This window comes from Meles meles, chromosome 3, assembly GCF_922984935.1.
Source record: "Meles meles chromosome 3, mMelMel3.1 paternal haplotype, whole genome shotgun sequence".
Classification (NCBI taxonomy): Eukaryota; Metazoa; Chordata; class Mammalia; order Carnivora; family Mustelidae; genus Meles; species Meles meles.
In genome coordinates, this window is record NC_060068.1 from 24,811,808 (window position 1) to 24,883,896 (window position 72,089).

The following is a 72,089-nucleotide window of genomic DNA, read 5'->3' on the forward strand; positions in this document are numbered from 1 at the left end:
AAAACAACATAAAGATAAATCAAGGAACAAATCCCATTTCCAATTACATCAGAATCATTAAGATACCTCGAACTACATGTACCCCAAGAGGTAAAAGACTTATACTCTGAAAAGTATAAAACGCTGGTGAAAGAAATTGAAGATGGCAAAAAGAAACAGAAAAACATTTCATGCTCATGGATTAGAAGAAAAAATATAATGAAAATATGTGTATCATCCAAAGTAATCAACATATTGAATGCAATCCCTATCAAAATATGCCAGAATTTTTTCACAGAGATAGAATAAAGAATCCTAAAATTTGTATGGCCACAAAAGACCATGAATAGCAAAAGTAAACTTGAAAAGAAAAGTAATGATGTAGGTATCACGTTCCAGACTTCCAGTTATTTTACAATGTTGTAGTGATCAAGATAGTATGTATGGTACTGGCACAAAAACAGACACATAGATCAATGGAACATAATAGAAACCCAATAAATGAACCCAAAAGTATATAGTCAGCTAATTTTTTAAACATTTTATTTATTTATTTGACAGAGAGAGATCACAAGTAGGCAGAGAGGCAGGCAGAGAGAGTGGGAGGGAAGCAGGCTCCCTGCCGAGCAGAGAGCCTGATGCGGGACTCGATCCCAGGACCCTGAGATCATGACCTGAGCCAAAGGCAGCGGCTTAAACAACTGAGCCACCCAGGCGCCCCTAGTCAGCTAATTTTTGACAAAGCAGGAAAGAATTCCAAATGGGAAAAAAGCAGACAGTATTTCAATAAATGTGGTTCAGAAACTAGACAGCAACATGCAAAAGAATGAAACTGGACAACTTCCTTACACCATAGACAAAAATGAATTCAAAATGGAATAAAGACCCATCTGAGACACAGGGAACTTTAAAAGTCCTAGAGGAATACAAGGCAGTAATCTCTTTGATGTCAGACTTAGCAACATCTTACATATCTGTATCTCCTGAGACAAGGGATACAAAGGCAAAAGTAAATCATTGGGACTTCATTCAAACAGAAAGTTTCTGCACAACTAAGGAAACAATACACAATAGTAAAAGCAAACTATGGAATTGGAGGACATAATTGAAAATGACATATTTGATAAAGAGTTAGTATCCAAAAATATAATGAACTTATAAAACTCAATACCCATTAAAGAATAACTTAATTAAAAATGAGCAGAACACATGAACAGACATTTTTTTTCCCAAAGAAGACATCCCAAGGGGCAACAGATATGAAAAGATGCTCAACATCATTCATCATTAGGGAAATGTGAATTAAAACCAAGATAAGATGCCCCCTCATGAATCTGAAAAACACATATTTGGTTTCCCACCAAATTGACCCTTAATACATCTCTTAAAACTTGTAAATAAATTATAATAACTCTTTTCCCATCTTGCCCTGGGACCATATTGAACTATTTGTGACTTAAATTACAATATTCAAGTCTCTATGGACTTCCCCAGGTGAGCACGCATGCAAGAGAAGTCTTATCTTTAATCTCTAGGAAATGAAGAACTGCCAATATGCTTTTAGCTGAAGCCCATTCAAAATATTACCATTAGCCTGGCAGTATGCAAGCATTCAGGACAGTTGCCAGCACAAATTCCAAGTAACTCCTGCCCTGAGACATGGAATGATAATGACATAGGTAAGGTAGATCGATGGCAGGTGCCTCGTAGTGGACTGGTTCCTTATAGTTGATTTGACTACAGACCCCACCCGCCAATGAAGGCTTCTCAGAGGACAGTGCAGTTAAAGTAGTTTCGTACTACTTCATCTCTCTGAAAAGTCTGATATATTTCAATTCAAGCCCAAGGAAGACCCACACTTGGCCACTAACAACAGAGGGACCAAACAGTGCCCACAACTGGAAAGGGAGTCACTTCAGACAACTGAATCAAAGGCAAAAGTGGCTTAGCCACAATACCAGGTGCTCAAACCACACACAGTGGACATGTTTGAAGCATCAGCTGACGGTGAAATGGCCACATTGCACTGCAAGACATTACAGAACCTCTTCTTTATAAGGTCACTAGTTGCAAGAAGAGGAGACATAGATGACAGTCATAACACCCAGAAACAAACACAGAGAGTGGAATAAAATGAGGAGACAAAGAAATGCATCCCAAATGAAAATCAGAAAAGAATCACACAGACACCAAAATGAAACCAAGTTAATATGCCTGATAAATAATTTAAAGTAGTGATCATAAAGATATTCATGACCCTTGAGAGAAGAGTAGAGGATATCAGTAAGTCCCTCAACAAACAGAGAGAAAAGCAGAAAAAAAAATAACTACTTAGTAATAAACATAATAAATGAAACTTAAAATACAATAGATGGAATAAATAGCAGGCAAGAAGAAGAAGAAAAATGAATCAAGTGACCTGGAGGACAAAAGAATAGAAATTAATCAAACTGAGCAGGTGAGAGAAAAAAAATGCAAAATGAGAACAGACCTAGGGGCTCCTGAGTGGCTTAGTCTATTAAGGATTCAAATCTTTATTTCATCTCAGGTCCTAATCTCAGAATCCTGGGATCAAGTCAAGTTGTGTTCCCTGCTCAGTGGAGAATCTGCTTTTCTCTTCTTCCTCTCCTTTTGTCCCTCCCCTGATCCCTCTCTCCCTCAGTCTCTCTCAAATAAATATATATTTAAAAAACTAAAAAATTAAAAAAACACTTTATAATAAACTTAGGGAACTCAGCAATATCATCAAGTATAATGACATCTTCATTATGGGAATCTCAGAAAAAGAATATAAAGAAGTGGCAGAAAATTCATTTGATGAAATAATAGGTAACAATTTCCCAAATAAGGGAAAGAAAACAAACCCAGATGCAGGAGGCACAAAAAGCACCCAACAAAATCATGCCCCAAAAGTCCACAGTAAGAATGTGGTAATAATGGGGCGCCTGAGTGGCTCAGTGGGTTAAGGCCTCTGCCTTCCACTCAGGTCATGATCCCAAGGTCCAGAGATTGAGCCCCACATTGGGCCTGCTTCTCCATGGGGGAGCCTGCTTCTGCCACTCTCTCTCTCTGCCTGCCTTTCAGCCTACTTGTGATGTCTGTCAAATAAATAAATAAAATCCTTTAAAAAAAGAAATGTGGTATTAAAATGGGAAAAAGTAGTAAAAATTAATAATTAATTAAAATGTCAAAAATTAGTGATAGAGAATTTTATTTTATTTTATATTTTTTTAAATTAATTAATTAATTTATTTATTTTTATTTGTTTATTTACAGTATAACAGTGTTCATTGTTTTGGCATCACACCCAGTGTTCCATGCAGTACGTGCCCTCCCTATTACCCACCACCTGGTTCCTCAACCTCCGACCCCACCACCCCACCCCCCTCGCTACCCCTTCATAACCCTCTGGTTGTTTTTCAGAGTCCATAGTCTCTCATGGTTCATCTCCCCTTCCAGTTTCCCTCAACTCCCTCTCCTCTCCATCTCCCCATGTCCTCCATGTTCTTTGTTATGCTCCACAAATAAGTGAGACCATATGATACTTGACTCTCTCTGCTTGACTTATTTCGCTCAGCATAATTTCTTCCAGTCCCGTCCATGTTGCTACAAAAGTTGGGTATTCGTCCTTTCTGATGGAGGCATAATACTCCATTGTGTATATGGACTACATCTTCCTTATCCATTCGTCCGTTGAAGGACATCTTGGTTATTTCCACAGTTTGGCGATCGTAGCCATTGCTGCAGTAAACATTGGGGTACAAATGGCCCTTCTTTTCACTACATCTGTATCTTTGGGGTAAATACCCAGCAGTGCAATTGCAGGGTCATAGGGAAGCCCTATTCTTAATTTCTTCAGGAATCTCCACACTGTTCTCCAAAGTGGCTGCACTAACTTGCATTCCCACCAACAGTGTAAGAGGGTTCCCCTTTCTCCACATCCTCTCCAACACACGTTGTTTCCTGTCTTGCTAATTTTGGCCATTCTAACTGGTGTTAGGTGGTATCTCAATGTTGTTTTTTTTTTTTTTTTGTCTTTCTAACATTTATTGTTACTTCAAAGATATATAAAATTCTACATCCAGGCAGATAAGAGATGAAATGATCATTTTGACTGCAACTATTTTCATCCATGTTGAATTAAAAAGAAAATGTATCATGATTTAAAGAATACTGAGAAAAAATATTTGTGATCCAAGAATTTTTTACTCAATAAATTGTATATATGTGCATAACCATGAAAGTTAAAACCCAAATGTCTAAATGGTACCATCTCTCATTTTAACCTCAATAAATATTTTGTTAATTGCTTTCTTTTTTTTTAATATTTATTTTTATTTGTTTATTTACAGCATAACAGTGTTCATTGTTTTGGCATCACACCCAGTGCTCCATGCAGTACGTGCCCTCCCTATTACCCACCACCTGGTTCCTCAATCTCCCACCCCACCCCACCCCCCTGCCGCCCCTTCATAACCCTCTGGTTGTTTTTCAGAGTCCATAGTCTCTCATGGTTCATCTCCCCTTCCAGTTTCCCTCAACTCCCTCTCCTCTCCATCTCCCCATGTCCTCCATGTTCTTTGTTATGCTCCACAAATAAGTGAGACCATATGATACTTGACTCTCTCTGCTTGACTTATTTCGCTCAGCATAATTTCTTCCAGTCCCGTCCATGTTGCTACAAAAGTTGGGTATTCGTCCTTTCTGATGGAGGCTTAAGACTCCATTGTGTATATGGACCATATCTTCCTTATCCATTCATCCGTTGAAGGGCATCTTGGTTCTTTCCACAGTTTGGCGACCGTAGACATTGCTGCAGTAAACATTGGGGTACAAATGGCCCTTCTTTTCACTACATCTGTATCTTTGGGGTAAATACCCAGCAGTGCAATTGCAGGGTCATAGGGAAGCTCTATTTTTAATTTCTTCAGGAATCTCCACACTGTTCTCCAAAGTGATGCACTAACTTGCATTCCCACCAACAGTGTAAGAGGGTTCCCCTTTCTCCACATCCTCTCCAACACACGTTGTTTCCTGTCTTGCTAATTTTGGCCATTCTAACTGGTGTCAGGTGGTATCTCAATGTTGTTTTAATTTGAATCTCCCTGATGGCTAGTGATGATGAACATTTTTTCATGTGTCTGATAGCCATTTGTATGTCTTCATTGGAGAAGTGTCTGTTCATATCTTCTGCCCATTTTTTGATATGATGATCTGCCTTGTGTGTGTTGAGTTTGAGAAGTTCTTTATAGATCCTGGATATCAACCTTTTGTCTGTACTGTCATTTGCAAATATCTTCTCCCATTCCGTGGGTTGCCTTTTTGTTTTGTTGACTGTTTCCTTTGCTGTGCAGAAGCTTTTGATCTTGATGAAGTCCCAAAAGTTCATTTTTGCTTTTGTTTCCTTGGCCTTTGGAGACATATCTTGAAAGAAGTTGCTGTGGCTGATATCGAAGAGGTTACTGCCTATGTTCTCCTCTAGGATTCTGATAGATTCCTGTCTCACATTGAGGTCTTTTATCCATTTCGAGTTTATCTTTGTGTACGGTGTAAGAGAATGGTCGAGTTCTTCTACATATCGCTGTCCAGTTTTCCCAGCACCATTTATTGAAGAGACTGTCTTTTTTCCATTGAATATTTTTTCCTGTTTTGTCGAGGATTATTTGACCATAGAGTTGAGGGTCCATATCTGGGCTCTCCACTCTGTTCCACTGGTCTATGTGTCTGTTTTTATGCCAGTACCACGCTGTCTTGGTGATCACAGCTTTGTAGTAAAGCTTGAAATCGGGTAACGTGATGCCGCCAGTTTTGTTTTTGTTTTTCAACATTTCCTTAGCAATTCGGTGTCTCTTCTGGCTCCATACAAATTTTAGGATTATTTGCTCCAGCTCTTTGAAAAATACTGGAGGAATTTTGATCGGAATGGCATTAAAAGTATAGATTGCTCTAGGCAGTATAGACATTTTAACAATGTTTATTCTTCCAATCCAAGAGCATGGAACAGTCTTCCATCTTTTTGTGTCTTCTTCAATTTCTTTCACGAGTGTTCTGTAGTTCTTCGAGTACAGGTCCTTTACTTCTTTGGTTAGGTTTATGCCCAGGTATCTTATGGTTCTTGGTGGTATAGTAAATGGAATCGATTCTCTAATTTCCCTTTCTGTATTTTCATTGTTAGTGTATAAGAAAGCCACTGATTTCTGTACATTGACTTTGTATCCTGCCACATTACTGAATTGCTGTATGAGTTCTAGTAGTTTGGGGGTGGAGTCTTTGGGGTTTTCCATATAAAGAATCATGTCATCTGCGAAGAGAGAGAGTTTGACTTCTTCCTTGCCAATTTGGATACCTTTTATTTCTCTTTGTTGTCTGATTGCCGTTGCTAGAACTTCTAATACTATGTTGAAGAAGAGTGGTGAGAGTGGGCATCCTTGTCGTGTTCCTGATCTCAACGGGAAGGCTGCAAGCTTTTTCCCATTGAGGATGATATTTGCTGTGGGTCTTTCATAGATAGATTTTATGAAGTTCAGGAATGTTCCCTCTATCCCTATACTTTGAAGCGTTTTCATCAGGAACGGATGCTGGATTTTGTCAAATGCTTTTTCTGCATCAATTGAGAGGACCATGTGGTTCTTCTCTCTTCTCTTATTGATGTGTTCTATCACACTGATTGATTTGCGAATGTTGAACTAACCTTGCAACCCAGGGATGAATCCCACCTGGTCATGGTGGATAATCTTTTGAATGTGCTGCTGGATCCTGTTTGCTAGGATCTTGTTGAGAATCTTTGCATCCATATTCATCAGTGATATTGGTCTGAAATTCTCCTTTTTGGTAGGGTCTTTGCCTGGTTTGGGGATCAGGGTAATGCTGGCTTCATAAAAAGTGTCTGGAAGTTTTCCTTCTGCTTCAATTTTTTGGAACAGCTTCAGGAGAATTGGTATTATTTCTTCTTTGAAAGTTTGGTAGAATTCCCCAGGGAATCCGTCAGGTCCTGGGCTATTGTTTTTTGGGAGGTTTTTGATCACTGCTTCAATCTCATTACTAGATATCGGTCTATTCAGGTTGTCAGTTTCTTCCTGGTTCAATTTTGGGAGTTTGTAGCTTTCCAGGAATGCATCCATTTCATCTAGGTTGCTTAGCAATTGGCATATAACTGTTGGTAATAATTTCTGATGATTGTTTCTATTTCCTTGGTGTTAGTTGTGATCTCTCCCTTTTCATTCATAATTTTATTAATTTGGGCTTTCTCTCCTTTCTTTTGGATTAGTGTGGCCAATGGTTTATCGATCTTATTGATTCTTTCAAAAAACCAGCTTCTAGTTTCATTGATACGTTCTACTGTATCTCTCATTTCTACCTCATTGATCTCTGCTCTAATCTTGATTATTTCCCTTCTTGCATGTGGAGTTGGTTTGATTTGTTGTTGATTCTCCAGTTCTTTAAGGTGTAGAGACAGCTGGTGTAGTCTGGATTTTTCAATGTTTTTGAGGGAGGCTTGGATGGCTATGTATTTCCCCCCTAGAACCGCCTTTGCTGTATCCCATAGGTTTTGGACTGAGGTGTCTTCATTCTCATTGGTTTCCATGAATTGTTTAAATTCATCTTTGATCTCCTGGTTGATCCAAGCATTCTTAAGCAAGGTGGTCTTTAGCTTCCAGGTGTTTGAGTTCCTTCTGAACTTTTCCTTGTGATTGAGTTCCAGTTTCAAAGCATTGTGATCGGAGAATATGCAGGGAATAATGTCAGTCTTTGGGTATTGGTTGAGTCCTGCTTTGTGACCCAGTATGTGGTCTATTCTGGAGAAGGTTCCATGTGCACTTGAGAAGAATGAATATTCTGTTGTTTTAGGGTGGAATGTTCTGTATACGTCGATGAGGTCCATCTGGTCCAATGTTTTATTCAATGCTCTTATTTCTTTATTAATTTTCTGCTTCGATGATCTGTCTATTTCTGAGAGAGGCATATTAAGATCTCCTACTATTACTGTATTCGTATCAATATGACTCTTTATCTTGATTAATAATTTTCTTATGTAATTGGGTGCTCCCATATTGGGGACATAGATATTCACAATTGTTAGATCGTTTTGGCGGATAGTCCCTTTAAGAATTATGTAGTGTCCTTCTGTATCTCTGACTACAGTCTTTAGTTTAAAATCTAATTTATCTGATATGAGAATCGCTACTCCGGCCTTCTTTTGAGGCCCATTGGCATGAAAGATGCTTCTCCATCCCTTCACTTTCAGTCTGGGTGTATCCTTAGGTTCAAAATGGGTCTCTTGTAGACAACGTATGGATGGGTCCTGTCGTTTTATCCAATCTGCAACCCTGTGTCGTTTTATGGGCGCATTTAGGCCATTCACATTGAGAGTGATTATTGAGAGATAGGTTTTTATTGACATCGTGTTGCCTTTGAAGTCTTTCTGTCTATAGATTGTTTCTGTATTTCTGTTCAATGATATTCTTAGGATTTTTCCTCTCTTATAGGACCCCCCTTAATATTTCCTGCAGTGTCGGCTTGGTGGTTGCATAGTCTTTTAAGCCTTGCCGGTCTTGGAAACTCTTTATCTCTCCATCCATTTTAAATGTCAGTCTTGCTGGATAGAGTATTCTTGGTTGCATGTTCTTCTCATTTAGTACTCTGAATATATTTTGCCAACCCTTCCTGGCTTTCCAGGTCTCTGTGGAAAGGTCTGACGTTATTCTAATGGGCTTTCCTCTGTATGTAAGAAGCTTCTTTGTCCTAGCTGCTTTTAAGAGGGTCTCTCTTGAAACAAAATTCCCCATTCTAATGATAAGGTGCCGTGAGGACTTTCGGGAATCTACAATCTTGGGAGGAAATCTTTCTGCCTCTAGTACATGAACGTTGTTTCCATTCGTGAGTTTGGGAAAATTTTCATAGACAACTTCTTCCACTATATCTTCTAGACTTCTTTCTTTTTCTTCCCCTTCAGGGATTCCAATAATTCTGACGTTGGAACGTTTCATGGCATCGTTTATTTCCCTGATTCTGTTTTCGTGGCTTCTGAGCTATTTGTTCCAGGCTTCCTCCTGATCCTTTCTCTCTATCTGTTTGTCCTCCAGATCACTAATTCTATCTTCTGTCTCAGTTACCCTAGCTTTTAGAGAATTTAGATTGGACTGGAACTCATTGAGAGCATTTTGAACATCATCCCTGGTGGCTTTCAGTTCTGCCCTAACATTGTGAACATCATCCTTGGTGGCTTTCAGTTCTGCCCTAATCAATTCTGTTTGGTCATCCATGGCTTTCTCCAACCTAGCTATTGCCTGGATAATTGTTAGTCTGAATTCCTTTTCTGACATATTGTCTATGTTGATAGCCATTAGTTCTGTTGCAGAAGGCCCATCCTCTGTATTTTTCTTCTGTTGGGTATTCCTCCTCCTGGTCATTTTGGTAAGAGATGACTAAACAGATGCAGCTGGACTTATCGATTGTGGTGCAGTCAATGTTCACCCTGGAACGCTTCTGTGCAATCAGGATTCCCCACCCAAATGAGAGAAAAACGAGAAGAAAAAGAAATAGAGAAGAAGAAAGAAAAAAAAGGGGGAAAGAAAAAAGGAAAAAAAGAGAGAGAGATAGGAAAAAAAGGGAAGATAAAAGAGAAGGCTCAGCCCAAATGGGCCACAAGGTAAGATTTGTGGAGTATACAAACAAAAACAGACAGACAAAAAGAGTGATAAAAGTATATGACAAGAGAAAAAGATATATACATATAAGCAAAAAAAAAAAAAAAAAAAAAGGGAAGAACCTCATCAGAAAGAACCCCAAGTATAAGATTTATATATTATCAGGACAAACACAAATTCACAGAAACACTGACAGAAGGAAAAATTGGGAGAGTGGTTATAGATTCTCAGTGTGGGTGAGGAAGGTTATTTTGATTCTTCCTGAAGATATCTTGATCTTTTTGTTAAGGGACTCAACTTTCCTAAGTTACAGGGGGATTAGAATCTGGTTTGCCTATAGGGGTAGCATTGATTGGGGAAAGGGGATTACCTTGAAGTTTAACTCTATATGTATAGTAGAAAATAAAAATTAAAAAAGAATAAACTAGGGGCGCCTGGGTGGCTCAGTGGGTTAAGCCGCTGCCTTCGGCTCAGGTCATGATCTCAGGGTCCTGGGATTGAGTCCCGCATCAGGCTCTCTGCTCACTACTTGGCAGGAGCCTGCTTCCCTCTCTCTTTCTCTCTGCCTGCCTCTCTGCCTACTTGTGATCTCTCTCTCTCTCGCTGTCAAGTAAATAAAAAAAAATCTTAAAAAAAAAGAATAAACTAGACTAAACTAAGTTAAAATTAAAAAAGAATTAAAAAAAATAGAAAAACAAAAGAAAAACACGGGTGTATGTATCAAAAAGTTCAGGTTAGAAGGTTATTAAAAATTTGATGTACTGGACATCTCAGTGTGATGGTAAATAGGTTAAAAAATTATCTGTATGTATAAAAAAAAAGAACCAGGATATTGGTAAAGAGTTAAAAATAAAAGTTGTATTTTTGAAGTAGTGGTGGTTGTTCTCTTGTAGTCTTTTTTTTTTTTCTTCCTTCCTGGTTGGTTTTCTGGGGGAGGGGCCTGCCACGTGGGTTTTCAGACAATGATGTTGCCTGAGTTAGGTCCTCCCGCTCCCCTCAAGGGGGTGAGCTCTTTTTTTTTTTTCAGGAAACTGTTTTTTTCAGCCTTTTGTTCTCTGGGGGTTTTTATGTTCTTTCATCTGCTTTCCCTCACCTTGACAGCTTTTGATGGTTTTTGGAGGTTTAGAGGAGAGCAGACAGCACCCCAACCTCCCTCTCAGAGAGAAGCCTCAGACTGTTTTGCAAAAGCTGCTGGCAGAGTGGGTTCTGAGTCACTGTCCCTGGGGATGCAGGAGCTCCTCGTTGTACCCAAAACCAGGGCTGCGGTGGCTGTCTAGGCAGCTCCAGACCGCCAGAGAGGTTCTGAGCAGAGATCGCACACTGAGATTTTCCCGCTGTCCTGGGCTGTGAATGTCTGGTTTTTCCCGCTGCCAGAGCTCCAGGCTAGCGCCTATGAGCACCTATCCCAAGGGAGGGTGTGGAACACGCGCGTTTCAGGATTGCCATCTGGCGAGGCTCCCAGCCCCTCACGGGAGCCAGACCCCACTCGTTCCGGCGCGCTGGCGTTCAGGTGCACTGGCGGCTCAGAGACAGAGACCTGATTTCTCCACCGCACTCTCTGTGGCTCAGCGCCAGGGGAGGCTGTCCTGGGTCCGGGGACTTAGGTCCCTGACCCTAACCGCCCAGGTTCCCACTATTACCCCCAATGATCCTTTGCTGTTTGTTTTTTGAGTGCTTTCAACCAGACTCCAAGTTAATGCTGGTCGCCAGACACAGAGCACTCTCGTGTTCGGGTGTTACTTTCCAATGGGTCACCTCTGGTGGCTCCCTCCCCCTTTTGTTTATCTTCTGATATCAGTCCGATGCTCCCAGTCTGCTTTACCTGCCACTGGCGTCTTCTGCTCCTGTAGAGATCCAGACGTGTATAATTCTGATCTCAGGCTGATTTCATGGGTGGTCAGAGTTCTTTGGTAGGTAATCAGCTCACTTAAGGGTACAGGTTGAAATGGTGCCTCCTCCTACTTCCCCGCCATCTTGACTCCCCTCCGATAGAGAATTTTAAATGGAGTAATCGCTATGTGATGTATATGTAAGTGATGACTCACCAAATCATATTAAGGAAATCAATATTGAATTGTATATTAACCAACTAAAATTTAAATAAAAATTTGAACCAAACAATAAATAAGTAGAATAAATAAATAAATAAATAAATAAATAGCAGTAAGAAGAAAGAAAGCGGTTACACACCGGACACACCCCATCAGGCTATCAGTTGATATTTCAGCAGATAAAATGTCCAGAAGGGAATGGCCTGATACATTCAAAGAGCAGAAAGGAGTAAAAATATAGCCAAGAATACTGTAACCATGAAGGGTATCATTCGGATTACAAGGAGAGATAAATAGTAAAATAAAACAGACAAGTAAATTTAAAGGAATCAATGACCACTGAAATTACCTTACTAGAAAAATTAATGGGGACCTACTGAATGTGAATGAAAAACCATAATTAAAAAAGTAAGGAAAGTAGAAAGCACAAAAGCATGAAAAAATAAGTGTGTTTCAAAATATCAGTCAGCGGTCTCAGAAAGTTAAAGAATGTAAAATATGACCCCATACACCTAAACTGTAGATGGAAGGGAAGTAAAGAATGTATGTACCTGCATTAACTCACCTTCCTATAGACTGTTATATGCTGACCAAGTTAGAGAAAAAACAAATGGTAACCACATATAAAAAGACAATAATCAATATGCTAAAAATAGAGAAAATGAATTCACTGAAGAAAACCAGCAAACTATGAAAGGAGCAAAAGAAAAAGATCGGAAAAGAACTGCAAAAAATAAGATGACAGTGGAGTAGGAGGACACTAAACTGCTTTGTCCCAGGAAACACAAAGATAACTATAAAATCATCATAAACACCCCAGAAATAGACATGAAGACTGAGAAAACAAAATCCATGTCTAAAAGGACAGAAGGAAACCTCAGACATTGTTTGGTGGATAAGTGGATCCTGAGTGCTGTGTAGGAAAGGAACCTATGATCATAAACAAAGGTGAGAGAGGCACTCACAGGATAACTCACAGAAATATTTCCCCCAAAGCTCTGGCTTGTAAAATGAGGGGACTGAATACCTTGATTTCCTTCAACCAGCGAGACTTAAAGCCTGGAGTTTTAAAGGTCAGTGGGCTTGGATGGGATGGAGCCCTGAGTGCACTGGACTGCCCCTCAAAGGAAGGTGGACAAACAGCATAGGAAAAACAGACTGAGAGGTGACATTCACAGAGATGCTTCTCCAGGAACAAAGGAGCTGCCTGGCACCACCCTCACATAAATACAGAGCACCTGCAAGAAGCAGTGCAGCCCCAAAACAGGTAGCCTAACTTGCTTACACTAAGCTCCACACCCATGCATTCTGCTGTGATGCTCATCTTTGTCCTGTTTTTCTGTTTCAGCATCATTGCTCCTCAAGCAGAAGACAAGCCCATGCTCCTGCTCACACCATGTTTCTTTACAACAGGGTTCCTCAGTTCCTCAGTTTTTAAAGAAGTGGTGTCAGTTCTCATCTCACAAGTGGACAAGGGCACACCTAGTTAAAACTCACTACATTTAGGCCCAGTACCAAACACTGCCCATCGCAGACAAGGATCTCCTCTGGAGATGACTGGTCTGAAGGATGGATCAGCCAAAACAAAAGAGCAACGTTCACAAAACACACAACTGTATATGTTGTGTGCACCAAAAACCATGAGATACACAGGAATAACCTTAACTGACAGGGTGAAACACCTGTACTCTGAAAACTACAAAACTTTGATGAAAGAAATTGAAGAAAACACAAAGAATTTGAAAGATACTCCATGCTCATACATAGGAAGCACTAAAATTCTTATTACTTTCTCAAGATTTAATTGAAATTCTAGTTAGTTAACATATAATGTAATATTGGTTTTATGAGTAGAATTTACTAATTCATCCCTTATATTTTGCACCCAGTGCCCTCCCTAATAATCTATTATACACTTGGCACATCTCCTGTCCACCTCCTTTCCAAAAACCCTCAGGATGCTCTCTATAGTTAAGTCCATCTTTTTTTTTTTTTTACCCCACCCCTATGTTCATCTTTTTCTTTCTTAAATTACACCTATGGATGAGATCCTATGTACTTATCTTATTTATCGTTCTATTTCACTTAGCATAACGCACTCCAGCTCCATCCATGTTGTTGCAAATGGCAAAATTTCTTTCTTTCTTTCTTTTTTTTTGATGGCTGAGTAACATTTCATTGTGTAAATATACACCACATCTTCCTTAACCATTCATCAGTTGAAGGACATTTGGGCTTTCTCAATAATTTGGCTATTTTTGATAATGCTGCTATAAACATCGTGGTACATGGACACCTTTGAATCTGCATTTTTGTATACTTGGGTAAATACCTAGTAGTGCAATTGTTGGATTGCAGGGTAGTCCTGTTTTTAATTGTCTGAGGAACCTTCATACTGTTCTCCAGAGTGGAAAAGCCACTTTGCATTCACACCAATGGAGTAACATGGTTCCCTTTTCTCTGCATTCTTGCCAACATCTGTTGTTTATTATGTTGTTCATTTTCACCATTCTGACAGGTGTGAGATGATATCTCATTGTGGTTTTCATTTGTATTTCCCTGATGATGAGTGATGTTTAGTATCTTTTCATGGGTCTTAAGATATCTGGATGTCTTCTTTGCAAAAATGTCCATTCATGTCCTTTGCCCATTTCTCACTTGGATTATTTTGGGGGTACTGTTGAGGTTTTTTTTAAGATTTTATTTATTTATTTGACAGAGAGAGAGATCACAAGCAGGCAGAGAGGCAGGCAGAGAGAGAAGAGGAAGCAGGCTCCCCGCGGAGCAGAGAGCCCGATGCGGGGCTCGATCCCAGGACCCTGAGATCAAGCCATTGCTGCAATAAACATTGGGGTACAGATGGCCCTTCTTTTCACTCCATCTGTATCTTTGGGGTAAATACCCAGCAGTGCAATTGCAGGGTCATAGGGAAGCTCTATTCTTAATTTCTTCAGGAATCTCCACACTGTTCTCCAAAGTGGCTGCACTAACTTGCATTCCCACCAACAGTGGAAGAGGGTTCCCCTTTCTCCACATCCTCTCCAACACACGTTGTTTCCTGTCTTGCTAATTTTGGCCATTCTAACTGGTGTCAGGTGGTATCTCAATGTTGTTTTAATTTGAATCTCCCTGATGGCTAGTGATGATGAACATTTTTTCATGTGTCTGATAACCATTTGTATGTCATCATTGGAGAAGTGTCAGTTCATATCTTCTGCCCATTTTGTGATACGATTATCTGTTTTGTGTGTGTTGAGTTTGAAGAGTTCTTTATAGATCCTGGATATCAACCTTTTGTCTGTACTGCCATTTGCAAATATCTTCTCCCATAAAATAAATAAATAAATCTTTTTAAAAAAATGTTGCTCTCTTTGCTCTCCTCCTTTGGTGGTTTCCTGTTGCATATTTATACCTTTCCTCCATTTTGAATTTATTTTTGTGTACGCTGTAGGAAAGTGGTCCAGTTTCTTTTTAGTTTGAGGATTTTATTTATTTATTTTCCAGAGAGAGCACAAGTAGGAATAGGAGCAGTCAGAGGGTGAAGCAGGCTCCCTCCTATGTAAGGAACACACATCAGGGCTCAATTCCAGGACCCTGGGATCATGACCTGAGCCAAAAGACAGATGCTTAACCAAAAGAGCCACCAAGCCATCCCAAGTTTTTTTTTACTGTATAATTGATTAATTTATTTGAGAGAGAGAGAGTGCAGGGGGAGGAGCAGAGGAGAGGTTCCAGCACACTCTGAGCTGTGCAGAGTGCCTATTGCAGGGTTTGATCTCAAGATCATAACCTGAGCCAAAACCAAGAGTCAGATGCACAAGTGACTGAGCCACTCAGGTTCCCCATCTAAATGGTCCAGTTTCATTCTTCAGCATGTTGCTGTCCAGTTTTCCCAACACCATTTGTTGTCTTATTTCGATTGGGTAGTCTTTTCTGTGTTTTCGTAGATTAGTTGACAATAGAGTTGTGGGTCCATTTGTGGGTTTTATGTTCTGTTCCATTGATCTATGTGTCTGCTTTTGTGCAAGTACCATACTGCTTTAATGACTACAGCTTTGTGATATATCTTGAAGTCTGGAATCTCAATGCCTCTAGCTTCATTTTTGTTCTTAATGTTGCTTTCACTGTTAGTGGTCTTTTGTAGTTCCACACATGTTTTAGCAATGTTTCTTCTATCTTTAGGGAAAAATGATATTGGTAATCTGAAAGAGACTTTATTAAAAGTATTGTCGAGATTTGGTAATATAGAACATTTTAATAATAGTTTTTCTTCAATGAATATGTGATTTTTTTTCATTTCTTTATGTCATCTTCAATTTCTTTCATGACTGTTCTACAGTTTTACAGTACAAAGTTTTTACCTCTTTGGGTAGATTTATTTCTAGGTTTCTTACGATTTTTGTTGCAAATGTAAATGGGATTGACTCCTTAAATTCTCGGTTTGTTGCTTCATTATTGGTGAATAGATACATAACAGATTTTTGTGCATTGATTTTGTGTCCCATGACTTTGCTGAATTCATGTGTTAGTTCTAGCAATTGTTTGGTGGTGACATTTGGGTTATCTACATAGAGTAACTTGTCATATGTTCATAGTGAATATTTGACTTCATTCTTCCCAATTCAAGGCAGTTTGCGTCATTTTTGTCTGATTTCTGAAATTAGGACATCAGTAATATGCTAAACAATGGTGACAGTGGGCATCCCAGTGTTTTCTGTACTGTAGATAAAAGGTCATGAAGTTTCCCCACTGAGGAGGAATTTAGTTATGAATTTTTCATATATCACCTTTGTGATATTGAGGTATATTCCCTCTATCTCTACTTTTGGAGGATTTTTATCAAGAATCAATACTGTAATGTTTCACACATTTTTCTGCATGGCCATGTCATTCTTATCACTTTTTAAAAAATTAATGTGGTTTATCACACTATTTGATTCGGCAGTATTGAATGACACTTACAGTCCAGGAATATATGCCACTTGAGCATGATGAATAAATCTTTAATTGTACTCTGTGATGTAACTTGTTAGTGTCTTTTTTTGTTGTTGTTGTTTATTTACAGCATAACAGTGTTCATTGTTTTGGCATCACACCCAGTGCTCCATACAGTACCTGCCCTCCCTATTACCCACCACCTGGTTCCTCAACCTCCCACCCCCCCGCCCCTTCAAAACCCTCTGGTTGTTTTTCAGAGTCCATACTCTCTCATGGTTCATCTCCCCTTCCAGTTTCCCTCAACTCCCTCTCCTCTTCATCTCCCCATGTCCTCCATGTTATTTGTTATGCTCCACAAATAAGTGAGACCATATGATACTTGACTCTCTCTGCTTGACTTATTTCAGTCAGCATCACCTCTTCCAGTCCCGTCCATGTTGCTACAAAAGTTGGGTATTCATCCTTTCTGATGGAGGCATAATACTCCATTGTGTATATGGACCACATCTTCCTTATCCATTCATCCGTTGAAGGGCACCTTGGTTCTTTCCACAGTTTGGTGACCGTAGCCATTGCTACAATAAACATTGGGGTATAGATGGCCCTTCTTTTCACTCCATCTGTATCTTTGGTGTAAATACCCAGCAGTGCAATTGCAGGGTCATAGGAAAGCTCTATTCTTAATTTCTTCAGGAATCTCCACACTGTTCTCCAAAGTGGCTGCACTAACTTGCATTCCCACCAACAGTGGAAGAGGGCTCCCCTTTCTCCACATCCTCTCCAACACACGTTGTTTCCTGTCTTGCTAATTTTGGCCAATCTAACTGGTGTCAGGTGGCATCTCAATGTTGTTTTAATTTGAATCTCCCTGATGGCTAGTGATGATGAACATTTTTTTTCATGTGTCTGATAGCCATTTGTATGTCTTCATTAGAGAAGTGCCTGTTCATATCTTCTGCCCATTTTTTGATATTATTATCTGTTTTGTGTGTGTTGAGTTTGAGAGGTTCTTTATAGATCCTGGATATCAACCTTTTGTCTGTACTGTCATTTGCAAATATCTTCTCCCATTCCGTGGGTTGCCTTTTTGTTTTGTTGACTGTTTCCTTTGCTGTGCAGAAGCTTTTGATCTTGATGAAGTCCCAAAAGTTCATTTTCGCATTTGTTTCCTTGGCGTTTGGAGACATATCATGAAAGAAGTTGCTGTGGCTGATATCAAAGAGGTTACTGCCTATGTTCTCCTCTAGGATTCTGATAGATTCCTGTCTCACGTTGAGGTCTTTATCCATTTTGAGTTTATCTTTGTGTACGGTGTAAGAGAATGGTGGAGTTTCATTCTTCTACATATCGCTGTCCAGTTTTCCCAGCACCATTTATTGAAGAGACTGTCTTTTTTCCATTGAATATTTTTTCCTGTTTTGTCGAAGATTATTTGACCATAGAGTTGAGGGTCCATATCTGGGCTCTCCACTCTGTTCCACTGGTCTATGTGTCTGTTTTTATGCCAGTACCACGCTGTCTTGGTGATCACAGCTTAGTAGTAAAGTTTGAAATCAGGTAACGAAAGGAAAAGAAAATGAAATTAGAGAATCAATTCCATTTGCTATAGCACCAAGAACCGTAAGATACCTGGGAATAAACCTAACCAAAGAGGTAAAGGATCTGTACGCGAGGAACTACAGAATACTCATGAAAGAAATTGAAGAAGACACAAAAAGATGGAAGACTGTTCCATGCTCTTGGATTGGAAGAATAAACATTGTTAAAATGTCTATACTGCCTAGAGCAATCTATACTTTTAATGTCATTCCGATCAAAATTCCACCGGTATTTTTCAAAGAGCTGGAGCAAATAATCCTAAAATTTGTATGGAATCAGAAGAGACCCTGAATTGCTACGGAAATGTTGAAAAACAAACAAACAAAAAAAAAACCTGACGGCATCACGTTACCCGATTTCAAGCTTTGTTAGTGTCTTTTTGAGAAATTTTGCATCAGTGTTCTTCAGGGATACTGGCCTGTAATTTTCCTTAGTGGGATCTTTGTCTGCTTTGGGAATGAAAGTCATGCTGACTTCACACAATGAGTTTGGAAGCTTATCCATTTCTTTTTTTTTTTTTTAAAGATTTATTTGACAGACAGAGATCACAAGTAGGCAGAAAGGCAGGCAGAGAGAGAGAGAGGAGGAAGCAGGCTCCCAGCCAAGCAGAGAGCCCGATGTGGGGCTCGATCCCAGAACCCTGGGATCATGACCTGAGCCGAAGGCAGAGGCCTTAACCCGCTGAGCCACCCAGGCGCCCCGGAAGCTTATCCATTTCTATATTTTAAAACTATTTGGGAAGAATAGTTATCAAGTCCTCTTTCAGTGTTTGGTAGAATTCTCCTGGTAAATCTCTGGCCCTAGACTTTTGTTTGATCAGAGATTTTTGATTACTGCTTCCATTTCTTTTCTGGTTATGGGCCTGTTCAAATTTTCTATTTCTTCTTCTTTCAGTTTTAATAGTTTATGTATTTTTAGGATTCTATCCATTTCTTCCAGATTGCCCAATTTGTTGGCAAAAATTTTTCCCTAATGTTCTCTTTGATTGTTTCTCTGGTGTTGGCAGTGATCTCTCCTCTTTCATACATGACTTTATTTATCTGAGTCCATTTTTTTCCTTTTTGATACATCTGGCTGTGTTTTACCAATTGTGTTAACCTTTTCAACTAACTAGCTCATAGTTTCATTGATTTGTCATTCTCTATTTTCTGTTTTTCTTTCATTTATTCCTGTTGTATTCTCAATTTTTTTCTTCCTTCTCCTGGATATAGCCTTCATTTGCTGTTCTTCTTCTAGTTCCTTGAGGTATAAGTTGAAATTGTGTATTTGAGACTTTTCTTCCTTCTTCAGATAAGCCTGCATTGCAATGCACTTCCTTCCTTAGACCACTCTTGCTGCATCCCAAATATTTAGGGGTGTTGTATTTTCCTCATTAATTATTAAATGTAATCCTTTAAAGATTTCATTCATTCATTCATTCATCAGAGAGAGCACAAGCAGAGGGAGCAACACACAGAGGGAGAAACAGGTTCTCTGCTGAGTGAGGAGCCTGATGTGGGACTCAAACACAGGACTCTGGGATCATAACCCCAGCCAAAGGTAGACCCTTAATGATCTGAGCCACCCAGGCATCCCAATTTTTTATTTATTTCTTCTTAATTTCCTGGTTAATTGATTCATTCTTTTGTACCATGTCCATTGATGCTCATTTATTTGTGGTCTTGTGGTTGACCTCATATTTCATAGTGTTCTGGTCTGATAATGTGCATGGTATGATCTTAATATTTTTGTACATATTGAGAAATGACTTGTGATTGACTGTGCAATCTATTCTGGAGAATGTCCCATGTACATGGAAATAACGTGTATTCTCTTTTAGGAAGAAATGTTCTGAACATGTCTTATGAGTCCATCTGTTCCAATGTGTCAGTCAAACAAGCATTTCCTTGTTGACTTTATGCTTAGATTATCTTTCCGTTGTTATAAGTGAGGTTTTAAAGTCCCCTACTGATATTGTATTTTGATCCAGGACTTTAATTACATTTGTAATTAATTTTTTTTTAAATTTGGGAGCTCCCTAGTTGGAGCATAAATATTTATAATTGTTAGATCTTCTCGCTGGATAGGCCCCTTAATTATGAATAGTGCCCTTTTTCATCTCTTTATGCTCTTTCATTTAAAATCTAGTTTTTCCAACATAGGTATGGCTACTCCAGCTTTCCTTTGACATGCATTAGCATGACAAATTGTTCCCTATTCCTTCACATTCATTTTGCAGTTATATTTAGCTCTAAAAAGACTCTCTTCCAGGAAGCATTATAGATTGGTCCTGCTTTTATATCTATTCTGACACACTATGTCTTTGATTGGAACCTCATCCATTTCCATTCAGGCTGATTATTAATAGATCTGAATTTATTAAGATTGTATTACCTGTAAATTCATTGTTTCTAGAGATTTTCTTTGTTTCTGTCTGACTTTGTTACTTTTGGTTTTTCTTTCCCACTCAAAGAGTCGCTTTTACTCTTACTTACACGACTGATTTAGTGGTCCTAAACTCCGTTGTAATTGTCTCAGAAACTCTTTATCTCTTATGATATTCTGAGTGACAACATTGTTGCATAAGATATTCCTGGCTGTATATTTTCCCCCTTCAGCATGTTGAATATATTAGGCCACTCTCTCTTGGCCTGCCAAGTTTATGTGGACAGATCTGTTGCTACCTTTACTGGTTTTCCTTTATGAGTTTGGGGCCTCTTCTGTCTTGCTACTTTCCTTATCTCTGTATTTTGTAAATTTTACTAGAATATCATCTTAGTGTTGGTTTTCTTTTGTTGAATCTGATGGGAGATCTCTGTGCCTCCTGGACTGGGATGTCTTCCTTTTCCCAGACTAGAGAGGTTTTCAGCTATAATTTCCTCAAATAAACCTGTCCTTTCCCCCCGCCTCTCTTCTTATTTTGGGATTCTTATCATGCAAGTATTAGTGACTTTTATGGAGTTGCTGAGTTCTCTACGTTTACCTTCACGATAATTTTTTTTTTGCCTCTTCTTTTCAGCTTCATGTTTTCCACAATGTTATCTTCTGTATCAATTGTCTTTTACTTATCTTTTTTCAATCCATGTGTTCATTACATCCCTTCAGCTTTGCATCTGAGTTACATTTTTATTTCAACCTGACTTATTTTTGAGTCTTATAGTTCTGTAATAAGGGCCTCCTGGTATCTTCTATGCTTTTATAAAGCCAGATTATATGCTTATGGTTGTTCCTTTAAATTCTGCTTCACACATATTACTTACATCTATTTTGTTTAGATTCCCATCTGTGACCTTTTATTCTTTCTACTGGGATGAATTCTTCCATCTCATAATTTTGTATAAGTGTCTGTCTTCTTCTTTGTGTTAGGATAATGTATTATGTTTCTAGCTCTGTGAATAACAGATATATAAAGAAGAGGTCATATAATGTCTAAGACCTGACACTGGTGACTCCAATATTTCTGGCGTATGCTCTGTGCATGCTGTTTCTGTGTTTTGATTGCTCTTTCCCTCAAAAATACATCTAAATAGTAATTCATCACTATCAGGTTGGATTTATTTATGAACCATAAAGGTAGTACTATGGTTTCAAATCACTCAGCGTGATACATTACGTCAGTAAGAAAGAAAAAAGCCCTATGATTATTTCAATAGATGCAGGAAAAGTGTTTGACAGAAAATCACCCAGAACAAAGGAGGTTTTGAGGAAACATAACAGTAGCTAATAAAGGCTTTATATGAAAAAAAGAAAATAAAATAACAAATAAAAACACTGCTAATATCATACTCTACTGAAAAACTGAGAGCTTTTACCCTACAATCAGGAATAAGACAAAGAAATCCACTCTAAACACTTTGATTCAATGCAGGACATGAATCCCTAGACACATCAATGAGAGAAAAAAAATAAATAAAGGCATCAAAATTAGTAAGGAAAGAGTAAAACTTTAAACATTCACTGGAGACATAATTACATAGGAAATCATAAGGACCTCAGCAAAACATCACTATAAAATCACTAAACATCACAAAAAAATGATAAAGGAATTCAAGAAGGTTGTAGGACACAAAATAACCGCACATATATCCATTTCATTTCCATAAACTAATAACAAGTCAGAAGGAAGCAAAAATTAAGAAAAAATTGCATTTGTGATTGCATCGAAAATCATAAAATACCTAGGAATGTATTTAAACAAGGCAGTGAAACACCTGTAATCTGAAAGCTATAAAACATATATGAAAGGAATTAAAGATGACACAAACATAGGGAAAAACATTCCATGTTCATGGATTAGAAAAACTAATATTGTTAAAATGTACACTACCCAAAACATCTACACATGTAATGCAATCCCTATCAAAATGTCAAAAGCGTTTTCATGTGTCTGTTGGCCATCTGGATGTCTTCTTTGCAGAAATGTCTGTTCATGTCCTCTGCCCATTTCTTGATTGGATTGTTTGTTCTTTGGGTGTTGAGTTTGCTAAGTTCCTTATAGATTTTGGAGGGTCAGGGGTGGGAGGTTGGGGGAACAGGTGGTGGGTAATAGGGAGGGCACGTTTTGCATGGAGCACTGGGTGTTGTGCAAAAACAATGAATACTGTTACGCTGAAAAAATAAATAAAATGGAAAAAAAAGTCAAAAGCTTTTTCTTTCCCAGAATTTGAACAACCATCAAATTTATATGGAATTAGGAAAAAGGATGCAGGGCAGGCTAAGCTGTCTTGAAAAAGAAGAACTGAGTTGGAGGTATCACAATTCCAGATTTGAAGTTATCCTATAAAGCTATAGTAATTAAATGAGCATGGCACAGTTGGTCTGTAGTTCTCCTTTTTGACAGTGTCTTTGCCTGGTTTAGGGACCTAGGCAAGGGTATGGACGTTTTCCTTCTGTTCACATTTTTTTAGATGTATATTGAAGATTAGGTATTATTTCTTCTTTAAATGTTTGGTAGAACTCCCCTGGGATGCCATGTGGGCCTGGACTCTTTATTTCAGGGAGGTTTTTGATTACTGTCTCAATTTTATTACTGGTTATTGTTCTATTCAGATTGTCAGTTTTTTCCTCTTTCAGTCTTGGTAGTTTATAAATTTCCAGGCAGGCATCCACTTCCTCCAGGTAGCTTAATTCATTGGAATATAGTTGCTGATAATAATTTCTAACAATTGTTCTATTTCCTTGGTGTTAGTCGTGAACTCTCCATTTTCATTCCTAATTTCATTAATTTGGATCCTTTCCATTTTCTTTTGGAAGAGTCTGGCTGGAGGTTTCTTGATCTTATTAATTCTTTTGAAAAACCAGTTTCAAGTCTTGTTGATCTACTCTAATGTTTCCTTTTTCTGGTTTCTATTTCATTATTTTCTGCTCTCTTTATTATTTCTCTCCTGCTTCCTTTGGGTTTTATTTCTTGTTCTTTCTCCAGTTTCTTTAGGTGTAAGGTTAGCTTGTGCAGTTGGGATCTTTCTACTTTTTTTGAGTGAGACTTGCATGGCTATGTACTTCTCCCTTGGAACTGCCTTTGCAATATCCCAAAGGTTTTTGACCAATGTGTTTTTGTTCTCCTTGGTTTCCAAGAATTATGTAAATTCTTCCTTAAATTCCTAGTTAATCCAAACATTCTTTAGTAGGATGGTCTTTAAATTCCTAGTTAACCCAAACATTCTTTAGTAGGATGGTCTTTACCTTCCATCTGTTTGAATTCCTTCCTTTTTTGGGGGGTGGGGGGATTTAGTTTTAGTTTCAAAACACTGTGGTCTGAAAATAGACAGGGGATATTCTCAATCTTTTGGTATTGGTTGAGACCTGATTTGTGACCTAGTGTCTGCTCTATTCTGGAGAAGGTTCTATGTGCATTTGAGAAGAATGTGCATTCTGTTCTTTTAGGGTGGAATGTCCCATACATATCTATGTAGTACATTTGGTTCCACTTTGGGGATATAGATATTTTCAATTGTTAAATCTTCTTGTTGGAGCAACTCTTTAAGAATGATATAGTGTCCTTCTGTATCTACAGTCTTTAGTATAAATCTAATTTGTTTGATATGGAAATTGCTGCCCTAGCCTTCTTTTGAGGTCTATTGGCATAAAAAAATGGTGCTGTATCCCCTTACTTTCAGTCTGGATGTATCTTTAAGTTCAAAATGGGTCTCTTGTAGACATCATATGGACAGGTCCTGTCATTTTATCCGATCTGCAACCCTGTGTCATTTCATGGGAGCATTTAGTCTGTTTACATTGACAGTGACTGCTGAAAAATATGGTTTTAGTGCCATCATGTTGTCTGTGAAGTCCCTGTTTCTACAGATTGACTCTGTAGTTTTGGATCTATATTACTCCTGGAGTTTTCCTTCTTTCAGTGAACCCCTCTCCCCTTAATATTTCTTGCAGGCCCAGCTTGGTGGTCACATATCCTTTCAGTATCTGCCAGTCCTGGAAGCTCTTTATCTTTTGATCCATTCTGAATGACAGCCTTGCTGGACAAAATATCCTTGGCTGCATGTTCATCTCATTTAGTATCCTCAATATGTCTTGTGAGCCTTTTTTGGCATATCAGGTCACTGTGAACAGGTCTGATGTTTTTCTAATGTTCCTCCTTCTGTACATAAGAAATCTCTTCCCCCTAGTTGCTTTTAGGATTGCTTCGTTGGTTCTAAGATTTGTGAGATTTACTATTATACATCAGGGCATTGATCTGTTCTCATTAATTTGGGGAGTGGTCCTCTCAGTCTCTTGGACAGGAATGCTTGTTTCCTTCCCCAGATGAGGGAAATTTTCAGCTATGATTTTCTCAAATACATCTTCTAGTCCTCTTGCCCACCCCAGGGATCCCAATAATTCTGACACTGAAATGTTTAATGGTGTTATTAATCTCTCAGTCTGATCTCTTTGCTTTTAGGTGTTTATCTTAGGCCTCCACAGTTACCTTTTTTTCTATGATCTTACCTTTTTGTTCACTGATTCGTTCTTCTGGCCCATTTATTCTGGCTGTCAGAGTATTAATTTTAGACTGCACCTCATTCATATAATTTTTAAAAAGATTTTATTTATTTGACAGACAGAGATCACAAGTAGGCAGAGAGGCAGGCAGAGAGAGAGGGGAAAGCAGGGTCCCCGCTGAGCAGAGATCCCAATGTGGGGCTCGATCCCAGGACTCTGGGATCATGACCTGTGCTGAAGGCAAAGGCTTTAGCCCACTGAGCCAGGCAGGTGCCCTCATTCATAGAATTTTTAAGTTCAGCCGAGTTGATCTCATTTCTTCCCATAAAGATTCTATATTGTCACTAACATTTTTCTCAAGCCTAGCTATTGACTTCATGATTGCTACCCTGAAGTCTATCTCTGACATCTTGCTTATATTCATATCCCTTAGGTCTGGGGCAAAGGTTCTGAATATTCTATTTGTCTGGGGTTCATCCTCTTAGTCACTCTGTTGAGGGCTAATTGAGGGCATATACAGAATCCAAAGTATTAACTATGACCCAAGCAAGATGCACCATTTTATAGGGACCCAAATGTTTTTGTCCTCTTATTCTTCCAGCCTGTATTCTGGGGGAGGGGCCTAGCATGCTTTTAGTCATGCAACACTGCCTGGGCAGTTGCCCTGCCCCATGTTCGGGGTGGTGGTCCCAGTGGAAACAATTTTTCTTTTCTCTGCTGGCTTTCTGCATCTCTTACATCTCTTCTGAGAGATAAATTGTAGTCTGCTCTTCCTGAGAACTCCAGACCACACAGTATTCATTTTTGTCTGCACTGCTAAAAAGCAGCAGCCTTCCTTCTGGTAAAACGCAACAGGTTCTCCCAAATTTCGATCCCAGGACTGTGGCCTGTCTCTTCCTGTTGTGCTTCTAAGCTGAGATGGCCCCAGATCTTGCACCCACACCCCAACTCGTGGATCCCATCTGGGGACGGCACTAATGTCCTCTTCCCAACACATCCAGTCTGTCAATATGTGCTGTGTTCTGTGTTCAGGACTCTTTTGTGCTCTGGTGTTACATCACCTTCCTGGCACCAGCTTATGACATCTCCCCCACCTCCTTCTGTTTATCTTCTGATATGTGCCCACAGAATCATGGTTCCACCATTCATACCACATGACCACCAGATATTTTCTGTTTGTAGAGATCCAGATATATATTCTGACATCTTGGGCTGACTTTGTGGGTGTTCAGAATGGATTGGTAGATATTCAGCTAGATTCAGGGGACCGGTTGAAAATAGGGTCCCCTACTCTTCTTCCATCTTGTCTCCCTCATCAATCTTTTATAACATAGGGTGCTCATTAAACACATATCTTCACAAATATCCATTACCAGTTACCCCATACCATGGCCCCTCCCCCTTCTGGAACCCTCAATTTGTTTCCTAAGATGAAGTCTCTTGTTGTTTGTCTCCCTCTCTACTTTCATCTTGCTTCATTATTTTTACTCTTCCCCTATGATCCTATGACTTGCTTCTTAAATTCCACATATCAGTGAGATCATATGATAATTGTCTTTCTCTAACTAATAATTCATATGAACTATTCTTCAGGATTGACCGTATATTAGGCCATGAAATAAGTGGAAATAAGTTTAAAATATGGAAACATAAAAGCCACCTTTTCTGATAAAAGGCAATGAGACAGCAATGAATAACTGAAAATATAGTAAACATAATTACTATTTTAAAGATTTTACTTCTTTATTTGAGAAAGACAGATCACATAGGTAGTGATAGGATCAATGTGAGGGGGAGACAAAGATCCATCACATAGCAGGTAACCCAATGTGGGGATGGATCCAAGGACCCTGGGATTGTGACCTAAGCTGAAGGCAGACACGTAACCGACTGAGTCACCCACTTCCCTCTAGAACTCATACTTATATGATATTAAACAATACACTATTTTAGAAATAAAATGCTTAAGAACTCACAATGGATATTAAAAAGAAAAGAAACCAGCTTGAGGCATATGGAAACAGAAAGAAATATACTGAAACCTATGAAGTTCACATAAATCATTGTTTTTTTTTTAAAGATTGAATTTATTTATTTGACAGACAGAGATCACAAGTAGGCAGAGAGGCAGGCAGAGAGAGAGGAGGGAGCAGGCTCCTGTGGAGCAGAGAGCCCGATGCGGGGCTCGATCCCAGGAGCCTGGGATCATGACCTGAGCCGAAAGCAGAAGCTTTACCCCACTGAGCCACCCAGGCGCCCCAACACATAAATCATTGTTAAGGAGAATTGCAGTAAACGTTTACATTTAATAAACAAAAAAGTTCTCAAATCAATAAATAAATGTTATAATTTAATCAACTAGGAAAAGAAAGTAAAAGTTAAACCCAAAGCTTGAAAAGGGAGAAATATTCAAGATTACAGCAGAGATGATAACAGTATAGAAAAAGCAGCATAGAAAGACATCAAAACTAATAAAGGTTCTTTGAAAATCGACAAAACCTTAACTATATCAAACACAACAACAACAAAAACAACAATAAAAACAAAAACAAAAACAAAAACAAAGGCTCATGGGTGTCTGGGTGGCTCACATGGTTATGTACCTGCCTTTGGCTCAGGTCATGATATCCAGGTCCTGGGATTCAGTCTGACATCTGACTTCCAGATCAACGAGGAGTCTTTTCCCCTCTCCCTCTGTCTCTGCCCTCCCCAGGCTTGTACACTCTCTGTCTCTCTATCAAACAAACAAATAAATAAATCTTTAAAAAAGAAGTCTCAAAATAGCAATATCAACAATTATGTTGGTTAAATTATCATAAATTTTATAGATAGAAAACAAATATGAATGGGATTTGAATTACATTACATTACCTTACATTAACAAATTGGATAACCAAAAATAAATGGATAAATTCCTGGAAGCAGGCACACGACCAAGACTGAGTTATGAAGAAATGTAAAATTTCAGAAGACCTACAATTTGTAATAAAGTTGAACAAGTAGTTAAATCTATGCAACTGAAAAGATCATTGGGCCAAAATGACTTTACTGGTAATTTTTCCAAGTGTACAAACTATATTGACACATTTTCCTCAAACTCTTGCAAAAACCAGAGAATAGAATACATTCTAGCTCATTCTTTGAGGTCAACATTGTCCTGATGCCAAAGGCATAAATGATATCAGTCTGGATATCTTTCTTTATATAATAGTTTCATAAAACACTGGCACTCTTAATTCATCAGTACATGAAAATTATTTTACACTATGACCTAGTTGGATTTATCCCTGGAATGCCAGGATTGTTCAACATATGAAAGTGAATATATACAGTGCACCACAGGAACATAATATAAGAACCTTCATGCACCAAAACAACTTTGAAAAACAGTAAGATGGGAAGATTTAGTGTTCCTGCTTAGAGAAATAAACATAAGGCAATAGTAATCAAATAAGAATGGTACCCCATTAGCTAAGGTCATCTTGAGAAAAAAGAACGAAGCTGGAGGTATCACAATCCCAGATTTCAAGCTACCACAAAGCTAAATTAATAAAAGAAATAAAACAAACAAACAAAAGTATGGTGCTGGAATAGAAACTCACACATAGGTCAATACAACAAAATATCTCAGAGATAAACCCACACTTATATGGTCAATTAATCTGCAAAAGAGTGGATATAAATGCATGATGGGAGAAAGGATAGTCTCTTCAATAAATGGTGCTGTGAAACCTGAACAGTTTAATACAAAAGAATTAAACTGAACTACTTCATACACCATATACAAATATAAACCCAAAATGAATATACTCAAGTCTTCCTTAAAAAGGAAATTATTGCCTTGACATTTACCAGAAAAACATATTTCTAAATGTGACTTCTCTGGAAAGAGAAGCAAATATCCACACTAAACTCTTAGGACTACAGCATTTTTTTTCTTAAATGCAAAGGGAAAGAAACCATAAACAAAGGAAAAAGCCTAGCTTCTTATTGGGGGAACATATTTGCAAATGATATATTCAATAAAGGGTTAACATCCAAAATTATAAAGAACTTACACATGAGAGACATAATATTCAAAAAGTCTGAATAAATATATTTGTTTGCCCACTGACTTGATGATTAACACAACTATTAAAACAGCCACAGAAATTATCAGAACTCATTTCTAAAACTTTGTCCTTAGGACATGCTGAGCTATTGGTGATTTAGCCTGCATTGTTCATGTCTCAGTGGACATTCCCAAGGAAATACACAGAAAACACCAAGTTTTATCCTTAATCTCCAAAGAGGTCTTGAAATCATGATTGCTGCTCAGTCTTTATGGAGTTATATAAAATGTCAAGGGCAGGGGTGAGACATAAGTATAAACAAATTTGAAAAATACTCAGATCTATTAAGATAAATGACTTCACTCATATGATGATGGGAGGACCAATGTCAGTTATTCAAACCAGTAAGTTTGTAAATATGCATGTTAATAAAAGCACATGTCTTCCTTGTATTTTTATTTTTATTATCATTTAAAGTTGAGATACTTCTGTAATGGTTAAGATAATTTTGATTAGAATTAATAAAAAACTATTTTAATAAACTATTAGAATTAACAATTGATACATTCTAGCATTTAATTAACTGGAAATTCTGTGCTTGCTTCAGCAGCACATATACTAATTTACTATGGAAATTCAATGGGAAGTTTTATTTTACTGAAATCAATTTAAAAGATATATATATTATATTTATATTTTTGTATATTTCGTATGTATTAGATATATATTAGACTTAAAACATAAATATATTGCTTACATACTGTGTACTTTGAAAAGAAAACATGGAGCTCTCTTAAAACACAAAACAAAATATTACAGAATTCTGGAAGAATTGGAGTACCTTTTAATCTATTGTGAAATGGTAGTAAATACGATGGAATTGATATTCTAATCAACAGCTAATATTATCTACAAGCATCATGAACTTCTTTTCTGGATCTATGGTAAATAAAACTAAGGTGTACATTAAATGATACTATATTCATAAAAATAGGGTTACTTTAAAAATAATAATTATCAGGTGCCTGGGTGGTTTGGTGGGTTAATGCCTTTGTCTCAGGTCATAATCTCAGGGTCCTGGGATTGAGCCCCACATTGGGCTCTCTGCTCGGCAGGGAGCCTGCTTTCCCCTCTTTCTCTGCCTACCGCTCTGCTGCTTGTGATCTCTCTCTCTGTCAAATAAATCAATAAAATCTTTAAAAAAATGAAAAAATGAAAAAAATAATAATTCTCTCTGACAAAATATATACTAAATATATGAATGCAAATTGAAGTGCAAATGTGAGAATTTATTTGAACCAAGGGATTTTTAGGGGAAAAAAATCATTGAATTTGTAACATACATATTATCCATTGAGAAAGGAAATGTATATTGAGTCCAGAGAATGTAATAAACCCCCTGAATATGGGGGAGATTACAACTGAATAAATAATACTTTAGTATAGCATATGTAGAGTCAATTTTATTTTACAGAACAAGAACTGTTTTTATGCATGCATAGGTTGTGATCTCATAGCTGTTGATCTTATTGGGTTAATTCTTTTGGCATTATAGATTATTTACTGGACTGAAATCATCCCTAATTTAAGATTTTCAGTTTAGGCAATGAGTGATGTAATCTATGTAATCTATGTAATCTTAATCTATGTAAGAGTTGGTCAAGTTTGGACATATAAAATTTTAACTGGAGTTTGAGTGAGAATAGCTGAACTGTTTACAATAGAAAATGATTTAGGGAGTCTCTATTGGGAAGGAAATGAAGGTCTTCATAAGACAGTGTTGAATTATATTGGATAGGTTTTAGGTGGGCTCAGTGAAATGAATAAAGCTAGCATGTAGAAAACCAAATCGTCAATAGTACTTATAGGGGAAAAAAAATCCTATTTCTTTCCTGGATTTGAAATGGGGGCTATTTTGCCAATGAGTGCAAAGTGGCTAAATGATTCCTAGTACAAACATCAATTGCTTGTGCAGGGTTTTTCCTTATATGCATCTGGCTTTTCTAATTAAATGACTTCTTGCCTATATTTTACTGAAATGTGTAAGATGGAATTTGCAATAATAGTCAAATGGTAATGGCTATATCTGTGTATGGAGGCAATTTTCTTTTAAGATTCTATTTATTAATTTGACAGACAGAGATAACAAGTAGGCAGAGAGAGAGAGGGGAAGCAGGTTCCCTACTGAAAAGAAAGCCCGATGGGGGGTTTGATCCCAGGACCCTGGGATCATGACCTGAGCTGAAGGCAGAGGCTTTAACCCACTGAGCCACCCAGATGCCACTAGAGGCATCGTTTTTTAATGCAAATTACACTTTCTGGAAATAATTCAGGTATTCGTAGGAATAGTAATATGTTATGATTATTTTTAACACAATTTTACCCAATTGTACTGCTCTCTGTATTTACCTATTGTATTTAAATAAATTTGTCTTTGGGCACACCCAGGTGGCTCAGTCAGTAAAGTGTCTGCCTTAGGCTCAGGTCATGATCCCAGGGTCCTGATATTAAGCCTTGCATCATTAACCTGATTGGCAGCATGCCCGATTCTCCTTCTCCTGCTCCCCTTAATTGCGTTTCAAATGTACAGTGTTCTTAACTATATTTAAACTGCTGTACAATAGATCTTATTCAACACGTATACTGGGAGGTATAGCATTTGACTCACATCTTCCCTTTTTCCCCTCCATTTAGACACTGACAACCCCCATTCTAATCTGTACCCCTGTGTTTGGCTTATTTCACTCAGCTTAGTGTCCTCTAGGTTGATCCATGTTGCTGTTGTTGTGAGATATATACTTTTTCAATGCATACATAAAATTAATATCCATATTTTATTTATTATTAATAATACTGCAATAATGATTGTAAGAGTGCAATTATATGTTCAAACTTGATTTAAATTCATTTTATTTTCTTTGGATGTTTATCTAGAAGTGGAGTTGTTGGATCATATGGCAGGTTTTTTTTTTTAATTAATTTATTTTTTTCAGCGTAACAGTATTCATTGTTTTTGCACAACACCCAGTGCTCCATGCAATACGTGCCCTCCCAATTATGCACCACCTGTTCCCCCAACCTCCCACCCCCGCCCCTTCAAAACCCTCAGGTTGTTTTTCAGAGTCCATAGTCTCTTATGGTTAGCCTCCCCTTCCAATTTTTTTTTTATAAACATATAATGTATTTTTATCCCCAGGGGTACAGGTCTGTGAATCACCAGGTTTGCACACTTCACAGCACTCACGATAGCACATACCCTCCCCAATGTCCATAACCCCCTCCCCCTCTCCCAACCCCACCTCCCCCCAGCAACCCCCAGTTTGTTTTGTGAGATTAAGAGTCATTTATGGTTTGTCTCCCTCCCAATCCCATCTTGTTTCATTTATTCTTCTCCTATCCCCCTAACCCCCCATGTTGCATCTCCACGTCCTCATATCAGGGAGATCATATGATAGTTGTCTTTCTCCGATTGACTTATTTCACTAAGCATGATACCCTCTAGTTCCATCCACGTCGTAGCAAATGGCAAGATTTCATTTCTTTTGATGGCTGCATAGTATTCCATTGTGTATTTATACCACATCTTCTTTATCCATTCATCTGTTGATGGACATCTAGGCTCTTTCCATAGTTTGGCTCATATGGCACTTTTACTTTTAACTTCCTCAAGTTTTCTTAATGGCTGTACGAATTAAAATTCCCATCAATAGGGTTCAAGTGTGTGTTTTTTCCATACTCTCCCAAACACTCATTTTTTTTAATAATAGTCATTCTAAAAAGTGTCAGGTCATATCTCCTGGTTTTGATCTGTTCTAGTGATGAGGTAAAAGCTCAGAGAGTTGAATTCACTAATTCAAGTTTACATTTCTAGCACATAACAGAACTAGAAATAGATCTAGAATTGGCTACAATCGGCAACATGTTTCTTTTTTTGCAACATGTTTCTTTCAATAAAGCAAAATAAACTTCTCTTCAATCTTAATCTAAACTCAGAGTATATACTGATCAATGAGATATCTCTCAAAATATGTGTCTACCCACTTTCCTATTTATCTATCAATGCTGATTCACCTTTGTGTATTTCACGCAGGTATATATAGAAGCACACAGATATATGCACTTTCCAAAGTCTATACTGTTGGTCCTTTCTAATAGAATCTGTTTTGGAAACTTGAGAAGGCATGAAAAATTCCCTATATGACTCATTGCAGACATAGTGTAGGGAACTGTCATTGGTTAGTCTCTGAGGATTCTTCTCTCAGTAATATGGTTATTCTAGGAAAGTCATTTTACCATGGCATGAAATCTAGACAAGGGATAGCAATGCAAATAATTATTATCTATGAACATACCGATACAATTATGAATGAAATTTTCAAAGAACTAAGGTAGACTTTGTGGAGCCAATAATTACAAGGTAGTCCGGGGGTGGGGGGGGGGGATCTCATAGGTCTTTTATAGAATTCTTCCCCTAGAGGTGAGTAAAGGAAGTTCCTTTTTTTAAAGTTCATTGAAAAATATGTCATGGACGGGACTGGAAGAAATTATGCTGAGTGAAATAAGTCAAGGAGAGAGAGTCAATTATCATATGATTTCACTTATTTGTGGAACATAACAAATAACATGGAGGACATGGGGAGATGGAGAGAAGGGAGTTGAGGGAAATTGGAAGGGGAGATGAACCATGACAGACAATGGACAATGAAAAACCTGAGGGTTTTGAAGGCATGGGGGGCGGGATGTTGGAGGAACCAGGTGGTGGGTATTGGGGAGGGCACATATTGCATGGAACACTGGGTGTGGTGCAAAAACAATGAATTCTGTTAAGCTGAAAAGAACTAAAAACAAAACAATTTTAAAAATATATGACTGAGGGAGACAAACCATAAATGACTCTTAATCTAACAAAACAAACTGGGGGTTGCTGGGGGGAGGTGGGATTGGGAGAGGGGGAGGGGGCTATGGACATTGGGGAGGGTATGTGTTATCATGAGTGCTATGAAGTGTGTAAACCTGGCGATTCACAGACCTGTACCCCTGGGGATAAAAATACATTATATGTTTATTAAAAAAAAAAAAAATTGGAAGGGGAGGCGAACCATAAGAGACTATGGACTCTGAAAAATAACCTGAGGGTTTTGAAGGGTCAGGGGTGGGAGGTTGGGGGAACAGTGGTGGGTAATAGGGAGGGAACGTTTTGTATGGAGCACTGGGTGTTGTGCAAAAACAATGAATACTGTTACGCTGAAAAAATAAATAAAATGGAAAAAAAATATGACTGGGTTCTTGAAAGAAAGGAATCCAAATTTACATGAGAACAGGTGGCAATTATTTTTAACATTCAGATGCTTTTGAAAGTTTAGTCTGAGATTCCTTAAAAAAATTTCAGTAAGGCAATAGAAAGCTTCTAAATGCACATTCTTGTATCTATGCAACAATCAGACAAAATCTAATGTGAACAGACTCATTTAATTATCTGAAAGAACTTTCATAGAGACTCATTTGCTTCAGAAGAAAAGTCTACATTGTCTGTTACCTAGAGGACATATTGCTACATTTGCCACTAGATCACTAAATAGCATTTTATTTTATTTTATTTTATTTTATTTTTATTTTTTATTTTTTTATTTTTTTTTAATTTTTATTTGTTTATTTACAGCATAACAGTGTTCATTGTTTTGGCATCACACCCAGTGCTCCATGCAGTACGTGCCCTCCCTATTACCCACCACCTGGTTCCACAACCTCCCACCCCCCCCACCCCCCTGCCACCCCTTCATAACCCTCTGGTTGCTTTTCAGAGTCCATAGTCTCTCATGGTTCATCTCCCCTTCCAGTTTCCCTCAACTCCCTCTCCTCTCCATCTCCCCATGTCCTCCATGTTATTTGTTATGCTCCACAAATAAGTGAGACCATATGATACTTGACTCTCTCTGCTTGACTTATTTCGCTCAGCATAATTTCTTCCAGTCCCGTCCATGTTGCTACAAAAGTTGGGTATTCGTCCTTTCTGATGGAGGCATAATACTCCATTGTGTATATGGACCACATCTTCCTTATCCATTCATCCGTTGAAGGGCATCTTGGTTCTTTCCACAGTTTGGCGACCGTAGCCATTGCTGCAATAAACATTGGGGTACAGATGGCCCTTCTTTTCACTACATCTGTATCTTTGGGGTAAATACCCAGCAGTGCAATTGCAGGGTCATAGGGAAGCTCTATTCTTAATTTATTCAGGAGTCTCCACACTGTTCTCCAAAGTGGCTGCACTAACTTGCATTCCCACCAACAGTGTAAGAGGGTTCCCCTTTCTCCACATCCTCTCCAACACACGTTGTTTCCTGTCTTGCTAATTTTGGCCATTCTAACTGGTGTTAGGTGGTATCTCAATGTTGTTTTAATTTGAATCTCCCTGATGGCTAGTGATGATGAACATTTTTTCATGTGTCTGATAGCCATTTGTATGTCTTCATTGGAGAAATGTCTGTTCATATCTTCTGCCCATTTTTTGATATGATTATCTGTTTTGTGTGTGTTGAGTTTGAGAAGTTCTTTATAGATCCTGGATATCAACCTTTTGTCTGTACTGTCATTTGTAAATATCTTCTCCCATTCTGTGGGTTGCCTCTTTGTTTTGTTGACTGTTTCCTTTGCTGTGCAGAAGTTTTTTATCTTGATGAAGTCCCAAAAGGCAAACCAATTTTTAATTCCCCTTTATCTTAGGAAATTTGAATCCCTTAACAAAGACATCAAGATACATCCAGGAAGAATCAAAATAACCTTCCTTGTCCAAACTGAGAATTTATAAAAACTCTCCCATCTTTTCCTTCCACCAGTGTTTCTGTGTATTTGTGTTTGCCCTGATAGTATATAAATCTTATACTTGGAGTTCTTTTTGATGAGGTTCTTCCTTTTTTTGCTTTTACATATATATATATATAAAAGTATATATATATATAGTTTTTTCTCTTGTCATATGCTTTTATCAGTCTTTTTGTTTGTCTGTTTTTGTTTGTATACTTCATAAATTTTACCTTGGGGCAAATTTGGGCTGAGCCTTCTCTTTCATCGTACCTTTTTTTCCTGTCTCTCTCTCTCTCTCTCTATTTTTTTTCCCTTTTCTCTTTTCCATTTTTTTTCTTTCTTCCTTTCTATTTCTTTTTCTTTTCTTTTTTCTCTCATTTGGGTGGGGAACCCTGTAGGACGAAAGTGTTCCAGGGTACACCTTGACTGCACCACAATTGATAAATCCAGCTGCATCTGTTCAGTTATCTCTTACCAAAATGACTAGGAGGAGGAATACCCAACAGAAGAAAAATACCGAGGAAGGACCTTCTGCAACAGAGCTAATGGCTATCAACATAGACAATATGTCAGAAAAGGAATTCAGACTAACATTTATCTGGGCAATAGCTAGGTTGGAGAAAGCCATGGATGACCAAATGGAATTGATTAGGGCAGAACTGAAAGCCACCATGGATGATGTTCACAATGTTAGGGCAGAACTGAAAGCCACCAAGGATGATGTTCAAAATGCTCATCAGAAAGGATGAATACCCAACTTTTGTAGCAACATGGATGGGACTGAAGGAGATTATGCTGAGCGAAGTAAGTCAAGCAGAGAGAATCAAGTATCACATGGTTTCACTTATTTGTGGAGCATAACAAATAACACGGAGGACATGGGGAGATGGAGAGGAGAGGGAGTTGAAGGAAACTGGAAGGGGAGATGAACCATGAGAGACTATGGACTCTGAAAAACAACCAGAGGGTTATGAAGGGGCGGCGGGGGGGGTAGGGGGGGTGGGAGGTTGGGGAACCAGGTGGTGGGTAAGGGAGGGTACGTACTACATGGAGCACTGGGTGTGATGCCAAAACAATGAACACTGTTATGCTGTAAATAAACAAATAAAAATAAAAAAATATATATCAAAAAAAATTAAAAAATAAATAAATTAATTAATTAATTAAAAAAAAAAAGAAGGCCAGGGTAGTGATTCGCATATCACATAACTTAGATTCTAAACTAAAGTGTAGTCAGAGATATAGAAGGACATTACATAATTCTTAAAGGGACTATCTACCAAGATGATTTAACAATTGTAATATCTACACCCCAATATGGGAGCACCCAATTACATAAGAAAACTATTAATCAAGATAAAGAGTCATATTGATATGAATACATTAATAGTAGGAGATCTTAACATGCCTCTCTCAGTAATAGATCATTGAAGCAGAAAATCAATAAAGAAATAAGAGCATTGAATGAAACATTGGACCAGATGGACCTCATAGACATATACAGAACATTCCACCCTAAAACAACAGAATACTCATTCTTCTCAAGTGCACATGAATAGATCACATACTGGGTCACAAAGCAGGACTCAACAGATACCAAAAGACTGACATAATTCCCTGCATATTCTCAGATCACAATGCTTTGAAACTGGAGCTCAATCATGAGGAAAAGTTCAGAAGGAACATAACCACCTGGTACCTAAAGACCACCTTGCTCTAGAATGCTTGGATCAACCAGGATATCAAAGAAGAACATAAACAATTCATGGAAACCAATGAGAATGAAGACTCTTCGGTCCAAAACCGATGGGATACAGCAAAGTTGGTGCTAAGGGGGAAATACATAGCCATCCAAGCCTCCCACAAAAAAATTGAAAAATCCAGAATACACCAGCTGTCTCTACACCTTAAAGAACTGGAGAATCAACAACAAATCAAACCAACTCCACACGGAAGAAGGGAAATAAGATTAGAGCAGAGATCAATGAGGTAGAAACCAGAGATACAGTAGAATGTATCAACGAAGCTAGAAGCTCATTTTTTGAAAGAATCAATAAGATCAATAAAACATTGGCCACACACTAATCCAAAAGAAAAAAGAGAAATCCCAAATTAATAAAATTATGAATGAAAAGGGAGAGATCACAACTAACACCAAGGAATTAGAAACAATCATCAGAAATTATTACCAACAGTTATATGCAAATAGGCTAAGCAACCTAGATGAAATGGATGCATTCTTGGAAAACTATAAATTCCCAAAATTGAACCAGGAAGAAATTGACAACCTGAATAGACCAATATCTAGTAACGAGATTAAAGCAATGATCAAAAAACTCCCAAAAAACAAGACCCCGGGGGAATTCTACCAAACATTCAAAGAAGAAATAACACCAATTCTCCTGAAGCTGTTTCAAAAAATAGAAGCAGAAGTCAAACTTCCAGACATTTTTTATGAAACCAGCATTACTGTGATCCCCAAAGCAGGCAAAGACCCTACCAAAAAGGAAAATTTCAGGCCAATATCACTGATGAATATGGATGCTAAGATTCTCAACATGATCCTAGCAGACAGAATCCAGCACCACATTAAAAAGATAATCCACCATTACCAGGTGGGATTCATCCCTGGGTTACAAGGTTGGTTCAACATTCGCAAATCAATCAATGTGATAGAACAAATCAATACAAGAAGAGAGAAGAGCCACATAGTCCTCTGAATTGATGCAGAAATAGCATATGACAAAATCCACCATCCGTTCCTGAATAAAATGCTTCAAAGTATAGGGATAGAGGGAACATTCCTGAACTATGAACTTTCTCTATGAAAGACCCATGGCAAATATCATCTTCAATGGGAAAAAGCATGCAGCCTTCCCATTGAGATAAGGAACACAACAAGGATGCCCACTCTCACCACTCTTGTTCAACATAGTATTTGAAGTCCTAGCAATGGCAATCAGACAACAAAGAGAAATAAAAGGTATCCAAATTGACAATGAAGAAGTCAAACTCTCTCTCTTCGCAGATGACATGATTCTTTATATGGAAAACCCCAAAGACTCCACCCCCAAACTACTAGAACTCATACAGCAATTCCATAACATGGTAGGATACAAAGTCAATGTACAGAAATCAGTGGCTTTCTTATACACCAACAATGAAAATACAGAAAGGGAAATTAGAGAACTGATTCTATTTACTCGAGCACCAAGAACCATAAGATACCTGGGAATAAACCTAACCAAAGAGGTAAAGGATCTGTACTCGAGGAACTACAAAACACTCATGAAAGAAAATGAGGAAGACACAAAAAGATGGAAGACCATTCCATGCTCTTGGACTGGAAGAATAAACATTGTTAAAATGTCTATACTACCCAGAGCAATCTATACTTTTAATGCCATTCCGATCAAAATTCCACCGGTATTTTTCAAAGAGCTGGAGCAAATAATCCTAAAATTTGTATGGAATCAGAAGAGACCCCAAATTGCTAAGGAAATGTTGAGTAACAAAAACAAAACTGGCGGCATCATGTTACCTGATTTCAAGCTTGACTACAAAGCTGTGATCATCAAGACAGTGTGGTACTGCCATAAAAACAGACACATAGAATAGTGGAACAGAGTACAGAGCCCAGATATGGACCCTCAACTCTATGGTCAAATAATCTTCGATAAACAGGAAAAAAATCTACAGTGGAAAAAAGCCAGTCTCTTCAATAAATGGTGCTGGGAAAACTGGACAGCGATATGTAGAAGAATGAAACTCGACCATTTTCTTACACCATACACAAAGATAAACTCGAAATGGATAAAAGGCCTCAATGTGAGAAACGAATCAATCAGAATCCTAGAGGAGAACATAGGCAGTAATCTCTTCGATGTCAGCCACAGCAAGTTCTTTCAAGATATGTCTCCAAAGGCAAAGAAAACAAAAGTGAAAATGAACTTTTGGGACTTCATCAAGATCAACAGCTTCTGCACAGCAAAGGAAACAGTCAACAAAATAAAAAGGCAACCCACGGAATGGGAGAAGATATTGCAAATGACAGTACAGACAAAAGGTTGATATCCAGGATCTATAAAGAACTCCTCAAACTCAACACACACAAAACAGATAATCATATCACAAAATGGGCAGAAGATGTGAACTGACACTTCTCCAATGATGACATACAAATGGCTATCAGACACATGAAAAAATGTTCATCATCACTAGCCATCAGGGAGATTCAAATTAAAACCACATTGAGACACCACCTGACACCAGTTACAATGGCCAAAATTAGCAAGACAGGAAACAACGTGTGCTGGAGAGGATGTGGAGAAAGGGGAACCCTCTTCCACTGTTGGTGGGAATGCAAGTTGGTGTAGCCACTTTGGGGAACAGTGTGGAGATTCCTCAAGAAATTACAAATAGGGCTTCCGTATGACCCTGCAATTGCACTGCTGGGTATTTACCCCAAAGATACAGATGTAGTGAAAAGAAGAGCCATCTGTACCCCAATGTTTATAGAAGCAATGGCCACGGTCGCCAAACTGTGGAAAGAACCAAGATGCCCTTCAACGGACGAATGGATAGGGAAGATGTGGTACATATACACGATGGAGTATCATGCCTCCATCAGAAAGGATGAATACCCAACTTTTGTAGCAACATGGATGGGACTGGAAGAGATTATGCTGAGCGAAATAAGTCAAGCAGAGAGAGTCATGTATCATATGGTTTCACTTATTTGTGCAGCATAACAAAGAATATGGAGGACATGGGGAGATAGAGAGGAGCAGGGAGTTGAAGGAAATTTTAAGGGGAGATGAACCATGAGAGACTATGGACTTTGATAAACAACCTGTGGGTTTTGAAGATGCGGGGGATGGGAAGTTAGGGAGCAAGGTGGTGGGTAATAGGGAGGGCACGTATTCCATGGTGCACTGGGTGTGTTGCAAAAACAATGAATACTGTTACGCTGAAAATAAATAAATAAATAAGAAGATCAAAAAAAAGTTAAAAAATGAAAACAAATAAAGAAAAGATATAAGAAAGATATATATCCATCCAGCTAGAGAGATAGATACATATTAGAATGGTGGCTAGAACAGGGTCACCCACTTAATTTGGGGAATATTTTATTTTCTTAGAAGAAACTACTTCCCCAAATTTTAAAGAATGAATAACATATATGTGGGTAAAAACAATGAAGGGATGGACTATGCCTATAAAGATGAAAAAAAAATTAATTTCTAAATAAGGAGTTGATAAAGTAACTTGTTTGGGAGAAAAAAGAAAAAGAAAGTGGAGAGTATTTGCTCAGGCTGGAGGCTAAAACAAGCCTGGAGCTTCTATCTATTAGAAGAAGCTATACTCCAATTTTTTTAGAAGAACAAACTCTATCTGTATACAAAAAAAAAAAGTTAGATACAATGAAGGATACAATATGACTATAATAATGACGGTTAAAAAAGATTATTATTTTCTTTATGTAAGGTAGTGTTAAGATAAACTAGTTAAACGTTAAAAGAGGAATGGATAAAAGTTAAAAAAAATCGCAGTAGAAAACAAAATAAAAAAAAAAATTAACTAACTGCATGACTCAAGAATCATGGGGCAAAAGCCATGAATTCCATGCTTTGCTTTCGCCTCCTCTGGAAATCTGCTGTTCTCCTTTGCAACTGTCCCTCAGAACAATATACTCCTTAAAAATATAACTCATGGGACATTTTAATAGTACCAAGCACATTTAGTTATAGCCTTAATAAAAACACATACTGGCAATAGGCCTCTGGGGGAGAGGATGATACACGGCCTTGAAACTGAACAGCTGAAGTTGCCCAGCTAGCTCATGGCAAAACGCTGCCTGCTTCATGGAAGCCAAGCAGCTGGGAATGCCTGGCCCGCTCAGGGCAGAGTGCTGCCTGCTTCATTTTCATGTTATCTCCCCCACACACATACACTGGAGAGCACCTGTGGCTCCTTAGATAAGTCATTTGAATGTGCTTTTTCAACTATAAACTTTATACTGCTTGTACAGACATTTTGCCCTCCTTCTTGTTTATCTACAAGGCATGTGACTAATGTTTGGCCTTCTTCAGCTCTTCTGTTGGTTACTGTTTCTATCTAATAAAATCGAGACTGAGGAGTTGTTCGGGGCAACAGTCTTTTCTACTCTTGTCCCCTTCCTTTCTCTTGCAGCTGACTTGTTTGTGCCTTATTCTTCTCCCGTTTGCAGACGAAGTGGCACTCCCTAGTAAGTGAACTTGGTCTTGGCTGGATTTCTTGTTGATCTTCTGGGGGAGGGGCCTGTTGAAATGATTTGCAAGTGTCATTGCCAGAGGCAGAATTATACCACCCTTACCAGGTGCCAGACTAAGTAATTAGCTCGGGTTTGCTTTCAGGAGCTTTTGTTCCCTGAACTCTTTCCGTAGAATTCTAGAGGACAGGAATGAAAATGGCAGCCTCCTAATCACTGGCCCAGAGGATCTGAGAGTTCGGAGTCCCACTCCTCAGTGCACCCTCAGAGAAAAGCACTCAGTCACTCCTATCTCTCTGGCCTCCGTCTGTGCTCCAAGCTCACCCAGACTTTTACAGGTAATCCAGAATTGAGAGCTCACTCCTCAGCTCTCTCTCTGTAGCCAGCTTACCGGCTCTAATACCTGTGAACTCTGCAACACTCAGACACCCCCGATCCTTCTGTGACCTGCGGGACCTGGGGCCACGCTGACCCCGCGTGGGCTTCACCCCAGTTTAGCTTCTGGAACAATGTCCCTCAATGGGGCAGACTTTTAAAAGTCCTGATTTTGTGATCCTTTCTTCCACCACTTGTCAGAAGCTGGCCCCTCCCCACACGGTCTATCTTCCTGTCGCTTTGGAATCACTTCTCAGCCAGTCCTACCTTTTAGAAGGACATTGATTTTCTGTTTCTAGAATTGTTGCTCTTCATTTCTTCAATCTCCTTTAGGATTTGTAGGTGATCGCAATGGTTTGATAAGCTATCTAGCTGATCTCCTGCTACCTGATGTCATCTCAGCCTGCTACTTCTCCGCCATCTTGACTCCAAAAAAAGTGTTTTTAATAATGATATATACTTAAATATTTTTTTGACAATGGATCAATGTCATATATTTATAGAAATGCCCATAATTATATGTTGAATCTTCTTATCTTATTCTTCTCATTCTCATATGTGTTCTAAATCTCAAAGTTTGTGTTTCAGTGTTTTTTTGGTAGATTTTCATCAAATTATTTTTTGAAATTTTTATTAAATTTATTATATAAATTATTAGCATTTATTTTCAAGAAATTTTCTATTGTTATTTAGCACTTCATTTTAAACAACACATGACATTTATAATTTGGATTTAACAACCTCTCATACTGCTCTGAAGACATCAGATTTTTGTAAAGGGAGCTTTTATTTATGCCAATCATTTTTAAGTCCATTTGTGTGTGTGTGTCTGTCTTTCATATAAACACTTCTTAGTTTTGGTCTTAGAAATGCCTGAGAGACTGAGGTACATCAATTCTTTTTTTCTTTCCTTAACATATACTGTATATTTGTTCCAGGGGTACAGAATTGTGATTTATCAGTCTTACACAATTCAAAGCACTCACTATAGCACATACTCACCCCAATGTCCATCACCTAACAACCCCAAACCCCCCTCCAGCAGCCCTCAGTTGGTTTCCTGAGATTAATAGTCTCTTATGGTTTGTCTCCCTCTCTGCTTTCATCTTGCTTCATTTTTTCCCTCTCAGTGATATCGTATGATAATTGCTTTTCTCGGATTTACTTATTTCATTTAGCATAATACCATCTCATTCCATCCACCTCACTGCAAATGGCAAGATTTTTTGATGGATGCATAGTATTCCATTGCAATATATACCACATCTTTATCCACTCATCTGTTGATGGACATCTAGGTTCTTATCATAATTTGTCTGTTTTGGAGAGTGCTGTGATAAACATTTGGGGGCACGTGCCCTTTTGGATCACTACATTTGTATCTGTAGGGTCAATATCCAGTAGTGCAATGGTTGGGTCATGGGGTAGCTCTATTTTCAACTTTTGGGGGACCATCCATACTGTTTTCCAGAGTGGCTGCACCAACTTGCATTCCCACCAACAATGTGGGAAGCTACCCTTTTCTTGCATCCTTGCCAACACTAGTCATTTCCTGACTGGTTAATTTTAGCCATTCTGACTGGTGTGATGTGATAACTAATGGTACTTTTGATTTGTAATTCCTTGATGTCGGGTGAGGTTGAGCATTTATTCACGTGTCTATTGACTATTTGCATGTCTTCATTGCAGAAATGTCTGTTCATGTCTTCTGACCATTTCTTGATTGGATTATTTTTTATTTGGGTGTTGAGTTTGAAGAGTTCTTTATTGATTTTGGAAACTAGCCCTTTATCTGATATGTCATTTGCAAATATCTTCCGCCATTCTGTCAGTTGTCTTTTGGTTTTATTGACTGTTTTAATTGCTGTGCCAAAGTGTTTCATCTTGATGAAATCCCAATAGTTCATTTTTACCCTTGCATCCCTTGCCACTGGCAATATTTCTAGGAAGAAGTTGCTGTGGCTGAGGTAGAAGATGTTGCTACCTGTGTTCTCCTCAAAGATTTTGACAGACTCCTGTCTCACATTGAGTTCTTTCATGCATTTTGAGTCTATTTTCATGTGTGGTGTAAGGAAATGGTCCATTTCCACTCTTCTGTATGTGGATGTCCAATTTTCCCAACATTTGTTGAATAGACTGTCTTTTTTCCATTGGACATTCTTTCCTGCTTTGTCAAAGATTAGTTGACCATAGAGTTGAGGGTCCATTTCTGGGCTGTCTGTTCTTTGCCTTTGATATGTGAGTCTGTTTTTGTGCCAGTACTATACTGTCTTGATGACTACAGCTTTGTAATGGAGCTTGAAGTCTAGAATTGTGTGGTGCCAATTTTGGTTTTCTTTTTCAAAATCTCTCTGGCTATTTTCTGGTTCCATATAAATTTTGGGATTATAGTTTTTCTGTTTCTTTGAAAAAAATGATGATACTGTGATAGGGATTGCATTAAATGTGTAGATTGCAGTAGGTAGCATAGACATTTTCACAATATTTTTTCTTCCAATTCATGAGCATGGAAATTTTTCCACTTCTTTGTGTCTTCCTCAATTTCTTTCCTCAGTATTCTGTAGTTTTCTGAGTATAGATTCCTTGCCTCTTTGGTTAGATTTATTCCTAGGTATCTTATGGTTTTGGGCCCAATTGTAAATGGGATTGACTCCTTAATTTCTTTTTCTTCTGTCTTCCTGTTGGTGTATAGAAATGCAACTAATTTTTGTGCATTGATTTTATATCCTGACACTTTGCTATATTTTGTATGAGTTCTAGGAGTTTGGGAATGGAGTCTTTTAGGTTTTCCACATAAAGAATCATATCATCTGCAAAGAGTGACAGTTTGATTTCTCCTTAGCCAATTCGGATATCTTTTATTTCTTTTTGTCATCTGCTGAATCTAGGGCTTCTAGTACTATAATAAATAGCATTGGTGATAGAGGACAGCCCTGCCATATTCCTGACATTAGGGGAAAAGCTCTCAGGTTTTCCTCCATTTTGGATGATATTCACTGTAGGTTTTTCATAGATGGCTTTTATGATATTGAAATATGTACCCTATATCCCTACACTGTGAAGAGTTTTGATTGAAAAAGGATGCTGTACTTTGTCAAATGCTTTTTCATCATCTATTGAGAGGATCATATAGTTCTCGTTCCTTCTTTTATTAATGCATTGTATCACATTGATTGATTTGCAGATGTTGAACCAACCTTGCAGCACAGGAATGAATCTCACTGCGTCATGGTGAATAATACTTTAATTGTACTGTTGTATTCTATTGGCTAGTATTTTGGTGAGAATTTTCACATCTGTGTTCATGAAGGATATTGGTCTATAATTCTCTTTCTTGATGGGGTCTTTGGTTTTGGGATCAAGGTAATTCTGGCCTCATAAAATGAGTTTGGAAGTTTTCCTTCCATTTTAATTTTTTTGGAACAGTTTCAGGGGAATAGGTATTAATTTTTCTTTAAATGTTTGGTAGAATTTCCCTGTGAAACCATGTGGCCCTGGGCTCTTGTTTATTGGGAGATTTTTGATGACCATTTAAATCTCCTTACTGGTTAAGGGTCTGTCCAGGTTTTCTATTTCTTCCTGGTTCAGTTTTGGTAGTTTATATGTCTCTAAGAATGCATCCATTTATTCCATATTGTCACATCTGCTGACATATAATTGCTCATGATATGTTCTTATAATTGTATTTCTTTGCTGTTGGTTGTGATCTCTCTTTTTTCATTCCTGATTTTATTTATTTAGGCCCTTTCTATCTCTCTCTCTCTATCTTTTTTGTAAGTGTGTCCAGGGGTTTATCAATCTTATTAATTCTTTCAAAGAATCAGTTCCTAGTTTCGTCAATTTGATCTATTGTTCTTCTGTTTCCTATTTCATTGATTACTACTCTGATCTTTATTATTTCTCTTCTCCTGCTGAGTTCAGGCTTTGTTTGTTGTTATTTCTCAAGCTCCTTCAAGTGTAGGGTTAGGTTGTGTACTTGAGACCTTTCTTGTTTCCTGAGAAAGGCATGCATCTCTATATTCTTTCATCTCAGCACCACTTTGCTGTGTCCTAAAGATGTTTTAGCAGGGGGCGCCTGGGTGGCTCAGTAGCTTAAGCCACTGCCTTTGGCTCAGGTCATGATCTCAGGGTCCTGGGATTGAGTCCCACATCGGGCTGTCTGATCAGCGGCGAGCCTGATTCCCTCTCTCTCTCTCTCTCTCTCTGCCTGCTTCTCTGTCTACTTGTGATCTCTCTCTCTGTCAAATAAATAAATAAATAAATATTTTTTTTTCAGTGGATTAAGCTGCTGCCTTCGGCACTGATCATGATCTCAGGGTCCTGGGATCAAGCCCTGCATTGGGCTCTCTGCTCTGCAGGGAGCCTGCTTCCTCCTCTCTCTCTGCCTGCCTCTCTGCCTACTTGTGATCTCTCTCTCTCTGTAAAATAAATAAATAAAATCTTTAAAAAAAAGATGTTTGAGCAGTTGTGCTTTCATTTTCACTTATATCCATGAATTCATCAATTCTTCTTTAATTTCCTAGTGGACGCATTCATTCTTTAGTAGGAAGCACTTTAGTCTCCATGTATTTGAGTTCTTCCCAACTTTCCTCTTGTGACTGAGTTCAAGCTTCAGAGCATTGTGGTCTGAAAATATGTAGGGAATGATCCCAATCTTTTGGTACTGGCTGAGGCCTTATTTGTGACCCTCGATGTGATCTATCCTGGAGAGAGTTCCATGGACACTAGAGAAGAATGTGTACTCTGTTGCTTTGGGATGGAATGTTCTGAGTATATCTGTGATGTCCATCTGGTCCAGTGTGTCATTTAAAGCTTTATTTTCTATGTTGATCTTCTGCTTGGAAGATCTGTCCATTTCAGTGAAGGGGGTGTTAATGTCCCCTACTATTATTGTATTATTGTTGATGTATTTCTTTGATTTTGCTATTAATTTGTTTATACATTTGGCTGCTCCCATGTGAGGGGCATAGATATTTAAAATAGTTAGAGCCTCCTGTTGGACAGACGCTTTGAGTATGATATAGTGTCCTTCCTCATCTCCTATTATAGCATTAGGCTTAAAATCTAATTTATCTGATATAAGGAATTGCACTCTAGCTTTCTTTTGATGCCCATTAGCATGGTAAATTTTCTTCCATTCCCTCACTTTAAATCTGGAGGTGTCTTTGGGTATAAAATGTGTTTAAATGAGTTTCCTGTAAATAGCATATTGACTTTTTTTAATCCATTCTGATACCCTGTGTCTTTTGATTGGAGCATTTTGTCCATTTACATTCAGGGTGACTATTGAAAGATATGAGTTTAGTACCATGGTACTGCCTGTAAGGTGACTGTTACTGTATATTGTCTCTGTTCCTTTCTGGTCTATTACTTTTAGGGTCTCTCTTTGCTTAGAGGACCCCTTCCAATATTTCCTGTAGGGCTGATTTGGTGTTTGTAAATTCTTTTAATTTTTGTTTGTCTTGGAAGATTTTTATCTCTCCTTCTATTTTCAGTGATAGCCTACCTGTTGTATTCTTGGTTGCATTTTTTTTTTTCATTTAGTTCTCTGAATTTATCATGCCAGTTCTTTCAGTCCTGCTGGGTCTCTGTGGATAAGTCTGCTGACAATCTAATATTTCTACCATTGTATGTTACAGACTTCTTGTCCTGAGGTGCTTTCACGATCATTTCTTTGTCACTAAGACTTTTAAGTTTTACTATTAGATGATGGGTTGTGTACCTATTTTTATTGATTTTTGAGTGGGGTTCTCTGTGCCTCCTGTATTTTGATGCTTGTTCCCTCTGCCATATAAGGGTGATTCTCTACTAAATTCGCTCCAATATACCGTCTGCCCCTCTCTCTCTTCTTCTACTGGAATCCCAATTATTCTAATATTGTTTTGTCTTATAATATTACATATCTCTTGAATTCTCCCTTCATTGTCCAGTAGTTGTTTGTTTCCCCTTTGCTCAGCTTCTTTACTCTCCATCATTTGGTCTTCTATGTCACCAATTCTCTCTTTGGCCTCATTTATCTTAGCAGTAAGAACCTCCATTGTTTTGTTTTGTTTTGTTTTTTAATTTCAATTCATTAATTGCTTTTTTTAAATTTCAAGTTCATTAGATTTTAATTTTCTTATTTCTCCATAAAGGAATCTCATTTCTCAAGAAAGTGTTTCTCTAATATCTTCTACGCCTTTTCCAAGCTCAACTAGCACCATGAAAATCATTTTTCTGAACTCTAGTTGTGACATATTACAAATGTCCACATTGATTAGGTCCCTAACCGTGGGTACGTCTTCTTATTCTTTTTTGTGTGTGATGAGTTTTTCTGCTTTATCATTTTATCCAAATAAGAATATATGAATGGGGGGCGCCTGGGTGGCTCAGTGGATTAAGCCGCTGCCTTCGGCTCAGGTCATGATCTCAAGGTCCTGGGATCTAGCCCCGAATCGGGCTCTCTGCTCCACGGGGAGCCTGCTTCCTCCTCTCTCTCTGCCTCTCTCTCTCCGCCTGCGTCTCTACCTACTTGTGATCTCTCTCTCTGTCAAATAAATAAATAAAATCTTTAAAAAAAAAGAATATATGAATGGGAGAATAAAATAATAAAAGAAAAAAAGACCCTAGAAAATGTACGCCAAACAAATCAGAAGAGGTCCAATGCAGGGGGGAGAAAAAGGGGGGAAAAAAGAAATTATATACATAAGACTGGTGGGGCTTCCTGGGTGGCTCAGTGGGTTAAAGCCTCTGCCTTCGCTCAGGTCATGATCCCAGGGTCCTGGGATCGAGCCCCACATCAGGCTCTCTGCTCAGGAGGGAGCCTGCTTCCTCCTCTCTCTCTGCCTGTCTCTCTGCCTACTTGAGATCACTGTATGTCAAATAAATAAATAAAATATTTAAAAAAATAAGTCTGGTGAATAGCACGGAACCACCCACTTGATTCTGGGTGTATTTTGGTCTATTAGAAGAAAATACCTCCCAAAACTTTAAGGAAAGAAAAAAATATATATATACACAAAATTAAGTGTAAGCACAATGCAGGGATGAAATATGACTGTACAGATGAAAATTACAAAAATTATAAAAATAGAATTGATAAGATAATTTGGTTGGAAAAAGAAAGAAAAAAAAAAGAGGAGAGAAATGTGATCAGGCTGGAGACTAGAAAAAGCCATGTGCTAGACTTAGGGTATATTTTGGTCTATTAAAAGAAAACGTATCCCAAAAACTTCGGGGAAAAAAGCCCTAAATGTATACAAAAGAAAAGTTAAATATAATGTAGGATAAAATGACTATAATCATGAAGGTTTAAAAAAAATTTTTAAGAAAGATTTATTAACGTAAAGTAGTTAAAAATCATCAAAAGAGGCAAGAGGAAAAGTTAAAAATAGAATAAGAAAAAAATAAAATTAGTTAATTAATTTAATAAATTAAACTTTGCAAGACTAAATAATCATGGGGAAAAAGTCATGAATTACATGAATTGATTTCCCCTAGCTCTAAAGTTCCGCTATTCTCTTCCATCAGTGAGCTTGGTCCTGAATGATCATCTAGGGGAGGGTCCTGTTGCAGTGAGTCTCAAATGTCTTTGCCCAAGGCAGAATTGCACTGCCCTTTCCAGGGGCCTGGATAAGAGATCTGCTCAGGTTTGCTCTCAGGATCCTTTGTTCCCTGAATGCTTTCTGTAGAGCTCTGGAGGACAGGGATGAAAATGGCAGCCTCCCAATCTCCAGCCCAGAGGAGCTGAGACCTAGGGTCCCACTCCTCAATGTGCCCTCGGAGATAAGCAATCACTCCTCCTCTGGAAATCTGAACTCATTCAGCCAGTGACCCATTGTTTTTGTCTCTGGGGCACATCCCCATTTGGAATCTCCAAACTCAGCTTATCCCTGTTGTGCTGCTTCTCCCAGGGGAGAAAAATGAGTTTCCCCAGATCTCCCATTGTGGGGTCCTTGATCAAAAAGCAGTGGCCCATCTACACCATGAATCAAGGTTTAGAGTAACCCTAAGCTGAGAGCTCACTCCTCAACTCTGTCTCTGTAGAGGGCTTCTCTTCCCTGATACCTGGGAGCTCTGTTACAGTCAGACACCCCTGCTCTTTCCATGACCCCACGGGACCTGAGACCACACTGTTCCTGCGAGGTCTCCACCCCCGCTTAGCCTCTGGAGCAATGTCCCTCAGTGGAGCAGAGATCTAAATGTTCCAATTTTGTGCTCCACTGCTCTGCCACTTCCCACAAGCCAGCTCATCTCCATAGCTTCGGATTCACTTCTCTTCACATCCTACCTTTCAGAAAACACTTTCAGAAAGTGTATGATTTTCTTTTCCTAGATTTGCTGCTCTTCTTCTCTTCTATCTCCTGTTGAGTTTGTAGGTGTTTGGAATGGTTTGCTATCTAGCTGAATTCCTGTGACCTGATGGCATTTCAGTCTGCTACTCCTCTTCCATCTTGCCTCTCCTCAACTGAAGCTAATATAATATTTCATTTCAATTTGCTTCAATTAAAAAAAATGAGCCTGGATATATCTAGGGTTTGTCTGAGAGTCATGGAGACCCAAATGCAATCCAGCTGGAATTAGCCTCAATCAGCCAGTCTAGGAGCCACAGGTAACACTGTTCTCTTGGGGACACCTTGGCTTCACTTTTGTGCCAGTTTTACTTCCTGTTCTTTCTTTGATGATCTCAGTTTCAGCTTCCTCTGATAGCTTTTTCCAGTATGTCCCTTTGGTTGGTCTTCAGTCCTAGACCACATGCTCCTCTTCTCTTCTCATAGGGAAGCCCAACTATCCCCCTGCAATAGAGAACAACTATCTGCTCCTTATTCTTCTCTCCCCTGAGCACGTTAGCCTGTGTATCTGGTCTGTGAGGAGATAACTCTATCTGAGCTCACTCTTTCAAGGAGTAATTAATTCCTCTATGCCAGTTGGGAAAAAATAACATAATGTTCCTAAACACATTTCTTTTTATTTTTTCTTTTTATTTTTCTCTATTTCAGAGGAAGAATTTAATGATGCATCAGTTGCCTAGAATAGCCAGTTCTCATTCTATCAAGTGCCCTCCTTAATGCCCATCCCATTTTACCGCAACCTCCCACCAGGCTCCATCCAGAAACCCTGTTTGTTCCCTAGTTAGGAGTCTCTTATGGTTTGTCTCCCTCCCTGTTTTCATCTTATTTTTATTCTCTCCCTTCCCCTATTGTCATTGGTTTTGTTTCTTAAATTCCACCTATGAGTGAAATCACATGGCACGTGTTTTTGCCGATTTATTTCTCTTACCATAATACTATCTAGGTATATCCACATCACTGTAAATGGTGAGATTTCATTCTTTTTGATGCTGTGTAATATTCCATTGTATGTATAGAGCATACCTTCCTTAATCAGACTCTAAAGAGTTCTGATTTTTCACCTCACTTCTGATAATACTTTGTGGTAGATTCTTCAATCAGACTCTCTCCCCTCCAGTGTATCTTCAGCTATATCAGACCCACATCAAGTTTCCACACCTCCTACCTTCCAAATATTGGTCACTTTTCTACTTTCAGCTTTTTGACATTTATTTTATGACATCTGTGATTGATTTCTTGGGATTTCAAGATGATGTTAACTGTATTTGAGGAAAGAAACAAGCTCAACACCTCCCCCCCAGAACATTATGACTTGATGCTGCACACTAAGGCTGTGAATCTTAGGCTAGATTTTGTTGTCCCCTTCTAGGAGAGCAGAATGTCATTTTGGCAAGCAGATAATGACTTGTGACACAGATTCATCCTTTCTAGGTTTAGGTTTATTGTAGAAAGATGTGTGAAACATGATGCCTACCATTTCCTCCACTTATATTTAAGCTTTGACAAATGAGTTGAGTGTAGCATTTGCTCCAATGCCATGTGGTCTGACTTACCCCACAACTGTGGCCTTTCATGGGGTCTAATGGCCCCATGTCTTCATTTACATTGGTGTTAGTGTTTTAGTGGAAGGTGGCACTGAGTGACACATTTAGATTTGTACTGGCTAAGTCTTTCAGCCTCTCCATGATCTTCACTATAAATACAATCCAAATATGAATTTTTCATCTTAAAGAAAGTGTACCTGTTTTCCTTAAAAACCTGGTTTCCCGGCAATGATGTCATAAGGGTCATTAAGAAAGCCATCAGTCATTAGCCAGCCAAACTGCCTGGTGATTGGCCACCCAGAAGAGACCAAACTGACAGTGCCCTGGGGATTGGATAAGGCATTGTGGTGACATCATAAGAAGGCATTGTGATGTTCGGGACTGTTATAATTATCTGCTTGCCAAACACTTCAGGAGCCCAGGCCACACTGAAGATAGAGATAGCACTGTAGCCACAACTTTTCCTGCTATTCCTAACATTCTCTGCCCTGCTCTCTTCCCCACTCATGGCAAGCACCCTGCCCACTCCTCCTTCCCTGAACCTTCCACCAACCCTCTGCATACCACCTTCATATTTGTGTTCACTTTTGTGACCCTATGTGCTCCTGAGAGTCCTCAAGCCAGTATCCAGTGACTCCTGGACCCATTCCCCCATGTGTATGTTAGGGTCCGTGATCAAAGGAACGAGACTGACACAAAGCGAAAATCAAGCAAAGTTTTATTTCGTGCCATGCATCAGAAACCAAACTGCATCAGAAACCAAACTGCATCAGAAACCAAACTGCATTAGAAACCAAACTGCATCAGAAACCAAACTGCATTAGAAACCAAACTGTATCAGAAACCAAACTGCATTAGAAACCAAACTGACCAGTAGGTGCCTGAGTCTTGCTGGGGACCACCGCCTCCCAGTCCCTGGGGTCCCTCCTGGAGGCTCCCTGCCTCACCCTCACAGTACCACAGACCCACTCCTGGCGTGGCTGCACTGTTGGCTCCTGAGAGTCTGCTCCTGATGGTGGCACTGCCCGAGGCGGTGTGGCTGCTTGTGGCGGCGCTGCTGCTGATACTCTGGCTCAGGGTGGCATCACTCACAGCAGCGCCGCTGCCGCTGCTGCTCTGGGCAGTGCTGCTTGCGGTGGTGCTGCTGCCTGCTGCTGCTCTTGGCGGTGCCACTCGCATGGCGCTGCTGCTGCTGCTGCTCTGGTGCACGGGGTGGTGCCGCTCGTGGTGGCGCCACTGCCCCTGCTGCTCTGGGCGGTGCACGGGGCGATGCCGCTCGAGGTGGTGCCACTGCTGCTGCTGCTCTGGGTGGTGCTGCTCACGGTGGCGCCGCTGCCATTGCTGCTCTGGGCGGTGCACAGGGCGATGCCACTCGAGAATCAAACCGACCGGTCGGGGCCATCTCTTACGCAGAGGCGACAACAACAAGGATGCCACTCCCAATGACAAAGAGGCGAGGATGACAAGGACAACAACCCCAAGAGACAACAGACTCTGCTCCCCATGATGCCACTCCAGCAAGGCCACTCCAGCAAGGCCACTCCCCAGACGAGGCCACACACTGGACGAGGCCGCTTCTGACAATGAAGAGGCCGCTCTAGACGAGGCCGCTCAAGGACGGGGCCGCATGCCAACGAGGCCACTCCCCAGACGGTCGCCGCTCTGGCAAGGCCGCTCTGGACCAGGCCACTCCAGCAAGGTCACGGCTCAGAGCGGTGAGGCCGCTGGCAGCGGGGCTGCAGCTGGGGGCAGCGAGGCTGCTGGAGGTGGCGAGGCTGGTCGCAGTGGGGCTGCGGCTCAGGGCGGCAAGGCCCCTGGCGGCCGGGCTGTGGCTTGGGGCAGCGAGGCCCCTGGCGGCGGGGCTGCAGCTGGGGGAGGTGAGGCCGCAGGCCTCGGGGCCATGGCTTGGGGCGGAACTGCTCCCGATGACCCCGACGCTATCACTCCTATGACTACCCTAATGGCTCCCAAAGGCTACCCTAACGGCTACTCTAACAGCTCCCAAAGGCTACTTTAACTGCTACTCTAACGGCTATTCTAACTGCTATTCTAACTGCCATTCTAACTCCTCCCACTTCTCCAACGGCTATTCTATCAACTCCTACTTCTCCAACGGCTATTCTAATACCTCCTACTTCTTCCCCCACCCAGCCTCACAGACTGACCTTTATAGAGGTGGTTGAGCCCGGCCCACAGACAGGTGGCCAATGAGAGTTCAACTCACCACAGTTAATATATGCGTACCCCACTGATTGGATATGGCTATCTGGCCTGGCCCACCCCTATATCTGGGGTTTACAGTTCCTCTGCCTAATCAGGCCCCTACAGTGTAGATGGCTCAGGTGCTGAGGATTACTTTCCATTTGGTACAGGTGAGTGGGACACTGGAAATCAGAGTAGTGTAGGTTCCTAGCCAGCTGGATCCCCAAATTTTGGGATCAAAATCTGAGTTCAGTACAGGAAAGCTGATTCCATGTGCTGAGGGATGACTGGGCCTACTACTCTGAGCCCTACAACCTGTCCCAGCACAGGGAAATGAGTGCCCTAAGCATCCAGCCATCCCTGATGTTCACAATGTCTCCAGACAACAGAAAGAGAGGACTTAAAAAAAAGATTTTATTTCATTGATAGAGATCACAAGTAGCCAGAGAGGCAGGCAGAGCGATAGGGAACAGACTTCCTGCCGAGCAGAGGGCCCAATGTGGGGCTTAATCCAGGACCCTGAGACCATGACCTGAGCTGAATGCAAAGACTTAACCCACTAGGCCACCCAAGTGCCACAGAAAGATGGGACTATTTATGAAACCAGGACTGGGAGAAGGAATCACCATATCCCTAGACATAGGGTGAGTCCTTGGAACCTAGGTCCTCAGACCACAAGTAGGCTGACCCAGTTCAGTAGTGGACAAAATAATTCCCAGACTCCTGTCCAAGCAGGAGCCTACAGACCACATTCGCTTCAACACAGTATAACACAGGCAAATTCAGGCCCCAGAACAATACACCAACCAGGAACTCAGAGACTGGGAGCTTTCTGAATGCATTTGACCCTGGGCAAATGAGGCACACAGCCATTGTTTAGATAAGGAATCCTCATAACACACCTTGCCTAACCTGTGCAGCACAAAGCAAGTAAGTACAGAGAACACCAAGCTTGCCAAGTGCCAAGAAACCATGTATACTGAATCCCAGGTCAGTATTGGGAAAATTGATTCACCTGAACAGCAACATCACAATGTGGCCTTAGACTGGAGACCAAGAAAGTGCCTTGGGCCAAGCCAAGATGACGATTAATGAGCTGGCTCACCATGTGTGCATTGACCTAGAGACCAAAATATCATGTCTCAACTAGGACAAACAGGAACTTGGATAGCAGGTTCACTATGTACCCCTGCACCTGGACACCAACAAGACCACTCTGTGCTAGGCCAAGAGGGCACAGGTACAGAAGGCTGACAATTTGTCCCTTAACAACCAAAACAATTCAGCTCTACACTAGGCTATACAGGCATGAGGAGAGTGAGAACATTATGTGACTTTGACCTGGAATCTAACAACTCATCTCTACCCTAGGCCAAGCAGGTGCCTTTGGACAGTGGGCTCACCATTCACCCATCAAGCTGGAGACCACCAATGCAGCTCAGCATTAGGCCACGCAGGCACCTGGACAGCTGGCTCACCATGTGCCTGTGGAACTAGAAACCGAGAACAGATATCTTGCCTAGGTCTAACACCTGCACCAAGTTCTCAGAATGTTGCAACTCTGTTTACTACTAGGAAAAACAGGCACCTTGACAGTATTTTCACTGTGTTCCCTTGTACCTGGAGAACAATAACAAAGCTCTGCACTAGGACAATCAGGCATCAGTAAAACAGGTGCACAATGTGTCTTTAGATATGACAACCAACAACTGAGCTCTATGCCACGCCAAGCATTCATCTTGAATGTGGGATCATCATATACTTTTGGATGTGGAGAGGAACAATTGAGCTGTCTGATATGCCAAGCAGGCACCAGGATAGAGAGAGAACTAAATCCTCAAAATGATTTATAAGCTATTTCCTTTTGCATCTGTGTGTGGTTGACTGACATTTTTATCAACTTAGTCTGGGGAGAAATTTTTAAAGCACATTCAGATTAACATATGCATGGGTGAATTTGTTGCTTCACATGTGTAACATTGCATGAGAACTTTCACCAATGAAGATATCGTTGTTTGTGTGGTTTTTTGTTTGTTTTCTCAATTTCCAAAAAAAAAAAAAATGAACCATATCTTCCTACTTTTGTGCCATTAGCCAAGGGTAGTCACATAAACACCATGGAAATAAAACAACACTGAAGACAGTAGACATCCCTACAAGGTGTTTATTAAGATCTGGCGTTTCCTCTCTCTGCAATATTAAGTGTCTAGAAAGAGTGTTATATCAGGGGGGAGCAAGATGGCGGGGAAGTAGGAGGAGGCACCATTTCAACCTGTACCCTAAAGTGAGCTGATTACCTACCAAAGAACTCCGACCACCCATGAAATCAGCCTGAGATCAGAATTATACACGTCTGGATCTCTACTGGAGCAGAAGACGCCAGTGGCAGGTAAAGCAGACTGGGAGCATCGGACTGATATCGGAAGATAAACAAAAGGGGGAGGGAGCCACCAGAGGTGACCCATTGGAAAGTAACACCCCAACACGAGAGTGCTCTGCGTCTGGGGACCAGCATTAACTTGGAGTCTGGTTGAAAGCACTCAAAAAACAAACAGCAAAGGATTGCGGTGGGGGGGGGTAATAGTGGGAACCTGGGCGGTTAGGGTCAGGGACCTAAGTCCCCGGACCCAGGACAGCCTCCCCTAGCACGGAGCCAGAGAGAGTGCGGCAGAGAAATCAGGTCTCGGTCCCTGAGCCGCGAGTGCACCTGAACGCCAGCGCGCCTGAGAACTAGTGGGGTCTGTCTCCCCTGAGGGGCTGGGAGCCTGGCCTGACGGCAATCCTGAAATGCGCGCGTCCCACACCCTCCCTTGGGATAGGTGCTCATAGGCGCTAGCCTGGAGCTCTGGCAGCAGGAAAAACCAGACATTCCCAGCCCGGGACAGCGGGAAAATTTCAGTGCGCGATCTCTGCTCGGAACCTCTCTGGCGGTCTGGAGCTGCCTAGACAGCCACAGCTGCCCTGGTTTTGGGCACAACGAGGAGCTCCTGCATCCCCAGGGACAGTGACTCAGAACTGACTCTGCCAGCAGCTTTTGCAAAACAGTCTGAGGCTTCTCTCTGAGAGGGAGGTTGGGGTGCTGTTTGCTCTCCTCTAAACCTCCAAAAACCATCAAAAGCTGTCAAGGCGAGAGAAAGCAGATGAAAGAACATAAAAACCCCCAGAGAACAAAAGGCTGAAAAAAAAAACAGTTTCCTGAAAAAAAAAGAGCTCACCCCCTTGAGGGGAGTGGGAGGACCTAACTCAGGGAACATCATTGTCTGAAAACCCACGTGGCAGGCCCCTCCCCCAGAAAACCAACCAGGAAGGAAGGAAAAAAAAAAAAAAAAAGACTACAAGAGAACAACCACCACTACTTCATAAATACAACTTTTATTTTTAACTCTTTACCAATATTCTGGTTCTTTTTTTTATACATACAGATAATTTTTTAACCTATTTACCATCACACTGAGATGTCCAGTACATCAAATTCTTTAATAACCTTCTAACCTGAAATTTTTGATACATACACCCGTGTTTTTCTTTTGTTTTTCTATTTTTTTAATTTTAACTTAGTTTAGTCTAGTTTATTCTTTTTTTAATTTTTATTTTCTACTATACATATAGAGTTAAACTTCAAGGTAACCCCCTTTCCCCAATCAATGCTACCCCTATAGGCAAACCAGTTTCTAATCCCCCTGTAACTTAGGAAAGTTGAGTCCCTTAACAAAAACATCAAGATACCTTCAGGAAGAATCAAAATAACCTTCCTCACACACACTGAGAATCTATAACCATTCTCCCAATTTTTCCTTCTGTCAGTGTTTCTGTGAATTTGTGTCTGTCCTGACAATATATAAATCTTATACTTGGGGTTCTTTCTGAGGAGGTTTTTCCCTTTTTTTTGCTTATATATACATATTTTTTTCTCTTGTCATATACTTTTATCACTCTTTGTCTGTCTGTTTTTGTTTGTATACTCCACAAAACTTACCTTGTGGCCCATTTGGGCTGAGCCTTCTCTTATATCTTCCCTTTTTTCCTATCTCTCTCTCTTTTTTTTTTCTTACTTTTTTCTTTCCCCCTTTTTTTTCTTTCTTCTTCTCTATTTCTTTTTCTTTTCTTTTTTCTCTCATTTCGGTGGGGAATCCTGATTGCACAGAAGCGTTCCAGGGTGCACATTGACTGCACCACAATCGATAAGTCCAGCTGCATCTGTTTAGTCATCTCTTACCAAAATGACTAGGAGGAGGAATACCCAACAGAAGAAAAATACAGAGGATGGGCCTTCTGCAACAGAACTAATGGCTATCGACATAGACAATATGTCAGAAAAGGAATTCAGACTAACAATTATCCAGGCAATAGCTAGGTTGGAGAAAGCCATGTATGACCAAACAGAATTGATTAGGGCAGAACTGAAAGCCACCAGGGATGATGTTCACAATGTTAGGGCAGAACGGAAAGCCACCAGGGATGATGTTCAAAATGCTCTCAATGAGTTCCAGTCCAATCTAAATTCTCTAAAAGCTAGGGTAACTGAGACAGAAGATAGAATTAGTGATCTGGAGGACAAACAGATAGAGAGAAAGGATCAGGAGGAAGCCTGGAACAAACAGCTCAGAAGCCACGAAAACAGAATCAGGGAAATAAACGATGCCATGAAACGTTCCAACGTCAGAATTATTGGAATCCCTGAAGGGGAAGAAAAAGAAAGAAGTCTAGAAGATATAGTGGAAGAAGTTGTCTATGAAAATTTTCCCAATCTCACGAATGGAAACAATGTTCATGTACTAGAGGCAGAAAGATCTCCTCCCAAGATTTTAGATTCTCGAAAGTCCTCACGGCACCTTATAGTTAAAATGGGGAATTATGTTTCAAGAGAGACCCTCTTAAAAGCAGCTAGGACAAAGAAGCTTCTTACATACAGAGGAAAGCCCATTAGAATAACTTCAGACCTTTCCACAGAGACCTGGAAAGCCAGGAAGGGTTGGCAAAATATATTCAGAGTACTAAATGAGAAGAACATGCAACCAAGAATACTCTATCCAGCAAGACTGACATTTAAAATGGATGGAGAGATAAAGAGTTTCCAAGACCGGCAAGGCTTAAAAGACTATGCAACCACCAAGCCGACACTGCAGGAAATATTAAGGGGGGTCCTATAAAAGAGAAAAAATCCTAAGAATATCATTGAACAGAAATATAGAAACAATCTATAGACAGAAAGACTTCAAAGGCAACACGATGTCAATAAAAACCTATCTCTCAATAATCACTCTCAATGTGAATGGCCTAAATGCGCCCATAAAATGACACAGGGTTGCAGATTGGATAAAACGACAGGACCCATCCATATGTTGTCTACAAGAGACCCATTTTGAACCTAAGGATACACCCAGACTGAAAGTGAAGGGATGGAGAAGCATCTTTCATGACAATGGGCTTCAAAAGAAGGCCGGAGTAGCGATTCTCATATCAGATAAATTAGATTTTAAACTAAAGACTGTAGTCAGAGATACAGAAGGACACTACATAATTCTTAAAGGGACTATCTGCCAAGATGATCTAACAATTGTGAATATCTATGCCCCCAATATGGGAGCACCCAATTATGTAAGAAAACTATTAATCAAGATAAAGAGCCATATTGATATAAATACAATAATAGTAGGAGATCTTAATACGCCTCTCTCAGAAATAGACAGATCATCGAAGCAGAAAATTAATAAAGAAATAAGAGCATTGAATGAAACATTGGACCAGATGGACCTCATAGACATATACAGAACATTCCACCCTAAAACAACAGAATACTCATTCTTCTCAAGTGCACATGGAACCTTCTCCAGAATAGACCACATACTGGGTCACAAAGCAGGACTCAACCGATACCAAAAGACTGACATTATTCCCTGCATATTCTCCGATAACAATGCTTTGAAACTGGAGCTCAATCACAAGGAAAAGTTCAGAAGGAACTCAAACACCTGGAAGCTAAAGACCACCTTGCTGAAGAATGCTTGGATCAACCAGGAGATCAAAGATGAACTTAAACAATTCATGGAAACCAATATGAATGAAGACACCTCGGTCCAAAACCTGTGGGATACAGCAAAGGCGGTTCTAAGGGGGAAATACATAGCCATCCAAGCCTCCCTCAAAAACACTGAAAAATCCAGAATACACCAGCTGTCTCTACACCTTAAAGAACTGGAGAATCAACAACAAATCAAACCAACTCCACATGCAAGAAGGGAAATAATCAAGATTAGAGCAGAGATCAATGAGGTAGAAACGAGAGATACAGTAGAACGTATCAATGAAACTAGAAGCTGGTTTTTTGAAAGAATTAATAAGATCGATAAACCATTGGCCACACTAATCCAAAAGAAAAGAGAGAAAGCCCAAATTAATAAAATTATGAATGAAAAGGGAGAGATCACAACTAACACCAAGGAAATAGAAACAATCATCAGAAATTATTACCAACAGTTATATGCCAATAAGCTAAGCAACCTAGATGAAATGGATGCATTCCTGGAAAGCTACAAACTCCCAAAATTGAACCAGGAAGAAATTGACAACCTGAATAGACCGATATCTAGTAATGAGATTGAAGCAGTGATCAAAAACCTCCCAAAAAACAATAGCCCAGGACCTGACGGATTCCCTGGGGAATTCTACCAAACTTTCAAAGAAGAAATAACACCAATTCTCCTGAAGCTGTTCCAAAAAATTGAAGCAGAAGGAAAACTTCCAGACTCTTTTTATGAAGCCAGCATTACCCTGATCCCAAAACCAGGCAAAGACCCTACCAAAAAGGAGAATTTCAGACCAATATCACTGATGAATATGGATGCAAAGATTCTCAACAAGATCCTAGCAAACAGGATCCAGCAGCACATTCAAAAGATTATCCACCATGACCAGGTGGGATTCATCCCTGGGTTGCAAGGTTGGTTCAACATTCGCAAATCAATCAGTGTGATAGAACACATCAATAAGAGAAGAGAGAAGAACCACATGGTCCTCTCAATTGATGCAGAAAAAGCATTTGACAAAATCCAGCATCCGTTCCTGATGAAAACGCTTCAAAGTATAGGGATAGAGGGAACATTCCTGAACTTCATAAAATCTATCTATGAAAGAACCACAGCAAATATCATCCTCAATGGGAAAAAGCTTGCAGCCTTCCCGTTGAGATCAGGAACACGACAAGGATGTCCACTCTCACCACTCTTGTTCAACATAGTATTAGAAGTTCTAGCAACGGCAATCGGACAACAAAGAGAAATAAAAGGTATCCAAATTGGCAAGGAAGAAGTCAAACTCTCTCTCTTTGCAGATGACATGATTCTTTATATGGAAAACCCCAAAGACTCCACCCCCAAACTACTAGAACTCATACAGCAATTCAGTAACGTGGCAGGATACAAAGTCAATGTACAGAAATCAGTGGCTTTCTTATACACTAAGAATGAAAATACAGAAAGGGAAATTAGGGAATCGATTTCATTTACTATAGCACCAAGAAACATAAGAATCTGGGAATAAACCGAACCAAAGAGGTAAAGGACCCGTACTCGAGGAACTACAGAACACTCATGAAAGAAATTGAAGAAGACACAAAAAGATGGAAGACTGTTCCATGCTCTTGGATTGGAAGAATAAACATTTTTAAAATGTCTATACTGCCTAGAGCAATCTATACTTTTAATGCCATTCCGATCAAAATTCCACCGATATTTTTCAAAGAGCTGGAGCAAATAATCCTAAAATTTGTATGGAGCCAGAAGAGACCCCGAATTGCTAAGGAAATGTTGAAAAACAAAAACAAAACTGGCGGCATCACATTACCCAATTTCAAGCTTTACTACAAAGCTGTGATCACCAAGACAGCGTGGTACTGGCATAAAAACAGACACATAGACCAGTGGAACAGAGAGGAGAGCCCAGATATGGACCCTCAACTCTATGGTCAAATAATCTTCGACAAAACAGGAAAAAATATTCAATGGAAAAAAGACAGTCTCTTCAATAAATGGTGCTGGGAAAACTGGACAGCGATATGTAGAAGAATGAAACTCGACCATTCTCTTACACCGTTCACAAAGATAAACTCGAAATGGATAAAAGACCTCAACGGGAGACAGGAATCTATCAGAATCCTAGAGGAGAACATAGGCAGTAACCTCTTCGATATCAGCCACAACAACTTCTTTCAAGATATGTCTCCAAAGGCCAAGGAAACAAAAGCAAAAATGAACTTTTGGGACTTCATCAAGATCAAAAGCTTCTGCACAGCAAAGGAAACAGTCAACAAAACAAAGAGGCAACCCACGGAATGGGAGAAGATATTTGCAGATGACAGTACAGACAAAAGGTTGATATCCAGGATCTACAAAGAACTTCTCAAACTCAACACACACAAAACAGATAATCATATCAAAAAATGGGCAGAAGATATGAACAGACACTTCTCCAACGAAGACATACAAATGGCTATCAGACACATGAAATAATGTTCATCATCACTAGCCATCAGGGAGATTCAAATTAAAACAACATTGAGATACCACCTAACACCAGTTAGAATGGCCAAAATTAGCAAGACAGGAAACAACGTGTGCTGGAGAGGATGTGGAGAAAGGGGAACCCTCTTACCCTGTTGGTGGGAATGCAAGTTAGTGCAGCCACTTTGGAGAACAGTGTGGAGATTCCTGAAGAAATTAAAAATAGAGCTTCCCTATGACCCTGCAATTGCACTGCTGGGTATTTACCCCAAAGATACAGATGTAGTGAAAAGAAGGGCCATTTGTACCCCAATGTTTATTGCAGCAATGGCTACGGTCGCCAAACTGTGGAAAGAACCAAGATGCCCTTCAACGGATGAATGGATAAGGAAGATGTGGTCCATATACACAATGGAGTATTATGCCTCCATCAGAAAGGACGAATACCCAACTTTTGTAGCAACATGGACAGGACTGGAAGAAATTATGCTGAGCGAAATAAGTCAAGCAGAGAGAGTCAAGTATCATATGGTCTCACTTATTTGTGGAGCATAACAAATAACATGGAGCACATGGGGAGATGGAGAGGAGAGGGAGTTGAGGGAAACTGGAAGGGGAGATGAACCATGAGAGACTATGGACTCTGAAAAACAACCAGAGGGTTATGAAGGGGCGGTGGGAGGGGGTGGGGTGGGGTGGGAGGTTGAGGAACCAGGTGGTGGGTAATAGGGAGGGCACGTACTGCATGGAGCACTGGGTGTGATGCCAAAACAATGAACACTGTTATGCTGTAAATAAGCAAATAAAAATAAATAAATTAATTATAAAAAATAAAAAAAAAGAGTGTTATATCATCCTGCTGACAGTGACTAGAACTCCATGAGAGTCCATGAGAGTAAGTCAGCCCTCCCCAGTGTGACCTGGACAGTGTGACCCTCCCCATTGGTATTCTAGGTACCATCCATGTAGCAGAACAGTAATGCTTCCTGATTATGGGCTTGCCTAAGATATTCTCATTCCCACTAACCAATGGAAGCAAAGCTACTCCCTTGTCAGCATAGGCAATCATCCTATCATGCCTCTCTTGCAGCATATGAAGGCCTACTCAGGGGCACACACCATTCCCTCCCAGAATAATTTTGGGTGTTTCCCTAGACTAAAAGGACTAAGCTCCCAATGACAATGTCTGGTGTGCAACAGGCACTCAAAGCTGAGTGACAAGAAGACATACATTAAAAAACCAGTACTTCTTCTGTAAAGGGCTACAGAAAAGCCTCCAGTTTTAATCTTTGTCCCAGCTTTGAGGTTCCTCAAAGGACTGAACCAGCATGTCAGCATCTGGATCCTCATCCTATGACTTACACCCACACCATAGCAAATTATTGACAAAAGGGAACACAATTAATGCTTAGGAAAGAGTGAGCATACACTTACATTGCCGACATCATAAGCCCACCTGTGAAAGCAGACCAAGGATTGATTTTCAGTCCAGAATAAACTTTTCCAGGGAGTCCAGGCTCCTTCTGTTTCCTTGCTCAGACTGACAGACTCTCCAGCAGCGGCTCTCCTGTCTCCCTCTTTTTCGCAGTAAGAACCACTGGGCTTTCTTGCTGAAAATCCTCCTTCACAATCAGCATGATTGTATATCTGAGTTTTCATCACCCCATGCCTCCATGCTCAGCAGATGCCTGCTCCCACAGGGACTCAGCCCTGCCAGCATTGGCTAAAGATGCCCTTAACCACTTGTCAAGGACCATGTAAGGTATCAAATGGTTATTGGCATTGAAGGTAAAAAGCCACGAACACAGGGCAAACTATTCTGAATGAAAAGAGAACCAAGGACCTGCTTCTTTCCTTAACAAACATATGTGACTTGAAGATGGGAAAATGGATCCAACTGCTTTTATGAGAACTGTAGTTAATGATGAAAATGGATAAATGTTATGAAAATGGATAAAACTGGTTTTATGAGAACTGTTGATAATGATGACCACAGTTAATCATATTTGATTGTACATTGTATGCTATATTTGAACATTTCTATAACAAAATATCTTAATTTTCTTATTACAAGGAAATATGTAACAATGGGGAGAGAGGTTAACCAGAAGTCAGTGGTGATCCTTTCATCCTACATACATATATGACTCTGATACACACCTGAGAGGAATAGAATGTTGCATGTCCATATTACCTCAGTTTTTAAAAATAAATGAATAAACTGGAATTGGCAAAAGGTAAAGTCTATGCCACCTGAAATAATTGATTTTACACATGGTCTTGGAGGAGAAACAGGAAAAGTGAAAGTCAAAGGAAAGACTCTGGTTCTGAAAATCAAGAAACACTCTGCAGAGGAATCTTTATCAATTACCTTCTTTTGAGAACAGAAGTTTTCCAGTTTGGGAGGGTAAGGTCTGGTGGGAGAGCCTGTATAACCACACATCTCAATCAGACACTGTAAATAATCTTTCTTCACCTTAATGAATCATAACTATTCCTTGAGAGGCACGAAAGCAAGCCCCTTCTCCATCCTAGGCTCCCCTATCTCTTCATTTTCGTAGCTATTCGCTACAATATCTACTACTCAAGACTCATTTCAAGACTTTAATCTCTTTGTTTTTCTTCTGGTCAGTCCACAACCGTCCTGTCCACTGTCTGCTTCACTTGGCTGGAATTTTAGTGAAGATTGTTGTAGTTTCCAATCCCACTTATTAGTTCCTTGTCACATCATTTTGTGGGTTTGGTTTGCGAGCTTTATCTCCTGAAAGCAGTGATACCTCAAGTTTTTAGTGGTTTGTCTAGGAAGGTATGAACATATGCAATAGATCATTTGTTATACAAATGAAAATTTTCTTATCAAAAGTAAAGGTGAATTTAAGTGTAACTAAGCTATAAGTAACACAATCATTGTAATGAATAGTGGAATCATCTGATGAACTTAAAAATACACTTATTTATCCTTAAAGTGAAAATTAAGGCAGTTCTTCAACTTTCCTTCATTGTATCTTCACAAGATCACCTTCTCACCAGTACCCCTCTTTAGAAAACAGATTGAGAGCTTATTGTCAAGGTAAAGCAATATTTTCTAGCAACATGCTAACATCTCCATCCTCAAGCTCCCCAATGTACCACAAATTTGAAACAAATCTCAATAGCAGCATTTATTTTTATTTATTTATTTATTTATTTATTTATTTATTAATGTGACAGAGAGAGAGACAGATCACAGGTAGGCAGGGAGGCAGAGAGAGGAGGAAGCAGGATCTCCGAGGAGCAGAGAGCCCGATGTGGGGTTCAATCCCAGGACCGTGGGATCATGAACTGAGCCGAAGGCAGAGGCTTTAACCCACTGAGCCACCCAGGCGCCCCTCAATAGCAGCATTTAGAAAAACATTGAAATCCAATTTAATTAATATATACTATATTACTAGTTTCAGAGGTAGAATTCAGTGATTCATCAGGTGCATATAACCCCCTGTTCTCATTACATCAAGTTCCCTCCTTAAAGCCCATTACCCACTTAACCCATCTCGCAATGACCTCCTTTCCAGTAACCCTTAGTTTTCTCCCTGCAATAAAGGGTCTCTTAAGGTTTGCCTCCCTGTCTTATTTTATTTTATTTTTCCTTCCCTTCTTCTATGTTCATGTGTTCTGTTTCTTAAATTCCACAGATGAGTGAAATCATATGGTATTTCACTTTCCCTGACTGACATATCTCACCTAGCATAACAACCCTTCTTTCATCCATGTGGCTGCTAATGGCAAGATGCTCTTCTTTTCTGAAGGTATAGTAATATTCCATTGTGTATAAACAAATGGCCAACAGACATAGTAGAAAAAGTTCAACATCACTCAGCATCAGGGAAATACATACCCAAAGCATTAACAGATAGCATATCACACTGGTCAATTTGGCTAAATTTGAAGAAGACAGGAAACAACATATGATGGTTAGGCTGAAGAAAAAGGAGAACATTCTTTCAGTGTGGGTGGAAATGCCGGTTGGTACAGCCAATCGGGAAATGGTACAGAGTTTTCTCAGAAAGCCAAAAATAGAAGTACTCAGGTCTCCTAGGTGGCTCAGTCAGATAAACACCTGGCTTAGGTTCAGGTCATGATCCCAGGTTGAGCCCCCCCCATGGACTTCCTGCTCAGCCTCGAGTGTGGCTCTCCCTTTTCCCCTCCCTACTCATGATGTCTTTATCAAATAAATAAAGTAAAACTTGAAAAAAAGAACTATCCTGTGATGCACCAATTGCTCTATTATGCATTTATCCAAAGGATAGAAACATAAAAATTCAAAGCAGTGCTTGTTTTCCCAATGTTTATAGGAGAATTGTCCACAATTGTCCAAATATGTAATGATATCAAATGTCCACATACAGATGAATGGAGAAAGGAGATGTCATATACTCATTTAATACCAGTTTTAAGCTCATCTTTCCTACTTAACACTTACACTCCATATAGAACAGCAGAATCCAATCCATTTGGATGCTCTGGAGATCTCTTCTCTTTCAACACTTTCCCCTGATTCTAGGGTCCCTGGGGGAGCAAGGAACGTTTGCAGTCATAGCATCTGGTGAAGGGCCAAATGAACTCATATTCTGTATTACCAAGACCCATGAACAAACTCCAACTACTACCCACTGTTTGCCACTCTGCCATATTTTAAGTTAAGAAAGGGAAACTAGAACCACTCTGCCATATTTTAAGTTAAGAAAGGGGAACTAGAACCCCACACCACTTATATCAGCTGAGGACTGAAACTGCAGCTTGTCCCCAGCACATCTACAACAACTCCAACCAGAAGACAATGCAAACTTAGTGGATACCAAAGAACACTCAAGTGTGAGTCCTGGGCATGGAAGTGGCTCTGTCTCCTGCACTCATCAGGCTGACTGCATCTGGTTATAACAGGCAGTAGTTTCAGTTGTAATAATGACCAGACCTTCCTTTTATTCAGTTTCACCTCAAGTTATAGACAGCGTTAATATGTCTGCAAGTGGATGAAGGCATAGATAAGGGAAATCACATTCTGTGAACTTTAATCAATGACTAGGGGCTGCAAAATACAGAGGACAACCATAAGAGAGTTGTCCTACCCATAGGAAATGTTCACATTAATCAGGAATGTAACTGTGGTGCTGGTGCAGGTGTACCCAGGTCCTCTGGCTTCCTGCCCTGCCCAGAGGACAAAAAGGGGGACTTCAGTTAGTGCAACCCTGTACAGTTCCTGGTGTGTGGGATGACTGGTTAACTTCCCTCAGGTAGTGGGGAGATCCCCCTACCCCTTGAGCACTTCCTTTGCTCAGGTTTGGACACTGGACACTCAGGTTTTCTCTAGGTGGCTGGACCAGGGAGAAACGTCGAGTGGGGTGATGAATTTGCTCCTGTGTATCTGCAGGAGACCTGTCCTGCCACTGGAGATTGTTGTCCCCAATGGGGAGAAGTGCACAGATGGGCAATACCTGCCCCGATATGAAACAAAAGGTAAAGGTCCACCCCAAGCCAGTCTGGTGTCCTGAGGTTTATTAGGGACCCCTGGGGGTCCACACCTGAACCCTGGCCTGTATCTGGACTGACTGGTCTCCTCTCACCCAGGCACACCCTACCTGAGTGGGCAACAAGTTTGGAAGCAAAAGCATAGGGAGACTATCACCATAAGGAAAAGAGAGAATGAATGGATGATGACCCCATTTCTTCCCACCCCTTGCCATGAGGGCCCACTAAGACTATGTGCAAAACTCTTCTCCAGCAGTGCCTGGCAATCCATGGCCCAGCTGTGGATGCTTACACCAATCCACACTCACCTCCTCAGTCAGGTTTTCCTGTTCACACTAGACAAGACCCTCCAATCCATAGATGTAACTGAGGGTGACCTGGGCAGTGTAGTTCAGAGGCCCAGTCAAAGGAGGCACTGGCCCTGTTCCCTGCTGAAGGGGCTCTAGGTGGCCGGGTGGTGAATTCTCAGGAGCCTCCCTGACTGCACCAGGGCTCATGTTCCTGGTAGCACCTGCTTCTCTCCTCCAGCACCAGATCTCATATACAGCTGGGTCCCACTGTTCTCCATCCCAGCGGGGTTGGTGGTCTTGCATGTGGGAGGAAGGTGGCTATAGCTCTTTTTCGAAGTGCATCTCTCTCTTTATTTGTCCTATGGGAAGGAATTCCAAGAGTCTTGGCTGCTTCCTGCAGATCCTTCCCCACTCCCTCAGTGCTTCCCTAGCAGAAGGGTCACTTTCCAACTGCTCTTTTCTCTGAAATCCTCTCTGTCCTGCTTCTACTTCTGGTTCTGCAACCTCCCCTGTGGTGCCATTTTATGGTTCTTGACTTTGTTCCTTGCACATTCTTAGTGACCATTTCAAAATAAAGAAAAATGACATAAAATACATCCATACGATATGTGCCAACTCTCTCCCAGTGAGGAAAAACGGTATCTACTGACCTGTTCTACTTGTTAAAGACTGAGCAGGAAGCTCCTGCTTTCATGGAAATCCCAATCTTCCTGGTTCAAGTCAGATTTTAAAAAGCTTTGCTCCCAGGCTACAGACATACTTATTAAGTCACTTAGTTTGATTTACAATTAAAAATAGTTGGCAATTGATGAAAATACTTTGTGAATTTTTCACAAAATAAAATAAAATAAAGTTCATTTTATTTTAATTTCTTGGATGTGTCATGTATAAATTCAATTTTGCAAATAATACTTGGAAGGTATAAAATATCACTTTTTTTGCTTCCAGCACGAAATTCAATAATTAATCATGATCAGCACTTGTCATTTCAAAAATGATCTTTTGGTTTGCTGTTGACTAACATAAACCAGGAAATGAATCAGTTTTGTTTATCAGGTTAGATTGTTTCTTTGATAGAAGCTTATTTTGATGGTGCTATCAGAGAGAGAAATAGAAAACACTCTCTTAAAGCAGATTTTTTTTCAGTTTGCAGCCATAATTATAGAAACGTATAAAACCAACACACACACAATCTGTGTCAGATGCTCCAGTCAGTTCAGAACAATATTATGGGGGGGAGGAGTCAAGATGGCAGAGAAGTAGCAGCCTGAGACTACATCAGGTAGCAGGAGATCAGCTCGATAGCTTATCTAAACATTGCAAACACCTACAAATCCAATGGGAGAGCGAAGAGAAGAAGAACAGCAACTCTAGAAACAGAAAATCAACCACTTTCTGAAAGGTAGGGCTGGCGGAGAAGTGAATCTAAAACGACGGGAAGATAGACCGCGGGGGGAGGGGCCGGCTCCCGGCAAGCGGCGGAGCAACGGAGCACAAAATCAGGACTTTTAAAAGTCTGTTCCACTGAGGGACATTGCTCCAGAGGCTAAACCAGGGTGAAGCCCACGCGGGGTCAGCGTGGCCCCAGGCCCCGCAGGGTCACAGAAAGATCGGGGGTGTCAGAGTGTCGGAGAGCTCACAGGTATTAGAACGGAGAAGCCGGGTGCAGAGACAGAGCCGAGGACTGAACTCTCAGCTCGGGGTTACCTTGAACTGGTCACGGGCTGGGTGAGCTCGGAGCGCGGCTAGAGGCTGGGGATACGGGAGTGATTGGGTGCTGTCCTCTGGGGGCACACTGAGGAGTGGGGCCCCAGGCTCTCGGCTCCTCCGGGCCGGAGACTGGGAGGCCGCCATTTTCATTCCCGTCCTCCGGAACTCTACAGAAAGCGTTCAGGGAACAGAAGCTCCCAAAAGCGAACCCGAGCCGATTAGTTAGTCCAGCCACCGGTAAGGGCGGTGCAATCCCGCCTCGGGCAAAGACACTTGAGAGTCACTACAACAGGCCCCTCCCCCAGAAGATCAACAAAATATCCAGCCAGGACGAAGTTCATCTATCAAGGAGAAAGCAGGTTCAATTCCTGACAGCAGAGCAATTCCAGAGGAGGAGAAAGCAAAGCACGGAACTCATGGCTTTCTCCCCATGATTCTTTAGTCTTGTGGCTACTTCAATTTTTTTTTCTTTTTTCAATTTTTTTTCTTTTTTCTTTTTTCTTCTTCTGCTAAATTTTTAAAAACTTTTACCCTTTTCTTTTTTAACGTTTTTTGAGTAGTTCATCTATATATATATATATTTTTTCTTTCTTTTTTATATTTTTTTATTTGTTTTATTTTTTAATTTTTTTTTCTTTTTTTTTTCTCCTTTTTTTTTTCTTTTCTTTTTTTTCAGAACCTGTTTTTATCCCCTTTCTCCCCCCCACAATTAGGGGTCTCTTCTGATTTGGTTACAGCGCATTTTTCTGGAGACTTTGCCACCCTTTTAGTAGTTTATTTGCTCCTTCATATCCTCTTATCTGGACAAAATGACAAGGCGGAAAAAATCACCACAAACAAAAGAACAAGAGATAGTACCGAAGGCTAGGGACCTAATTAACACAGACATTGGTAATATGTCAGATCAAGAGTTCAGAATGACGATTCTGAACATTCTAGCCAGGCTCGAAAAAGGCATGGAAGATATTAGAGAAACCCTCTCTGGAGATATTAAAGCCCTTTCTGGAGAAATTAAAGAACTAAAATCTAACCAAGTTGAAATCAAAAAAGCTATTAATGAGGTGCAATCAAAAATAGAGGCTCTCACTGCGAGGATAAATGAGGCAGAAGAAAGAATTAGTGATCTAGAAGACCAAATGACAGAGAATAAGGAAGCCGAGCAAAAGAGGGACAAACAGCTACTGGACCATGAGGGGAGAATTCGAGAGATAAGTGACACCATAAGACGAAACAACATTAGAATAATTGGGATTCCAGAAGAAGAAGAAACAGAGAGGGGAGCAGAAGGTCTATTGGAGAGAATCATTGGAGAGAATTTCCCTAATATGGCAAAGGGAACAAGCATCAAAATCCAGGAGATGTAGAGAACCCCCTCTAAGTCAAAAAGAATAGGTCCACAC